The following is a 72,089-nucleotide window of genomic DNA, read 5'->3' on the forward strand; positions in this document are numbered from 1 at the left end:
ATCGAGGGAGCTTTTAACAATGTGCGGAGCGACACACTAATCCAAACCTTAGACCAGTACCGGGTGGACCCGGTCCTTAGAGACTGGTTAAAAAATATGCTAAGGAACAGGTGGATGAATTGTGTGTCCCATGGCATAAATATAAGGGAGAAAGTGGCACAGAGCACGCCACAGGGGCGAATTTTATCGCCACTCCTATAGGTGACCACCATAAATGACCTATTACGGATGCTGACTGAAAAGGGATGTGAACCCGTCTGCTACGCAGACGATGTTATAATACTTCTAAGGGGTAAGGATCCAAACGAGCTATGCTCGTGCATATGGCATATGACTGGGGTAGACCCAGGGGTCTCAATGTTAACCCAGAGAAGACTGAAATATGCCTGTTCACGAGGAAAACGAAGGTGGGCGAATTTAACGCACCTCGTTTGCTCAATAAGACGATTTCGATATCTGACAAGGTCATATACTTAGGTGTGATCTTGGACAGGAAACTGAATTGGAAGTGTCATATTTAGGAGCGTACTGAGAAGGCTCACAGATGTTGGACACTATGTAGACGGGCCGTAGGATCGAAATGAGGCCTGAATCCTAGGATAGTCCACTGGCTCTACAGGAGCGTGATTAGACCAATACTTACTTACTCCTCAGTAGATTGGTGGACTGCTATGGATAAAAATTGCTACATAAGGACCATACAACAGATTCAGAGAAAATGTTGTATTGGCATAGGCAGAGCGATAAGGACCACGCCCACTAGGGCACTGGAGACTATTCTAGATATCCGACCCATTGCCATACAGATTAAGTGTGAGGCAGCCACTGCGGCTATGGGACTTAAGGCGATGGGAGAATGCATTGAGGATGGGAGCAGCTTATACCATCGCGGTATAATCGAGGCGACGATAGGAAATCTGGAAGGAAGGGGAGAGGTTTCCGATCGGATACCTGAGATGAACCTTGAAATCGAGTGCGAGGCACTGCTGCCATCCGGCATTGTCTTGGATTAACGGAACCCTAGTATTGCCATCTGGAAGATCATATTACACGGATGGATCAAAGCTAGAGGACAGAGTGGGCCTGGGGGTTTACTTGAAAACCCAGGGACTGACATCTGTTTAAGAATGCCTGACCATAATACGGTTCTGCAGGCGGAGATCCGGGCGATCATGGAATGCATGAAGTGGTGTGGTGCTAATACGAGGACGTCGAGTGTGAAAATCTTTGCGGACAGTAAAATTGCCATAAGGGCAATAACAACCAGGACGGTAAGGTCACGAACAGTCTTGCTGTGTAAGAAGGAGATTAACGCCTTCTCCAAGGATGGTTAAATCCGCATCGTATGGGTGCCGAGCCATAACGGAGTAAGGGGAAATGAAAGGGTAGGCGATTTGGCGGTGAAGTGGTGTTGTGCTAAGACGAGGACGTCGAGTGTGAAAATCTTTACGGACAGTAAAATTGCCATAAGGGCAATAACAACCAGGACGGTAAGGCCACGAACAGTCTTGCATTGTAAGAAGGAGATTAACCCCTTCTCTGAGGATGGCAAAATCCGCATTGTTTATGTTCCGGGCCATAACGGAGTAAGGGGGAATGTCAGGACGGACGATTTGGCGGTGAAGGCCAGAGGACTGTCGTCAATAAACTTGGTTAACCCGAAGCCTTTCGGGTCGACGCAGTCCGAGTTAAGGGAGTGGGCGACGAATGCGAATGCAACATTGTGGAACAGCGAAACGGTTGGTAGGATGGCGAAAATCATATGGGGGGATCCAGATCGTGAAAAGCCGAGACTATTACTGAAAGGTAGCAAGAAGGAGGTCAGCTATAGATATTGGTATCATAACGGGATACATAGGACTACGAGCTCACTTATGTAAAATAGGTGCGGCAAGTGATAGCATGTGTAGGGCATGCGGGGAAGATGATGAAACGTTGGAGCATTTCCTTTGTCATTGCCCGGCTTTCGCGTACAGCAGATACCAGCACTTAGGTGGAGACACAATACCAGACACGAACCAACTTAGGGGAGTGGCATGGAAAACAATTGAGGATTTTGTAAGTAGCACGGAATTCCTAACTTAAAATTTTCTTTTAAGAGGTTACTTTATAGTTTTTAGGTCGCACAACAAGCCGATTACTGGCTTAGGTGTATGCACATAGTGGCATTAATATCTGCACCCTCTTTTAAACCTAACCTAACCTTACCGGTTCTCTCGAAACTTGGCTGGAAGGATTTTCTTATGACTCTCAACTCGATCGCCCGATTTTCAATCCTAGAGCGACTGCAAGCGCATTTATTGACCAATCTTCCCAAAACTGGGTGCCACAGTTCCTGAGAAGTTTGCTCGAAATCGGTTCAGATTTAGCTATAGCTCCCATATGTATGTTTGTCCGATTTTGTAAAATACTGCACTAAAGTGCTCATTTTTTTAACCGATTCTCTTGAAGTTTGGCAGGAAGGATTTTCTTACGACTCTAGACATTACTAGTGAATTTCATAGATTTTGCCCTAGATTTAGATATAACTGTCATATATGTATATCACCCGATTTTCACTTCTAGTGTCACTGCAAGCGCATTTGTTGACCAATATTGCCAAAATTTTGCACAACGTTTTCCGCCTACCACATTACCTGAGAAGTTTGTTCGAAATGGCTTCAGAATTCAATATAGCTCCCATATATATGATCGTACGGTGGCCACCGTAGCGCAGAGGCTAGCATGTCCGCCTATGACGCTGAACGCCTGGGTTCGAATCCTGGCGAGACCATCAGAAAAAATGTTCAGCGGTGGTTTTCCCCTCCTAATGCTTGCAACATTTGTGAGGTACTATGCCATGTAAAACTTCTCTCCAAAGAGGTGTCGCACTGCGGCACGCCGTTCGGACTCGGCTATAAAAAGGAGCTTAAACTTGAATCGGACTACACTCATTGATATGTGAGAAGTTTGTCCCTGTTCCTTAATGGAATGTTCATGGGCAAAATTTCCAATATATGATCGTCAGATTTTGGGTAATTTTCAATAGTGTTGTAATTTGTCAACCGTAGTTATTACAGTTTGAACATATTTGCTCGAAATTTGATATATTGGGTTGCCCAAAAAGTAATTGCGGATTTGTCATAAAGTCGGCGGTTATGGTTATGATATACAGAAGCAAAAATTCATTCAGAAAGTCATCCAGACTCAATTCATTTACGTATATACAGTATGTAAATCCATAAGACTGCAATCCATAAGACCCATCCAGCAGTCATGAGGCTTTTGTCTGAGTTAAAAGCAATCGGAAGTTCAATAACCGTTAAAATACCCTTTTCGTAGTTCTCAATAATATGTGAATGTTCATTTCTCGACAAATTGCCCCACATTTGGAAATTTCCTGATGTTGTTTGCAATGCGCTGTGACAATGTATGTGGAATTTGGATAAATTATTGTTGCTACATGATATTGAGCACGAGCTCCCATCACTTTCATCAATGCACAAGTATTCAGTTTTTTACAATTCAATGCCAATGCTTGAAAATGCCACCTTCATGTGTGGTTTTCTTGTTAAACCATGCGAGTAGATGCCATTGCCTAAAGGCTGGCTAGTGTAGCTACCTTCTCTGTTGTACTTACCACCATGTATTAAACAAAAGGATTATCGCCCCACAACAAAAGCATTACCAGCTCTAACATATTTTTTAACACTCTTCTAATTGATTTTCCAACGAAGAAACAGAAAAAGTAAAAGCACTGAGAGAAGAAAAATCGTCATTCCAAATATTTAGAAAATTGGTGAAAAATGATTTTCCCTTGGCAGTTTGGCAAAGACACATTTATGTGAGCTCGATGTACAGAAATGCTCCAAATGTAGTGGAGGCTTAAAAAACGTTTCATAATTATGACAAATTTTTCTTTAACGTGCTGTAGGGGAAATAGTTTGCATTACACATTAAAAATGAATATACCAATCAGCCAAACGTTTTTTTCCTATAATACCAATAAACTTGTGAATATGCTTATAACAGCTTGTGTGGTCTGAATTGCATTTTGTGTGAAGAAACTTTAAAATATTGATGTTGAAACTTAAAAATTTGTAGAGAAAGACTTATGTACTGCAGTTCGAGAAAACATGATTCATATATAGATCGGTACTATTGGGTTGCCCAAAAAGTAATTGCGGATTTTTCATATAGTCGGCGTTGACAAATTTTTTCACAGCTTGTAACTCTGTAATTGCATTCTTTCTTCTGTCAGTAATCAGCTGTTACTATTAGCTTGCTTTAGAAAAAAAGTGTAAAAAAAGTATATTTGATTAAAGTTCATTCTAAGTATTATTAAAAATTAATTTACTTTCTTTTAAAAAATCCGCAATTACTTTTTGGGCAACCCAATAGTTACAGGACCGTCCGCTGAAAATAGGTTAGTTAAGGTTGAAAAGAGGATGCGGATGTTAGTTCGCCCTATGCCACTATGGATATACACCTAAGCCAGTAATCGGCTTGTTGTGCGCTCTAAATACCAATACCAATAAAAAAAATAACCTCGAAAAAAAATCTAAGTTAGGAACTTCGTGCTACTTATTAAATCCTTCATTGTTTTCCATGCCATGCTCCTAGCCTGGTTCATATCTGGTATTGTGTCAACACCTAAGCGCCGGTATCTATTAGACGCGAAATCCGGGCAATGACAAAGGAAATACTCCAACGTCTCATCATATTCCCCGCATGCCCTACACATGCTATCACTTGTCGCACCGATTTTACATAAGTGAGCTCGTAGTCCTATGTGTCCCGTTATGATACCAAAAGCTATACTGACCTCCTTCTTGCTACCTTTCAGTAATAGCCTTGTCTTCTTACGATCTGGATCCCCCCATAGGATTTTCGCCGTTCTACCGTTCGTTACGCTGTTCTACAATGTTGCATCCGCATTCGTCGCCCACTCCCTTAACTCCGTCTGCGTCGACCCGAAAGGCTTCGGGTTAACCAAGTTTATTGACGGCAGTCCTCTGGCCTTCACCGCCAAATCGTCTTCACTTTCATTTCCCCTTACTCCGTTATGGCCCGGCACTTAAACGTTGGTGATTTTGCCATCCTCAGAGAAGGCGTTAATCTCCTTCTTGTGTGAACTTGCCGTCCTGGTTGTTATTGCCCTTACGGCAATTTCACAGTCGGTAAAGATGTTCACAATCGACGTCCTCGCGTTAGCACCACACCACTTCACGCATTCCGTGATCGCCCGGGTCTCCGCCTGCAGGACCGTGTTATGGTCAGGCAGTCTAAAACAGATGTCAGTCCCTGGGTTCTCAATATAGACCACAAGCCCACTCTATCCTCTAGCTTTGGTCCATCCATGCAACATGATCTTCCAGATGGCAGTACTAGGGTTCCGTCAATCCAAGACTGTGCCGATGACAGCAGTGCCTCGCACTCGACTTTAAGGTTCATCTCAGGTATCCGATCGGAAACCTCTTCTCTTCCTTTCTGGTTTCCTATCGTCGCCTCGATTATACCACGATGGTATGAGCTGCTCCCATCCTCAATCCCTTCTCTCATCGCCTTAAGTCTCTAGACTAGACTCCAGTGCCCTAGAATAGTCTCCAGAGGCTGCCGTAGCGCAGAGGTGAGCATGTCCGCCTATGACGCTGAACGCCTGGGTTCGAATCCTGGCGCGACCAACAGAAAAAATTTTCAGCAGTAGTTTTCCTCTCCTAATGCTGGCAACATTTGTGAGGTACTATGCCATGTAAAACTTCTCTCCAAAGAGGTGTCACACTGTGGCACGCCGTTCGGAATGGGCTATAAAAAGGAGGCCCCTTATCATTGAGCTTAAACTTGAATCGGACTGCACTCATTGATATGTGAGAAGTTTACCCCTGTTCCTCAGTGGAATGTTCATGGGCAAAATTTGCAATTTTGGCATAGTGGGCGTGGTCCTCATCGCTTCGCTTATGCTCTTGGCATACAACACGTTCTCTGAACCCCTTGGCAACCAGTTCTCTGAACCAGTTGTATGGTCCCTATGTTGCACTTTTTCTCCATAGCAGTATACCAAACTACTGAGGCGTAGTAAGTATTAGTTTAACCACGCTCCTGTAGAGCCAGTGGACTATCCTAGGATTTAGGTCCCATTTCGAACCTACGGCCCGTCTACATAGTGCCCAACATCTGTGAGAGCCTTCTCGGTGAATGTGACACTTTACTGTCTAAGATCAAACCTATGTATTTGACCTTGTCAGATATCGAAATCGTCTTATTGAGGAAACGTGGTGTGTTAAATTGGCCCACCTTCGTCTTCCTCGTGAACAGGCATGTTTCAGTCTTCTCTGGGTTAACATTGAGACCTCTGGGTCTAGCCCAGTCATATGCCATATACAAGACCCTTTCGGCCCTTCTGCATAGCTGGTTCGGATCCTTACCCCTTAGAAGTATTATAACATCGTCTGCGTAGCAGACGGGTTCAAATCCCTCCTCAGTCGGGATTCGTAATAGGTCATTTATGGTGGTCACCCATAGGAGTGGCGATAAAATGCCCCCTGTGGCGTGCCCTGTGCCACTTTCTCCCTTATATTTATGCCATGGCACACACAATTTATCCACCTGTTCCTTAGCATATGGTTTATCCAGTCTCTAAGGACCGGGTCCCCCCCGGTACTGGTCTAAGGATTGGATCAGTGTGTCGGTCCGCACATTGTAAAAAGACCCCTCGATGTCAATGCATACCGCCAGTGTGTACGTTTTGGCTTCGAAGGATTCTTGTATTTTATGCACAACCTCATGCAGGGCAGTCTCCACCGACCTTCCCTTGACATAGGTATGCTAGGCATTCGAATATAATTTGCACGAACAGTACCTGTATTCCTCTAAGCATGAGTTCGCATTCTATCATTGGTTCAAAACTTGTATACAACAGGCGGGAGTGTAGGATTTTGGCAACACCTTTCGATTTTTAGAGCTTAAAGAGCCCATAAATAATAAGAATTGCATGATATTACCAAGGAGCTGAACCTTTAAACGTTTTGTTTATGTTGATGAAATAAATTTGAAGTGTATTAAAAATAATTCATTGCAGTACTATTTGAGACATAGGAGAGCATTCACCACTTTTTTGTTAAAGAAATTAGAATTTCGCCTGCTAGGTTAACATCCAATACAAACGCTACAGACAAGCCTTTACTACGACAATGCCAAGGAAACATAACAAGTAAGAAAGGTGTGTATAAGTCACACTACAGGAGGGCTTTTTCATTGCAATAGGGTTTGGCCCCATCAAATGGGAGTGATAGAATTTTGTGAAGATGCATACCTGGGCTAGGTTATAGCAGCAGTCTGCAATCGGATTCATTTAGGCAATTTCTCTATTCATTGTAATACCACAGGATAAGAGAAGGGAGAATCCATCTAGCTTCTGCCGTTACAAACACCATATACCCTTAAAAACCTAATAATTAGCGAATGTTGGCAACCTCTAATTCAGAGAAAAGGAAAAAAATCCTATAGAAGAATTTCATGAGGTTGTGAATGCAGGGTGCCTACAAAGCCGATGTAGGAGACACCCAAAAGAGAGTAAGGCTCCCACACAGCGATGTTTTATAAAGGGTGATTTTTTTGAGGTTAGGATTTTCATGCATTAGTATTTGACAGATCACGTGGGATTTCAGACATGGTGTCAAAGAGAAAGATGCTCAGTATGCTTTGACATTTCATCATGAATAGACTTACTAACGAGCAACGCTTGCAAATCATTGAATTTTATTACCAAAATCAGTGTTCGGTTCGAAATGTGTTCATTCACCGTAACGTTGCGTCCAACAGCATCTTTGAAAAAATACGGTCCAATAATTCCACCAGCGTACAAACCACACCAAACAGTGCATTTTTCGGGATGCATGGGCAGTTCTTGAACGGCTTCTGGTTGCTCTTCACTCCAAATGCGGCAATTTTGCTTATTTACGTAGCCATTCAACCAGAAATGAGCCTCATCGCTGAACAAAATTTGTCAAAATTTGAACACATTTCTAACCGAACACTGATTTTGGTAATAAAATTCAATGATTTGCAAGCGTTGCACAGTGGGCCAAATGGCAAAAAAATTGGAAATAAGTCTACAACTTTTTATCTGTTGATTTTAGCCATACAAAATGTTCTAGACATTTGTAGAGGAGGACATAGGCTTTCAGAAAAGTGCTGTTGTTGGTCCATATCTTTAATACAGGGTGAGCTACAGGGTGTCAAAGTTGACCACTTTTGACTTCTCCAAGCTTCTGGGGGCCATAACTTTTGATCTACTCAACCGATTTACATGATTTAGGACTCTAGAGAAAGAGCTTGACAAGATCTAAAAAACTTATGCATAAAGTACCATGCCATCGTGTACTGTTAAGGAGTTATGAATTGTTTAATTTTAAAATATGAAAATTTGGCCTTGGTTTTTTTCAGTGTTTTTTTAATAACTCCGTCAATTTTAAAGCTATAAACTTCATACTTCACACAAATTATGCCAGCATATGTGTGCATAAAATACAAAAGGAATCACGTGAATATCTTTGGCGGTTTAAAAATGGCATCGTTTTCAATATGAAAAATATTTTTTTTGTCAAAAAATTGCAAAATTTTTCAAAAAAGATACTCCCATTTCCTTTAAGTTTTCGCAAACTTTGGCCGTCAAAGCATTATCATTTCTTTCCATTTTCACAAAGTCGAGGTATTAAGAAAAGTTTTAAGTGCTAATTTGGCTAATTTCGATATCAAACAACACCGTTATCTTAAGACCAAAATGGCCAATTTTTTTACTAAACTTCAAAAGTTTCTCACTGGAAAAAAAGTTCCACGGGGATTTTTTCGCTTTTTTTGAACTTAAATGAAAGCTTAAAATGTTCCCAACATTTTAAGGTATGTCTCGCCATATCCTAGCCATAAATGAGATCGTAGCGATCAAAATACTGAAAAAAGTCAATTTTTAAGTAGTGCTATATTCATTGCTAAAAAACAAGTATTACGTCACATTTTATTGCAAAGATGTTAAATAAACTTTTATTTGGTAACACTTCTTCTACAAAACACAAAAAGAATCATGGAAATATCTCTATTCTATTCCATTTTATGGAACCGGCAATAAAAAAGTCAATTTTTCAAAAAAGTCGAATTTCCCAAATTTTGTTTTTGTTGTCCTAATTGCACATGACACACTATAGCCATATTTACGCAACATACCTTATCGTAAAGGAAATTTTCATACCTTTCCAACGATGTATAAAACATTTCTCAACTCGGATTCTATCTACTCTAAAATTCATTTACACTTCATTAAACTCTATATAAAAATGTCTATTTGTGAAATGGAACCTTATATGGGGCCTACACTAAAACATTGATAGATTTGCCCAGGGTTTACAATACAAATGTGTTAGAATAAAAAAAGGTCTCCTGCCAAAGTTTAAAAAAATTGGAATAAAAATATGTGTTTTAGAGCGAAAACACTTCGCATCGGCGTGCGTTTGTATAGTACCTACATCTATTTTTAATGTAAGCTGATGATTTTTGAATAAAAAGTAACCTAGAAATATACCTGCATATATATATATATTTGTGTTAAGATTTGATGCAGACAAATGTTACCTGTTTCGCTATGTCGAATTCCCAGGAAATCCACCGTATCAATGAATGTGAAAAAACCTACCCATAAAAAATTCATTGTCATTTTTTTTAACCAAATTCGAGTCCAGGTAAATAATTATAGAAGAGTAAGTAAAAAGAGGCACTTTGGACCCCTTTTTACGATTGCGTCTGATACCTGAAATGGGTCATTAATTGTGAATATATTGCATAAATATTTGAACAAAATCCAAATTTTCTTCATTATATTTTGTAGAGGCGTAAAGGACATTTATAAGTTATGGAAGTCATACTGAAGTATTCCACTCTTTCGAAAATTGTATGGGACATCAAAAATGATTCCAAATCATACACGGAGTCATTTAAGGAACTTGTTTACACTTTGGACCACATATATGGAATAAGGCTAAATAAAGACGCTTTAGACAAACTTGAAAAATTCTACAAATCATTTGAGAGAAGGTTGCCAGAATGTTCATTCGCAAAAATCAAGTTTTTCAAAATGTATGAGAAGTGGCTGAAATCGGATCTACTTATTGAAATTAAACCGCTGATTCCCGGCCGGCCTAGCAAAGCATACGACGAAGTTACGGAGAAAACCAAAAAGAAAAAACAAGAGGAACTATTGGCGGCACATCCGCCAAATTTAATAAAAGATACGTTCAAAACAGCATTGTTAAAAACACAACCAAAAAATGTTGGACGAATTGTCGATGTTTTACCATTAGCATCTCCGAAAAGGGTAAAGAGAATGGTAGAAAGTATTCCAACTCCAAAATCGACTACAGAATTCACGGAGGAAGATGCACTGGCCCTGATTTTGAACCTAGGCCTCTCAAGAAACAAATACTCAACAATGAGGAAGGCTCTTCGTGAAAAAGGATGGGGTTGTTTACCCTCAAAACATAAATTGTACAACACCAGGACGAAAATGGTGCCATCAAATATATACGTGGACGAATTAAAAGCAAGAGTGAAACTTGCTGATCTTGTTGAAAATACAGCTGTTAGAATTATTTCTAATTTTACTGAAGAACAGTTGAACACATGTAATAATTCCGAAGTGGTTTTGATCAGCAAATGGGGTTGTGATGGATCATCTGGATTTTCCGAATATAAGCAACAAACAGAAATAGATACCAACTTCGCATCAATTTTCATGGCATCATTAGTACCATTGAGAATGAGATTGTACAAGGACCAATCTTCATCATCGAAAGAAAATGCATTTCAAGATATATGGATAAATAGAACACCTGGGTCAAAATATTTATGTCGCCCAATTCGGTTTGAGTATACAAAGGAAGACCGGAACACAACACGATCTTTGGTGAACGAAATAAAGGAAGAAATTGCTGCATTACCCATGATTGTTATAAACCAATTGGGAAGAAATATAAAAGTTTCGTTTCAACTACAACTCACTATGATCGATGGAAAGGTGGCAAACGCATTAACTGGCGTTATGTCCAATTGGAGATGCAATATTTGTGGCAAGAAGAATGGGCAATTCGAGGACAAGTCTGATGAAAATTTAGTAAACGAAAATGCGCTCAATTTCGGTATTTCGCCCCTGCACTGTAGAATTCGATTCATGGAGTATTGTTTGCATTTATCGTATGACCTTAAATATCGGACTAGCCCTGGAAACCGCGATGTCTCTGCTAGAAACAACCAAGATCTTCACAAAATGAGGCAGGAAGAGAAGAATCGAATCCAGTTGGAGTTTAAACAAAAGGGACTTATAATAGATAAACCTCTTTACGGATACGGAAGCACAAATGATGGCAACTCGGCAAGGCGGTTTTTTGAGGACCCCGTATCGACATCTAAAATAACCGGTCTTGATGAACACTTGCTAAGACGATTCAAAGTGATTTTGGCTGTAATCAATAGCAAAAAGATGATAAATTCAACCAAATTTGAAGCTTATAGTAATGACACAAAAAACATTTTATCTGATTTATATTCGTGGAAAGCTTTAACACCGACAGTACATAAAGTCTTACATCATGGCAAGGAAATTGTGGAATACAACATACTTCCGTTAGGAGAACTTACAGAAGAAGCTCAGGAATCCCGTAATAGAGATGTTAAACAGTTCCGGCTTTTCAATACCCGAAAGAGCACCAAATTTAACCAAAATTATGATTTACTTCAATATTTATTGTTATCGTCTGATCCGGTACTATACAGCATCAGAACTAAATGGCTACCAAAAATATGTGACGATATAGATAAGGACGATCCCGATGCCATTCAAATTAAAGAGCTTTTAAATTTTGATACCTTAGATTATTTGGTAGAGAATAAAATCAAATAATACAAAACTAAAATGCTTTTTTATTTTGGGAGTAGCTAATATACATATAAACGCACGCCGATGCGAAGTGTTTTCGCTCTAAAACACATATTTTTATTCCAATTTTTTTAAACTTTGGCAGGAGACCTTTTTTTATTCTAACACATTTGTATTGTAAACCCTGGGCAAATCTATCAATGTTTTAGTGTAGGCCCCATATAAGGTTCCATTTCACAAATAGACATTTTTATATAGAGTTTAATGAAGTGTAAATGAATTTTAGAGTAGATAGAATCCGAGTTGAGAAATGTTTTATACATCGTTGGAAAGGTATGAAAATTTCCTTTACGATAAGGTATGTTGCGTAAATATGGCTATAGTGTGTCATGTGCAATTAGGACAACAAAAACAAAATTTGGGAAATTCGACTTTTTTGAAAAATTGACTTTTTTATTGCCGGTTCCATAAAATGGAATAGAATAGAGATATTTCCATGATTCTTTTTGTGTTTTGTAGAAGAAGTGTTACCAAATAAAAGTTTATTTAACATCTTTGCAATAAAATGTGACGTAATACTTGTTTTTTAGCAATGAATATAGCACTACTTGAAAATTGACTTTTTTCAGTATTTTGATCGCTACGATCTCATTTATGGCTAGGATATGGCGAGACATACCTTAAAATGTTGGGAACATTTTAAGCTTTCATTTAAGTTCAAAAAAAGCGAAAAAATCCCCGTGGAACTTTTTTTCCAGTGAGAAACTTTTGAAGTTTAGTAAAAAAATTGGCCATTTTGGTCTTAAGATAACGGTGTTGTTTGATATCGAAATTAGCCAAATTAGCACTTAAAACTTTTCTTAATACCTCGACTTTGTGAAAATGGAAAGAAATGATAATGCTTTGACGGCCAAAGTTTGCGAAAACTTAAAGGAAATGGGAGTATCTTTTTTGAAAAATTTTGCAATTTTTTGACAAAAAAAATATTTTTCATATTGAAAACGATGCCATTTTTAAACCGCCAAAGATATTCACGTGATTCCTTTTGTATTTTATGCACACATATGCTGGCATAATTTGTGTGAAGTATGAAGTTTATAGCTTTAAAATTGACGGAGTTATTAAAAAAACACTGAAAAAAACCAAGGCCAAATTTTCATATTTTAAAATTAAACAATTCATAACTCCTTAACAGTACACGATGGCATGGTACTTTATGCATAAGTTTTTTAGATCTTGTCAAGCTCTTTCTCTAGAGTCCTAAATCATGTAAATCGGTTGAGTAGATCAAAAGTTATGGCCCCCAGAAGCTTGGAGAAGTCAAAAGTGGTCAACTTTGACACCCTGTAGCTCACCCTGTATTAAAGATATGGACCAACAACAGCACTTTTCTGAAAGCCTATGTCCTCCTCTACAAATGTCTAGAACATTTTGTATGGCTAAAATCAACAGATAAAAAGTTGTAGACTTATTTCCAATTTTTTTGCCATTTGGCCCACTGTGCGTTGCTCGTTAGTAAGTCTATTCATGATGAAATGTCAAAGCATACTGAGCATCTTTCTCTTTGACACCATGTCTGAAATCCCACGTGATCTGTCAAATACTAATGCATGAAAATCCTAACCTCAAAAAAATCACCCTTTACTTCAACCAATTCTTCAAGTGCAAAAATTTCTGATTTATCAACATTCTCGAAAGCCTAATCATAGCTCTTTGGAGTTTACTTCAAAGTCTCATCATTATACCCTCCACCATAGATTGGGGGTATACTTATCTAGTCGTTCGGTTTGTAACACCTCGAAATATTGATCTAGGACCCCATAAAGTATATATATTCTTGATCGTCTCGACACTCTGATTCGAACTAGCCATGTCCGTCCGTCCGTCTGTCGAAATCACTATAGCGATCGAACGAGTAGAGTTAGCCGCTTGAAATTTTCCACAGATACCTTATATTGATGTAGGTCGTGGGGGATTGCAAATGGGCCATATCGGTTCAAATTTGGATATAGCTCCTATATAAACCGATCACGCGATTTGACTTCTTGAGCCCATGGAAGTCACAATGTCCGATTTGGCTGAAATGTCGCACATAGTGATCTGTTATGACTTTCAACAACTGTTCCAAGTACGGTCAAAATCGGTCTATAACCTGATATAGCTCCCATATAAACCGATCTCCTGATTTTACTTCTTGAGCTCTTGAAAGCCACACTTTTTGTGCGAATTGGTTGAAATTTTGCACATAGTGTTCTGTTATGACTTCCAACAAATGTGCAAAGTACCAAATGGGTCTTTAACCTGATATAGCTACCATATAAACCGATCTCCCGATTTGGATTCTTGAGCACCTGGAAGCCTCAATTTTCGTCCGATTTGACTGAAATTTTGTACATAGTGTTCTGTTATGAATCCCAACTGCGGTTCAAATCGGTCAAGAATATGATATAGCTCCCATATGAACCGATCTCCCGATTTGACTTCTTGAGCCTTTTCCAGCCACGATTTTCATCTGATTTGGCTGAAATTTTGCATTTAGTGTTTCGTTACGACTCTCAACAACGCCAAGTAGGGTCCAATTCAGTGTATAACTAAATATATCTCCCATATTTACTCATCCATGGTGGTGGGTTCCCAAGATTCGGCCCGGCCCAACTTAACACGCTTTTACTTGTAATAGTGGAGGAAACAGGCAGGAGGTACTAGATATCACCTTTTTATATTAAGATTTTAGCGGAAGGATATGTCACTGTAAAATGTTGGATGATCATACTTTCTCCGATCACCAATACACTAGCGTCAGTCTTAGAGAAAATACTGCATAACTGATCACTCGGCTAAACATAAGAAAGGCGGATTAGGATTAATTGCAAAACACACTCTACACGGCCATCCGCTTTATGCCTGAAAAGGAAGTGGAAACTGCGGAGGACATAGCAAAGGATTATGTCAAGCGGATTACGAAAACTCTGAATGACTCGCATGTCAGCAGTCTGATCACACTTTCTCTGATCATCAATACATTATCGTCAGTCTTGGAGAAAGTACTGCAGAACTGGCTAAACAGAAGAAAGGCGGATTAGGATTAATTGCAACACACACTCTACACGTCTATCCGCTTTATGCCTGAAAAGGAAGTGGAAACTGCGGAGGACATAGCAAAGGTTTATGTCAAGCGGATTACGAAAGCTCTGAATGACTCCCACGTCAGAAGGCTTAAAACAACTCATAATTTAAAATTTTAATGAAATCAGGTAATACATAAAGCTTTTATGAGTTTCAGACCCTTAATCGGCATATCGGTCAATATGACAACTATTCCTAAATACAATCCGATCTTTAGCATATTTGGGTCAGTTGGCGGATGGCTTAAAAGAACTCACTGATTCAAATTTCAGAGAAATTGGGTAATAAATGCAGATTTTATGCGGTCCAGACCCTTAAACGGCCGATCGGTCTATATGATAGCTATATCTAAATATAGTTCGATCTGAAACATATTTGAAGTCTATTTGGGTAGGCTTAAACAACATCACTGTTTAAAATTTCAGCGAAATCGGATAAAAAGTAAAGCTATTATGGGCCTCAGACTCTTTATCGGCAGATCGGCCTATATGGCAGCTATATCTAAATATTGTCCGATCTGAACCATATTTAGGTCGAATGTTGGAAAGCCTAAAACTACTCACTATTTAATTTTAATTTTAGCGAAATCGGGTAAGAAATAAAACTTTTATGGGCTTCAGACCCTTTAAGGGGAGATCGGTCTATATGGGAACTATATGCAAATATAGTCTGATCTGAACCATATTTAGGTCATACGACGGGAGGCTTAAAATACCACACTGTTTCAAATTTCAGCGGAATCGGATAAAAAAATAAAGATTTTATAGGCTTCAGACATTTAATCGGGAGATCGGTCTACATGGCAGCTATATCTAAAGATTCTCCGTTGAAATCCATATTTAGGTCAGGTGTCTGGAGGTCTAAAACCACTCGCTATTTCAAATTTCAGCGAAATCGGTTGAAAAATAAAGCTTTTATGGGCTTCAGTCCCCTTATCGGCAGCTCGGTCTATATGGCAGCTATATCTAAATATAGTCCGATCTGAACCATATTTAGGTCGGATGTTGGGAGGTCTTAACCTACTCACTGTTTAAAATTTCAGCGAAATCGGGAAATAAATAAAGATGTTATGGGCTTCAGTCCCCCTATCGGCAGATAGGTCTATATGGTAGCTATATCTTAATATAGTCCGATCTAAACCATATTTAGGTCGCATGTTGGGAGGTCTTAACCTACTCACTTTTTCAAATTTGCCCCTTATCGGCAAATCGGTCTATATGGCAGCTATATCTTAATATAGTCCGATCTGAACCATATTTGGGTCCGATATTGGGAGGCCTAAAACCACTCACTGCTTCAAATTTCAGCGAAATCGGTTGAAAAATTAAGCTTTTACGGGCTTCAGACCCTTTATCGGGAGATCGGTCTATATGGCAACTATATGAAAATATAGTCCGATCTGAACCATTATTAGGTCAGATGTCGGGAGGCTTAAAATAACCCACTGTTTCAAATTTTAGCGAAATCTGTTGAAAAATAAAGCTTTCATGGGCTTCAGACCTTTCATTGGCAGATTGGTCTATCTATATCCAAATATGGTCCGATTTGACCCGTTCAAGAACTTGACTAGCGTATATCAGAAGGACGTATCTATGCCAAATTTCAGCTCAGTATCTCAATTTTTGAAGGCTGTAGAGTAATTACAACAGAGAGATGGACAGACGGACAGACAAACGGACATCGTTAAATCGTCTTAGAATTTTACGACGATCGGAGATATATATACTCTGTAGGGTCGGAAATTGATATGTCGATGTGTTGCAAACGAAATGAATAAATGAATATATCCCCTATCCTACGGTGGTGGGTATAAAAACGAATATGGTATTACAATGTGAGTCGAAGTACCCAGAGGGCCACCCTAACCCCAAAACTTCCCCAAAAAGACATAGGGGACGTTCATGTCAATATGGGACTGGAGTACATTACGAATAAGGTAAACAGAATTACGACCATGTAATGGTTGGTTTTCCCACCCCTAAAACCCACAAATGGGCATATTATTGGGTTGCCCAAAAAGTAATTGCGGATTTTTCATATAGTCGGCGTTGCCAAATTTTTTCACAGCTTGTGACTCTGTAATTGCATTCTTTCTTCTGTCAGTTATCAGCTGTTACTTTTAGCTTGCTTTAGAAAAAAATGTAAAAAAAGTTTATTTGATTAAAGTTCATTCTTCAAGTTTTATTAAAAATGCATTTACTTTCTTTTAAAAAATCCGCAATTACTTTTTGGGCAACCCAATACCATGGCTATATGGAATGAAAGGAATTCGGGAGTAGATTAGGAAAATTACTTTAAAATTTGTGTTAAAGTTAAGATAGCGCTTAACCTCCTTTTAAGCGCCCCGGTAGCCGAGTTGGTAGCGTGCTTGGATTACCAGTACAGGGGTCGTAGGTTCGATTCCCGCCAGAAGTCTTGGTCTGTCGCTACTGTAGGATCACTATCGACTTAAAATTGTCTAAGTGGGTCTGCAAAGGACTGCCACTCTTACCTAACCTAACCTTACCTCCTTAAAACAACTAAAATAGGTTATATGACCCACCATGACACTATGGGACTCAAATAAAAGGTTTTTGAGAGTAGAAAAGGAATACAGATTTGGAGCCAAGTGTTTGTGCTATCCTCAGGGAAAGCGTTAATCTCTTTCTTACACTGTAAGACTGTTTGTGACCTTACCGTCCTGGTTGTTATTGCCCTTATCGCCTGTATACTGTCCGTTAAGATATTCACTCTCGATGTCGTCGCGTTAAATGGGCATATTAGCCGACCATGGCTATATGGGATTCAAATGAAAGGAATTTGCGAGTAAATTAGGAAAATTACATTAAAGTTTGTGTTAAAGTTTAGGTAGCGCTTAACTTCCTTTTGAGCACCACCGGTAGCCGAGTTGGTAGCGTACTTGGATTGCCAATGCAAGGGTCGTGGGTTCGATTCCCGCCAGAAGCCTTGGTCTGTCGCTACTGTAGGATCACTATCGACTTAAAATTGTCTAAGTGAGTCTGTAAAGGACTACCACTCTTACCTAACCTAAACTTACCACCTCAAAACAACTCAAATAAGTTATATTACCCACCATGACGCTATGGGACTCAAATAAAAGGTATTTGACAGTAGAAAATGAATCCAGATTTAAAGCCAAGTGTTTGTGGGTAAGACCAAAAACAAAACCTAAACTGAACTTATTTCCGGAACATATCAATATGGGGCTCGAATAAAGGTTTTTAAGAGTAAAGAACGAATTATTGCATAAACCTATTTTTAGGGCTAAGTGGTAGATAAATATGTAATAACATAAGGAAAGGAATTTGGGAGTAGAGCACGAAGTTGACATCTATATTTAAGCGAAATGGTACCATCCCATAACCAAAAAAAACACTACTCGTCAAATGGATATATAGACCAATCACGATGATATAGGAATGAAACAGGACGTATTTACCGACTTTGGAAATAGAGGGCTCATATAAAAAGTATTTGTGAGTAAAGCACGAAGCTAATATTTACTTTAAGGGCTAAGTGTCTGAATAGCCACCTCACTCCCAAAATATACCCAAACCGGTATCAAGGTACCAGGGAGTAGAGCAAAAATTTGCTCTCTACAGTTGCAAACTTCTCACATATCCATAAGTGCTGTCCGATTCAATTTTAAGCTCAATGATTAAGGACCTCCTTTTTATTGCCGAGTTCCAACGGTGTCCCGCAGTGCGTCACGTCTATGGGGAGAAGTTTTACGTGATTTCTATGCATGCGATAGTACCTCACAAATGACGCCAACATTAGGAGCGGATGGACACCTCTTAAAATTGTTCCTATTTTCTCGCCAGGATTTGAACCCACGAGTTTACCATCATTGGTGGACTTGCTTACCTCCACACTTCAATAACACGAATTCGATATCCACATTCGAAACGAAATGTCCCCATCATAAAAATATACTAAAACAGGACGTATATATCCACCATGGCAATCAAGGGCTCAAATAAAAGGTATGAGAGCGTTAAAAAAGGCGCTGCGGGGCGGACCCGGTTCGGATAGTATTATATAAATGCTTGTAAGGTAATAGGTGTATGGGACAGGTATTCCTAAATCCGACCGATTGCAACGTGTTGTTAGACGTGCAAAAAACTTCTATGTAGCAAATTTCGTGAAATTCGTATGTTATTAATTCATAAGTGAAACTTTGGGTGACAGATATATATAAATGTTATATCCTAATCTAAACCGATTTCTACCAAATTCAACACGCATAAAGGTAGATGTAAATTTCTGTAAAATTTCAGGAATATTTGTTGATAAATCTGCTTGCTATGGCTTTAAAAGTGAAAATAGGGCGTGAATATATATGGTATGAAATTCTGCGATCTGTGTATTTCAACGCCAAGTAGAAAGCATCTTCCTTCCGCCGTTCCTTTGGAATTAGAATGAACGATAAAGTCTAAGTGAGTCTGATGGCAGACTGCCACCTAAATCTAACCTAACCTACTCCAAAGCCTCCATTGTTATATAATCCGAAATCACCCGTACGAAGTCGACCAATACAATTTGTTTACGCTTCAAAAATCAAAACTGTATCATCAGCCCTAAACTACTGACCCTATATGCTGTGAATGGTATCGTTTCTTGCCTAGAAAGTATCATCTATTAATCAATCAAGTGCACTGCAGTGCAATTTATTTTACGTCTATTTTCCTACATTTGAACATTATTCGATTATAATTTCTCAACTTAAAATGCAATTAATCTTCGCTCAATACCGACAACATTTTTTTGTTGAGCATGCGCGCTTGCCTTTGTCGTTTATATCCGTTATTTCACATATGCTCCAACAGATTGATTGGGATATGCCGTATTTTTTTTTTCTTGTGAGCTTAAAGGAGGAACCAGATAAAGAGAAATTTTCATTTTCTCCAAACAATGGGCGTTTGTCAAAATACAAATTAGAAAAACTCGAGCAACAGCAACAACAAACGGTACAAATGATACTATGCTTTGATTGATCGTCATTGATCATGCATAGAAAAAGGAAGAGATAGATGGTAATGGTTAAGAAGAAAACAAAAAAATAGTTTAAGAATAGAATTTAGGTCAATGAGGTTGATATGTCGATAAAGAGGTGATGACCACACTCATGCGCAAATGAATTCATTTAAATAGCTCAACCAGGCATTAGAAGATTTGAACATATGAAGTGGAACAAGTAAAAAAGGCGTTAAGTTCGGCCGGGCCGAAGCAGCTTTATCGAACCGATAAAGCTGCTATGGGGGACCGATCTGGGCCAAATTGAAGAGGGCTGACGATGGGCCTAACACAACCCACTTTTCCAAATACTGGCGAAATCGGACAATAAATGCACATTTTATGGGCCCAAGACCTTAAATCGAGAGATTGGTCCATATTGCAGCTATATCCAAACCTGAACCGATCTGGGCCACATTGCAGAATATTGTAGCAGAACCTAACGCAACTCACTGTTACAAATTTCGGCGAAATCGGACAATAAATGCGCCTTTTATGGACCCAAAACCTTATATCGAGAGATCGGTCTATATGGCAGCTATACCATATCTGGACCGATCTGAGCCAAATTGAAGAAGATTGTCGAAGGGCCCAACACAACTAACTGTCCCAAATTTCAGCGACATCGGACAAAAAATGTGCCTTTTATGGGCCCAAAACCTTAAATCGAGAGATCGGTCTATATGGCAGCTATATCCAACTTTGGACCGATGTGGGCCAAATTGCAGAATGTCGTCGCAGAACCTAACGCAACTCCCTGTTTCAAATTTCGGCGAGATCGGACAATAAATGTGCCTTTTATGGGCTCAAAACATTAAATCGAGAGATCGGTCTATATGGCAGCTATATCCAAATCTGGGCCGATCTGGGCCAAATTGAAGAAGGCTGCTGACTGGCCTAACACAACTCACTGTTCCAAATTTCAGCAAAATCGGATAATAAGTGTGGTTTTTATGGGCCTGAGACCCTAAATCGGCGGAACGGTCTATATGGGGGCTATATCAAAATATAGTACGATATAGCCCATCTTCGAACCTAACCTGCTTATGGACAAGAAAAGAATCTGTGCAAAGTTTCAGCTCAATATCAATAATGACAAAATGAATATACCCTTATCCTTCGGTGGTGGGTATAACAAACAAACAGAAGGAGATTTTACTCAGAAGGGTCAAAATGCGACTGGATATAATGCAATGGAGTTATCCTGTGTAGCGGTACGAGTTCCTTTATTTTGACGACCAAATTCGCGATTATGGTACATACAATTGGAATCCCAGTTTGTTAGATCAGGAGTTTCTTCCCACGAAACGAAGTTCCATACGCTAGGTTGGCATGTCCGCCTATAACGCTGAACGCCTGGGTTCGAATCCTGGGGAGGCCATCAGAAAACTAGCGGTGGTTTTCGCCTCAAAATGCTGGCAATATTTGTAAGGTACTATGCCATGTAAAACTTCTCTCCATAGAGGTGTCGCACTGCGGCACGTCGTTCGGACTCGGCTCTAAAAATGAGGCCCGTTATCATTGAGCTTGTACTTGAATCGGACTGCGATCATTGAAATGTGAAAAGTTTGCCCCTGTTCCTTAGTGGAATATTCATGGGCAAAATTTGCATTTGCATGCATTGGTGGCAAGAAGCCTTCAGCATTGCTAAGAGAAATGATGGAATTGTCCTGTGGAAAAGAATCAAAATAGTTTTTAAAAACAATGTGGATCCAGCAACCTTCCATCAACAACAAGAGCCACACTGTTGGTAAGCGATGATGGAGTGGAAAAGTTAGCAATCATGGCAGATAAAATGCATGACCAGTCTGATGCTTCCGGCGTAATCAATGCGGTGCCTACTAATAATGATAACCGGTTGATGGTTTTGGAATGGCAAGTAACTGAACTTTTATAGAAAACTCGGTATCCTACTGACCGTTTCGATGTTCCACAGTGTTGCATACGCATTCGTCGCCCACGTCCTTAACTCGGACTACGTCGACCCGAAATGCTCGGGTTCATCAGCTTTATTGACGACAGTCCTCTGGCCTTCACCGCCAAATCATCTGCCCTTTCATTCCCCAATACTCCGTTATGGCCCGGAACCGAAGAGATGCGGAATTTGATATCTTCAGAGAAAGCGTTAATCTCCTTCTTACACTGCAAGACTGTTCGTGACCTCACCGTCCGGGTTATTATTGCCCTCATTGCCTGTATACTGTCCGTAAAGATGTTCACACTCGACGTCCTCGCATTAGCACCACACCACTTCACGCATTGCGTGATCGCCGGGATCTACGCCTGCAGGACCGTATTATGGTCAGGCAGCCTACAACAAATCTTAGTCTCTAGGTTCTCAATTTAGACCCCCAGGCCCACTCTGTCCTCTTTGATCCATCCGTGTACATGATCTTCCAGATGGCAATACTAGGGTTCCATCTACCAAAGACTGTGCCGCTGGCAGCAGTGCGTCGCACTCGACTTCAAGGTTCATGTCAGGTATTCGATCAGAAACCTCTTTCCACCTCTTCCTTACAATATGGTTTATCCAGTCTTTTAGGACCGGATACACCCGGTACTGCTCTAAGGATTGGATCAGTGTGTCGGTCCACACATTGTTAAAAGCTCCCTCAATGTCAATGCACACCGCCAAGGTGTACGTTTTGGCATTGTAGGATTCTTCTATTTTATGCACAACCTTGTGCAGGGCAGTCTCCATCGACTTTCCCTTGACATAGGCATGCCGTTTGTATTTGAGCAGTTCCCTGGATATCCCACTCTTTATCATGGTGTCCACAATACGATCCATTGTTTTGAATAGAAAGGACGTAAAGCCTATAGGTCTTTAGGCCTTTAGTGTCATATAACTTGCCTCTCCGGGCTTGGGTATAAATACAACACTTGCCTCCTGCCAGGCTTTCGAAGTATATGCAAGTGAAAATATTGGCCAGATGAGGCGCCAGATAGTCTGCCTCATTCTGTAGTAACGCCGAAAATATTCTATTAGGTACGGTTGTCTTAAATTCTTTGAAGCTCCTCAAGGATTCCTCCACCATGAATTCCGTAGTAATAAACCTTCGATGAACATCATTATTCCAGGATTCTGGTGGCTCCGTAAGTTCCGTCGTAGCTTGTCGAAAATGGGTTTTCATCAAAAGCCTTAACATGTTCTCCGTTTTCTCTGCTCTCACTCCCATGTCGTCTACTAAAGTTTCAGTTTGGACATGGGTTTTTGAGAGAAACATTTTTATCTTGGCGGCGTCATTAACGCTATCGACCTGTTCACAGAAAAGCTTCCAGGAGGCACGTTTTGCCGCTCTGGTAATCTTATTGTATTCCTTGAGACGTGTGTAATACACATCCCAATAAACTTCTGCCTTTTTACGACATGCTCTGTTGAAAAGTCTACGGACCTCTTTCCTTCTTCTGAGTAGCCTTCCGAATTTTGTCCAGTAGGTTTTCAACTTATTCCGGAAGTTTATCGGATTCGGTGCTGGCAGTACTATTCTAAACCGAATGTAGCGATGGTCGGAGAAAGAGTGTTCCACGGAGACCCTCCAATCCTGAACCTCATCGATCAGATTTTCTGAACATATCGTCACATCTAATACCTCCTCCCTAATCCTATTAACAAAGGCAGCGATGTTACCAATATTAAGTGTTATTAGGTCGTTAATATTCAAGAACTCTGCCAGGTATTAACCCACTAAATGTGGTGAGAGTTCGAATCGCACCCTCGTTTCCTGTATGTTTTGCCTTCCTCACCAGCCCTTGCAGCTCCGAAATGGGTGGCGGTGTCGGAGAGTCGAAAGACTGATAAAGTGATGCCAGGTATGATCCACCGTCTACCTGTCTCACTACTGTTGCATACGACGTTGACAACTTTGGAGGAAATACACAATTTTAAGTTTTATGAGAAATATCCCAGGTCCTCGGCCGAGTACCAGTGTTGGCATAGAATAATTGGTAGTTTATATGATTCAATCCAGAAACTTTGTTCCGGGTCATCCATGGCTCCTGAATTAAAGCAATATGAATCTGGCCCTTGCTGATTTTCACCATTAAAGCGTGTGTAGCAGTCTCGCTCCGGTGGAGGTTTATCTGTATTACTTCAATCATTGGTCCTCCAGTAAATGGGTATCTTGGGATCTCATCGTCTGCTCCCTGTTCTTTAGACTGCATTAACTTTCCTGTCACGGCACTGCCTGATGTCATCGTTTTAGGTTCTTTGCCTAGTCTAGTCTTCCGACTTTTTATAAAATCGGTAATGATTTCATCGTCGGGACTTCTTCTTGGAAATGGGTGAGGAGCTCATCCCACGCTCCCAGCTCCTTAGACAGTATTGACTTTCCTGTCAATGCACTGCTTGATGTTTTCGTATTTGGTTCTTTGCCTATCCTAGTCTTCCGAATCTTTATTAAGTCGTTAATGGTTCCATCGTCGGGTCCCTGCTCATTAGGCTGTATTGGGTTTCCATTCCCTGTACTGCCTGAAGTTTCAATACTAAGATCTTTGTCTATCTTAGTCTTCCAAATCTTAATAAAATTTGGGAGTAGGTGATGGTACCATCATCGGCTCACTGTTCTTTGGGTTGCCTTGAGACTGCTGTCGCTGCGCTGCCTAATGTTTCAACATCAGGATCTTTACCTATCCCTGTATTCCGAATCTTGAAGTCGGTGATGGGTCCGTCGTCGGGTCCCTGTTTGTTAGACTCTTTCGGGTCTCTCGCCACTGCACTGCCTGATATTTTAGTCTTAGGATCTTTGCTTATCCTAGTCTTTCCAATATTGAGAGAGACCGTCATTGCCTCGTTGTCAGCCTCCTGTTCGTTGGGCGGTGTTGAGTCACCTGTCACTGCATGGCCTGATGTTTCAAAATGAGAATTTCTGCCTATTCTAGTCTTCCCAATCTTGAAAAAAAGACAGCTTTGCTCCCGTAGTGCGCCATTCCGTTAGGTTAGGTAAAAGTGGCAGTCCTTTACAGACTCACTTAGATAATTTTAAGTCCATTTTGATACCACAGTAACGACAAACCAAGGCTTCTGTCGGGAATCAAACCCACGACGACTGCACTGGTATTCCAAGCACGCTACCAACTCGGCTACCGTGGCGCCCTGGGCCATTCTTTTAGTCTTTGTCACTGAGACTTGATCAATGCCTACCACAAGGAGAGTTCCTTCCTCCTTCTCCTCCCTTTGGAAGGACCAAAACTTAGTTTTGCTTGCCCAAGAATCCCAAAATGCGTTTCATCGCTAATTTACTGCCCCATCGCTTAATGAAGACCGTAGCCTTTGTGAGCTGAAGTATATCCATCTTTCTCACCAGGTCGAGCTTTGCGCCCTCCCAGGGATCATAAAAACCTCTGACGAGCTGTTTAACTGGGTTGATGTTAATAGAAAACGGAAGACGATATCAGTTGATCGCCTTAAACCAGCCTCAATCTTGAAAGACGAAATGCCAACGAATTCCATACCACCTCAACCAGTACTAAAGGATTCTCATTCATGAACTTAACGATCTGGAAAACTGTGAGAATTAAAACTTAACGTTGCCACTGGGTGAGGAGTATAGTGGCGGCACACTTTGTGAAAATAACTATTGGTTGCCCAAAAAGTAATTGCGGATTTTTTAAAAGAAAGTAAATGCATTTTTAATAAGACTTAGAATGAACTTTAATCAAATATACTTTTTTTACACTTTTTTTCTAAAGCAAGCTAAAAGTAACAGCTGATAACTGACAGAAGAAAGAATGCAATTACAGAGTCACAAGCTGTGAAAAAAATTTGTTAACGCCGACTTTATGAAAAATCCGCAATTACTTTTTGGGCAACCCAATATGTTTTTAAATATTTCTAAAGTAGTGATTAAAGATTTTATTCGAATGTGTCCATCAGTCTACTTACCAATTCTGAAGCTGCTCTGGAGAATATAGGACCACTGCCATCTGCCATGTGGTATCAATTTTTGGTATTATAAGCGAATAGACCAATCTACAAAAGAGATGCAGTAAAATGTATCCCATTAATTTCATCAACGTATTATTTAAAGATCCAATGATTAATTTGAATAAATGCTGTATATAAAACAAACCAAAAATTTGTCTCTCATTAGAATCTAGTCAGCTCTTCCATAAATTCATTTAATGCTATTTATCTTTGGTTACCATGTTTGGTAAATTTGCTATTTCTTTGTTGCCAATAGTCTTAAGCAAAGCTTCTTTTCTCCACAAAGGGTGAGAGCCATGAAAATTAATATTCTTTCATCTTAGAAAATGTAGCACAAATTCATGATATCGAAAATTTTATATTGGTCTACTCGAACGCTAGACCATACAAAACAATGAAAACTGCACCAGCATGGCCCACAACATGGTTTCCATTTTGGGGGATATGGTTAGTAGGAAACAAAAGCAATAACGGCCAAAATAAAAAGAAACGAAAAACGTTATCACAAAGGTCAATAAAAAGGAGCAAATAAAAAGGAGCAAAAAAGTTAAAAAACTGAATTACACGTGACTCAGCCTCATATGGATGTGGAGGCGAGATGCCAGTCCGTCCCACCATCTGTCAGCTAAGAATGAAAATTCATTCAAGGCATGTGAGGTTGGTGGCAATGTTGGTTCATTTCCAATTGAATGATGATGATGATGACGATGGTGATGGTGATCGTGGTAATGCATGCGTTACCAAATATGGATGATCTATGGCAGAAAACGGAATGGTCTCTCTGCTGGTTGCTGCCGATATCTTGGGCAGTTACCAATTTCAAGTGCTAAACATACGCCACAAATATTTAAGGCACTTAAAGAAGGAAAGTTTCTTCTTTACAGCTTAAGAAAAAAAACAAAACAAAGTGGTTTCAAATTGGTCCTCCAAGAAAAAACATGGAGTTGATGTGTGGCATGTTTCGTAGATGCTTTCGAGTGAAATTTTCGACAAATGTACCTTTGGAGGGATTGGCGGTGTACATTTTACTCTTCGCTCAGACGGGTGTGAACCTAAGGATCGATGTCGATTGTATGTACAAAACGCTTGATGAATTTCTTCCATGTATTACAAAGCAATCAACTCAGTTTCATGTGCTTTGATCGGGGGACAAATATTAGACTTTGAGAATTTTAAGATTTTTAAACATGTTGCTGATAACTAGCTAAGAGCCAATTGGAAAGGAATTAATTGTCCTCTCAAGCTGTAGAGGGCGTACTTACAGAAAGTAGGTGTCTAGGTTCGATACGATAAACTTAAGATTATATTCAGGTAAAATTAAGGGCTGTGTCCACAAACCGTGGAGCGAATATAGATTCGGATCATTATCTTGTTGCAGCAAAAGTTCACACCCGTTTGAACATGGCGAGGAAAGTACGATCTGACACTGCACAGAAGCTGGACATTGAAAAGCTGCTAACACAACAAATGGCAGCGGCATACTCCACTCGACTGACCCAACTGATTGATGAAAGCACTTCTTGTTCCGAAGATATAATGGAGCAGTGGCAAACTGTTGCCCACTAAATGGAAAATGCCGCGAAATCCGTACTTGGGTACCGGAAGTCTTCTCCAAGAAACCCATGGTACAAAATCTGTACTTGGGCACCGGAAGCCTCCTACAGAAGCCCATGGCATAAAAATCCGTACTTGGGTACCGAAAGCCTCCTCCAAGAAACCCTTGGAACGACCAAGAGTGTCGAGATGCTACTCAAGCCAAGAATGCGGCATATAGAGCAACCCTGCAATCAGTAGCAACGCGCCAGATGCAGGAGAGGTATTAGGAGAAAAGGAGGGAGGAAAAACATCTATTCCGTACAAAGAAAAAGGAAATGGAAAGAAGTGAGTGTGAGCGAATTGAGATGTACAGGAGTCAGAATGAAGTCCGGAAATTCTACCAAAGAATTTAACATCAAACTGATGGCTTTGGTGCAGGCACATCCTCCTGCAGAGACAAAGAAAGAAATCTGGTAACTGACACTGATAGCATGCATAACACATTTTACCCAACTGCTAGTGTCCGACGTTGGCGGCGAAGAAGATACCGCAGACTCAATGCCTAATGATGGTATAGAATGTTTATCTCCTAGTCAGAATGAGGTCCAAGTAACAGAGACCCGACTAAAGAACAACAAGGTAGCAGGAGCCGATGGGTTACCCGCAATTCCGCAAAAGAGAAAGGAAATGGAAAGACGTGAGTGTGAGCCAATTGAGATGTACAGGAATCAGAAGTTCTACCAAAGAATTAAACATCTAACCGATGGCCTTGGTAGCAGGCAGAGCAGGCACATCCTCATGTAGAAACATGTTGAGGATATGGAAAGACCATTTTACCCAACTGCTAGTGTCCGACGTTGGCGGCGAAAAGGATACCGCAATCAATGATTGCGGTATCCTAAGTCCTAGGTATCCGACGTTTGGCGGCTAAGAAAATGCCGCAGAAACAATCCCTGATGATGGTATAGAAGGTTTACCTCCTAGTCAGAATGAGGTCTAAGTAGCAGTGACCGGACTAAAGAACAACAAGACAGCGGGAGCCGACGGGTTACCCGCTGAACTATTTAAGACCGGAGGCGACAGGCTGATAAGGCGTATGCATCAGCTTATCTGCGCAATCTGGCTAGAAGAAAGCATACCCGATGATTGGAACCTCAGCATACTATGTTCCATACACAAGAAAGGAGACAAGATGGAATGTATTCATTCAATTATATTCAACAGAACTAAGCAGACGAAATATAGAACACAACACACTACTACAACATTAACCGCAAACAATGCGGATCGTGGTATCTTTAAATCTCCTTCCTTCACTCCAAGACAGTTCCTGACCTTTTAGACATGTTACAGACCTGATGGCCAGTTTACTGACCGTAAAGATGTTCAAACTAGGATCTCCGCCTGCAGGACCGTGTTATGGTCAGGCAGTCTAAAATAAATCTCAGTCCCTGGGTTCTCGCATACAAATTTTGTCTGAATAGGTTAAAAAAAAACAATACCAGTGAAACCAAAACATTGACCTACACCCTTACAATTTCTCTCCATGATGGGGCGATTATATTCAGCACAATTCTCAACAACTAATGTCAATAAAAACGAATTTCAGGTAAATCTCCTCTAGTTTCTGGCCAGCCGTTGGTGAATGTTCTGGCGGTCAAGGAGTGCATATAAAATGCATTTTGTCGCCAGCGTTTTCCACTTGCCAGCGTAGAAATCTGTCGCCAATGTCGTCGCCACCGCTTACAACTGAGTTGGCTGTGTCCCTCGTTACACTGCCGCATCAAGTCACACTTAAACGCATAGTTTGATGTCACTTTAAGTTTTGTCTGTTGCCTTTCATGGCTGCCTCAATGAATTGATGGCAATTTTGTTGGTTTCATGTATGTTTGTGTGTCTCTTGGCCTAATGTTACGGTAGTAATTGTTGTTGACATGGTAAATGACATGCTGCTATGTGTGATCTGCAATCATTTTTGGTATTTTTCGGTTGCAAGTATCCATCTCTTGGGGTGTTTCAAGCTTTTTCGATTGATGTTGGATGGTCGTTGTCACTGCTGTTAATTGAGTTTGGTTGTTGCCGCCTTTTTGGTCTGGGAGTCATTGAATTGCTGTAAATTAGTGTCAGAGTGAAGATCATTGTTGAACAGAATAAAAAGTTTCTGGGCTTTAAATAAAAACCTGTTAAAAATTTTTGAAATATTTTTCAAAACGTTTCGAAATTATTTAATTTTTGAGGATTTAAGTTCAACATTGTTAAGTGAATGGTATTCGTCAGATCAGGTGAATGGTTTGAAAGTAGATTTAAGTAATTGCTTCAGTTGAAGGGAGAGTAATATGCGGCACGCCTTAGGTTACATAAAGCTGAAGTCGAATATTGTTGTAAACCAAAAATGAATTTTGTCTCGTAATATCTTCTTGGTTGAGTTAAGGGATTAATTCTATAGGAATGTAAAGGTTAGGTTGAAAAAAAAGCAACCTCGAAAAAAAAATCTAAGTTAGGACTTCCGTGCTAATCCTAACCCTTTCTTGTTTTCCATGCCATTCCCCTAAGTTGGTCCATGTCTGGTATTGAGTCCCTAAGTGCCAGTATCTGTTAGATGCGAAAGCCGGGCAGTGGCAAAGGAAATGCTCCAACTCATCGTCTTCCCCACATGCCATATACATGCTATCACTTGCCGCACCGATTTTACATAAATGAGCTCGTAGTATGTGTCCCGTTATGGTACCAATAGCTATACTGACCTCTTTCTCAATTCCATTCATTGATAGCCTCGTCTTCTCACGATCTGGATCCATAGGATTTTCGCCATCCTACCGAATGTTTCGTTGTTCAACAGTTTTACTTGTGCATTCGTCGCCCACGCCCTAAACTCGGACTGCGTCGACCCGAAAGGCTTCGGGTTAACCAAGTTTATTGACGTCAATTCTCTGGCCTTCACTGCCAAATCGTCTGCTTTCTCATTCCCAGCTACTCCGCTGTGGCCCGGCACCCAAACGATGCGGATCGTGCCTTCCTCAGAGAAGGCGTTAATCTCCTTCTTACATTCCAAGACTGTTCGTGATCTTACCGTCCTGATTTTTATTGCCTTTATTTATGGCCTGTTTACTATCAGTAAAGATGTTAATACACGACGTCCTCGCGTTAACACCACACCACCTCACGCATTCCGTGATCGGGCGGATCTCCGCCTGCAGGATCGTATTATGGCAGTCTAGAACAGATCTCAGATCCTGAGTTCTCATTGTAGACCCCCAAGCCCACTCTTTCCTCTAGCTTTGATCCATTCGTGTAACATGATTTTCCATATGGCAATACTACACAGATAAAAAATTTTTTGAAAAACAACTTTGGTCGAAAAAACGACTACGAAAGTTGTTAATTTTCCTGCAACGATTTATTTTGAATCTCAACAACTCAAAGTACAAATTTGTTGTTGAAAGGCACTCTTTGCAAGCCAATATAGAACAACAAAAACAATATATCCATAAGCAAGGAAAAAAAACATCTAACCAGCCAATGTATGTGCTTTTCTTCGGGTGGTGGTGTTTTTGTTTTCTTTGTTCGGATCGCGCTGCTTTTGTCTCTTTCGTTTTACTGCTGCTCTAGGGATTTTCTCTGTCACTCTCTTCTATTACCGTTAAAAACAAATTTTAATAATTTTGGTGCCGTAGAGTATTGAACTCGTGATCTCATGTTAGGGAGTATTGCACGCATCCGCTAGCCTACCGACACCATTTTATCCAAAAATATCGAAAATCCATTAGAGAAAACGTGGAAAGAGCTTGGCAAATGTAATCCATGGGATGTTCAGATGTAATCCATGGATGGGTTCAGCTCGGTCAAACTTAAATCGTTTTTCCTTAAATGATTCTAAGATAAGGTATTGGTCCGCGAGTTAACCGTATTTTACACTTGTAGGACCAAAATTTCGAGGCAGATGGTACCTTTCTACATTTAAACGGGGTTTAAAGGCAGCTACTAATGTGACGCCTAGGAAAAATCAGTGCTCACTATTGAGATGAGAATGAAACTAAGATTGGTCCGGACCTTGCCAAGTTAAAACCATTCAGACACATTGCTTGGCATCCCTCTTCCCCTACGTGACCCCACAAACAGCTACATTGCCTTGCTAAATTTACCATGCATCTCACTTTACTTTCATCTTTTGATAACACTTTATCCAAAACACTATCTTAGCAATCATATCATAAATTTTCATGAAATTATCTTAGGTTTGTACCTCTCGGAAGAAAAATCTTCCATAATGGCTGGTAAATGTTTGCATTATCCTAGCCCAAGCGTGCTAATTTTAGCAACTTAGAACAGATGCAGACAATTCAGTAGCAGCAACAGCACTTAAGATAAGAGTTCTCCTTCTCATCACCGCTTAAAGAAAACGTATAAAAATAAAACGTGCTTGCTTGCGTCCTCGACGCTATCCAAAGAGCCAACCATATTACACTGCAACAACTATCTCTGAAAACATTTAAAAATCAAACGTCTTAGGCATCATTAAGTGAGCATAAAACGGTGGTGAAGAAAAACCTTGGCCAAAACTTATGCTTGGCCTAAAATTCACAATCTAAAGTAATCGATGACTACCTTGGCAGTTTGCTTTTTTTTAGTAGTTATTATTTAAAGTAAACGTATTTTGTAGACTTTGGAATCAAGAGTGTGAATTTGAGTCAATCTTCCCTTCTATGCCTTAATGAAGTGTTGGTGATTCAATTGCCTGTAGATAACATCTCATTGACTCACCAAATCTCGTTTTAATAAGCATCTCTCCCTTCATTGTTAATTGACACCGTATTATGTCTTAAACAAATAGGTTTTGATTTGGATTGTTACCATGAATAGTTACCTCCCTCCCTGATTCCACCTTTCTTTTCAACAACAACAACACCATTTGAAATAATTAATTTGTTAGAAATTTCACAAAAATTCACTTTAACGCTAAATCTATTAATTATAATGAATCACGCTGTGTTCAATTACAAACCAAAATTGGCCAATAGAACCAGATTATCATCTGGGGGTTCAGAGTAGGAAAAATAGAAAACACGATCCTTTCATTACTCGCACCATGCACAGAGATAACGATACGAAAAACCAACCAACTGGCAATTTGTAGAAGGAACAACTATTTGTCGAAAGACCAGTACATCTATGGCTACATAAAGCATTCCTAGATAGTGGCGTTACTACAATGGGTGGTCTTCAACAGATTCATTTTTTTTCTCTCTCTCTTTGCAATAGGTGATTTCTTTAACATGTTATTGTAACACAACACCCAAAGAAAAAAATCTGTTAAAGCTTGGCTATCTGTGAAACAGCCATCTGTTTGTGCAACATACATTTTGTGGGTGTCATAGTCGTTCTGTCGACAGGACTACACTGAACTGGGCCAATTACTAATGGCTAATTACCGTCTTTGGGGTTGGAATTATTGGTAGGTGTAGAACATGTCTTCCAATTCAAGTGTAAACAAATTTGTAAGACTCACTCACTCACTAAGACAATATATTCCATTATGAGATCACAGGGAAGGAGGAAATGCCTTCTAGTTCCAGTCGGAAAGCTATAAAAAGCTTAACAGCTTTCGAATGTTAAGACAAGTCTTAAAACAAGTAAAAATGCGTTAAGTTCGGCAGGTCCGAACTTTTGATAACCACCACCCACCCGACGGGTATATATGTGAACCACCTTTCGTCAAAACCCAGTGAAAAATGCATACCTTATACCCCATTGCAGCTATATCGAAATATGTTCCGATTTGGAGCAAATACTAATAAGTACAAGTCATTGTTCAATTGTGTACAACAAAATATTGGTATTTTAAGTAGCTATATCTAAAAATAAACCGATCTGATACTTCAGATACGACACGGATGTCGAAAAGCCTAACATAAGTCACTGTGCCAAATTTCAGTGAAATCGGATTATAAATGCGCCTTTTATGGGGCCAAGACTTTATATCGAGATATCGGTCTATATGGCACCGATGGACCGATTTGGGCCAAGTTTCAGAAAAATTTCCAAAACCCTAACACAACTCACTGTCCCTAATTTCGGCGACATTGAGCAATAAATGCGCCTTTTATGGGCCCAAAACTTTAAATTGAGAGATAGGTCTATATGGCGGCTATACGCAAATCTTGATCAATCTAGGCCAAATGGCAGAAATATGTCGAGGGGCTTAACTTAGCTCGCCGTCCCAAATTTTGGCGACAATCAATGCGTCTTTTATGGGCTCAAAACCTTAAATCGAGAGATCGGTCTATATGACAGCTAAATCAAAATCTGGACTGATCTGGGCCAAATCGAAGAAGGATGTCACTCTCCCAAATTTTTGCAAAATCGGACAATAAATACGCCTGTTATGGGCGCAAGACCTTAAATCGAGAGATGGGTCTATGTGGCAGCTATATCCAAATCTGGACCGATTTGGACCAAATTGAAGAGGGATGTCGAAGGGCAAAATCAGACTCACAATTTTGCCAAATTGGACAATAAATGCGACTTATGGTAACAAGATTTTAAATCGAGAGATTGGTGTATATGACAGCTATATGTAAATCTGGACCGATTTGGGACAAATTGAAGAAGGATGTCGAAGGGTCCAACTCAACTCACTGTTCCAAATTTTGGCAAAATCGGACAATAAATGTGCCTGTTTGGGCCTTAGACCCTAAATCGGTGGATCGTTCTATATGGCAGCTATATCCAAATCTGGACCGATCTGTGCTATATTCCAGGAAGATGTCGAGGGGCTTAACTTAGCTCGCTGTCTCAAATTTTGGCGACAATCAATGCGCCTTTTATGGGCCCAAAACCTTAAATCGAGTGATAGGTCTATATGATAGATCTGGACCAAATTGAAGAAGGATGTCGAAGGGTTTAACACAACTCACTGTCCCAAATTTAGGCAAAATCAGACAATAAATGCGCCTCTTATGGGCCCAAAACCTTAAATCGAGTGATCGGTCTATATGGCATCTAGATGTAACCATCTATCAGTCGTTGTCCTTCGGGCCTGCTCATTGCCACTTCCTTATTTGCAAGGATCTCCTCTTGATGCACAATGCAGTGGTCGGGTAACCTTTTCGATATGACCATTCCTAGTTCTTCAGAGTACACCCCAAAGCCCACCTGGTCGTCTAGTTTGAACCATCCGTATAGAAGTATATGTAATCGGTTCTATCAGGAATAGTGGTACAATACTTTTTATGTCCCGAACACATTGAAAACCCAGGGACTGAGATCTGTTTTAGACTGCCTGACCATAATACGGTCCTGCAAGCGGAGATCCGGGCGATCACGGAATGCGTGAGGTGGTGTGGTGCTAACGCGAGGACTTCGAGTATGAGCATCTTTACGGACAGTAAATAGGCATTAAGGGCAATAACAGCCAGGATGGTAAGATCATGAACAGTCTTGGAATGTAAGAAGCAAATTAACGCCTTCACTGAGGATGACACGATCCGCATAGTTTGGGTAACGCGCCATAGCGAAGAACATTGAAATGAGAAAGCAGACGATTTGGCAATAAAGGACACAGGATCGGCATGACATCGAAAATCCTATGGGGGGATCCGGAAGACGAGGCTTTTACCGAAAGCAGGTAAGAAAGAGGTAAGTAACGTAAGGATAACACAAAAGGTCCAGAGAACATATTGTCTTAGTAAAGGTGGAACGATGAGTCTCTGGAGACTATTCTAGAGACGAGGCAGCCACTGCAGCTATGACATTTAAATCGATGGGAGAATGGATTGAGGATAGGATCAGCATTTACCATCGCGGTATAATCGAGGCGACGATGCGAAACCTGGAAGGAATGGGAAAAGACTTCCGATAGAATACCTGAGACGACATTTGAGGTCGAGTGCGAGGCACTTGTCTTGGATTGAAGAACCCCTAGAGGATGGCACCATCCGAATCATTTGGTTGCCGAGCCATAGAGGAGTAACTGGGAAGGAGAAAGCAGACGATTTGGCAGTGAAGGCCAGAGAACTGCCGTCAATAGAATTGCTTAACCCGAAAGCTTAATGGTCGACGCAGTTCGAGTTATGAGCGTGGGCTACGAACACTGTGGAACAGCGAAACGGTCGGTAGGACGGTAAAAATCCTATGGGTAGATTCAGATCGTAAAAATATGAGGCTATTACTGAAAGTAAGTAAGAAGAGGTTAGTATAGTTTAGAGGTTAGTATAGTTTTCGGTATCATAACGGGAAACATAACACTACGAGCTCACTTATGCAAAATCGGTGGGGTAAGTGAAAGCATGTATAGGACATTTGGGCAAGACGATGAGACGTTGAAGCATTTCCTATGTCATTGATTTCGCGGCTACCAGATACCGGCACTTATGTGGGGACACAATACCAGACATGAACCAACTTAGGGGCGTCGCATTAAGGATTTTGTAAGTAGCACGGAATTCCTAACCAAGATTTTCTTTTTGGAGATTATTTTGTTTTAGTAATCGGCATACTGGCTTATGTGTATGTCCATAGTGGCATGAGGGCGGATTAATATCCAAACCCTCTTTTCAACTTAAACTAACCTGACCCATGGACCAGTTTGCATTAATGGAGAACATAGGCGTCGTATGAACAACGAGCTGTATGATCGATATAATTAAACGCATCAAAATACAACGGTTGAGTTGACTAGGTCATGTTGTCAGAAGGTATGGTACGCGCAATCCTGGACGACCAAGTGTCCGATGGAAAGATCAAGCGATGAGAGATAACTCAAGACTTGGTGTCAGAGATTTTAGAGGGAGCGGAGAAGATCGAGGAGCTTGGATAGCTATTCTACGCTAATGGGATAAATGGGCAGAAGAATCCACTTTATGTGGAAAAGAAAAATTTCTTTATATTCTCATTTTTATGAACTTGTCTGAATTTGTGGATGTGAACATTCGCCAGCCAAATCAAACCGATATGACTTGTTAAACGGTATGAACTAGAAGAGATATTCTCTTCATGTTCCTAATGGACACAATCGACTACCTTAAAAACCTAACCTGACATTTTTGGATGAATGTGTCTATGAGGAAAAATTTCTCTGAGCGTAAAAGCTTTTAATATTTAACTGAATTCGGCATTTTCGAAAAAAACCAAAACAAACACTACGCTCACAAGTACTTCGATGAATGTTTGAAAATCAAATTTTCACAACCCTTTTTGGCGGTTGGTGGCAATAAATTTATCATAATAAAAATGTAACTACTGCACTGAACAAAAGGAAATAAATTTGCCAAGATATTGTGGCAATCGTTACAACAAACAAACACAACAACCCTAACAATGCTGACACTGTGACTCTGGGAGTCATAGAGAAAAAAGTGTTTCATAATTAAGCCTAGCGCTGGTGTCCACAAATGCTTGTATAGGACCAGGTATGAGTACGGGACCAACGGCTGTGCCATTGGCGCAGGGTAAGTAGATCAGAGAATGCCATTTCTACACACAGACTGTAAAAGAGCAAAACAAAATTTTTCTTTAAGCTTTGAATGCCACCCACTGTTGATTTAACAGTTTTTTCTACATTTTGCCATTTGCCAGACTGTCTATTGCTTAGCGCATTTGTTGGCTTACAATACACATGCGCACCATATCATACTGGCGCATATAAATAAAATGCGCATTTGTATTGTTCCACGTATGTTTCGGCTTTGCTGAATGTGTGTAGGCCCCCATGCCTGGGTATGCAACTTTCGGTTGCATACAAGTTGATGACTCAGTAGGGTGCTAACAACGCTATAAATATATTATTCCAAAACTAAATCATATTGTTGTTAATGTTCCTGTTTCTTGTGTTGCTGTTGTAATTGTTGTTATGCCAATTGTTGCTCAGTTGTTGAAGTGCTGCTTTTGGCAACAGTTCCAATTACCATAGCATACCTTCATTGCCGCACATGTTGCATTCACAATTAAGCGCCAGTTGGGTTTATGTGGGCATAGCAATGGAGCGGCTTATTGCCATTTGTTGCCACGAATGCTAATTCCGCATGAAAAGATGGGCCAACATGCATTATGAATATACTTGGACAAGTACTGATCTCAATAAGCGGCAAGATGGTAATGTCAGATGTGTTCTTTCATAGGGATTTTAGAAACAGTAAAGCGCAAAGATCCAGCCGACTCGAACTTAACGCGCTTTTACTTGCCACATTTGACTCATTGAATTGCTAGAGTATGCTGTAATATTTTGGCCACAATTCAAATGATATATTGGGTTGCCCAAAAAGTAATTGCGGATTTTTTAAAAGAAAGTAAATGCACTTTTAATAAAACTTAGAATAAACTTTAATCAAGTATACTTTTTTTACACTTTTTTTCTAAAGCAAGCTAAAAGTAACAGCTGATAACTGACAGCAAAAAGAATGCAATTACAGAGTCACATGCTGTGAAAAAATTTGTCAACGCCGACTATATGAAAAATCCGCAATTACTTTTTGGGCAACCCAATACTTTACTTTTACTTTAATTGGCTATGACAGAATATTTGTTCCACTAGCCGAATGTAGAATACCGTTGCAAGCGCTTCGATCTTCTGTGCTCATTCTAAAATCTTTGGCACCAAGTTTCGAGGTGTCTCCTACAACTTGATCTTTCCATCGGACTTTTGGTCTTCCCGGTTTGCGTGTACCACCGTGTTTGCCTAAAAAAGATTTCTTTGCTGGAGCTTCTTCATCCATTCTGACAACATAACCTAGCCAACGCAGCCGTTGTATTTTGATGCGTGTAACTATTCTATCGTCGTCATACAGCTTGTGCTTCATACGTCGCCTATATTCTCCGTTAACGCAAACTGGTCCATATATTTTACGAAGAATCTTTCTCTCAAATACTCTAAGCACTGCCTCGTCTGCTTTCACAAGTACCCATGCTCAGAACCATATAACAGCACGGCTAGTATCAGTGTCTTGTATAGTGTAATCTTCGTCTGTCGAGAGGTGGCCTTGTTTCTAAACTGCTTACTTAGTCCAAAGTAGTGATCTTTCCATCGGGCTTTTGGTCTTCGCGGTTTGTGTGTACCACCGTGTTTGCCTTCAAAAGACTTCTTTGCTGGAGCTTCTTCATCCATTCTGACAACATGACCTAGCCAACGCAGCCGTTGTATTTTGATGCGTATAACTATGCATTGTCTTCATACAGTTCATACAGCTCGTGATTCATACGTCACCTATATTCTCCGTTAACGCAAACTGGTTCATATATTTTACGAAGAATCTTTCTCTCAAATACTCCAAGCACTGCCTCATCTGCTTTCACAAGTACCCATGCATCAGAGCCATATAACAGCACGGGAAGTATCAGTGTCTTGTATAGTGTAGTCTTCGTCTGTCGAGAGGTGTTCTTGTTTCTAAGCTGCCTAGTTAGTCCAAAAGAAGGGATCTTTGCATCGGACTTTTGGTCTTCCCGGTTTGTGTGTACCACCGTGTTTGCCTTCAAAAGATTTCTTTGCTGGAACTTCTTCATCCATTCTGACAACATGACCTAGCCAACGCTGCCGTTGTATTTTGATGCGTGTAACTATGCATTGTCTTCATACAGTTCATACAGCTCGTGATTCATACGTCGCCTATATTCTCCGTTAACGCAAACTGGCTCATATATTTTACAAAGAATCTTTCTCTCAAATACTCCAAACACTGCCTTATCTGCTTTCACAAGTACCCATGCTTCAGAACCATGTAACAGCACGGCTAGTATCAGTGTCTTGTATAGTGTAATCTTCGTCTGTCGAGAGGTGGCCTTGTTTCTAAACTGCTAAATTAGTCCAAAGTAGCATCTGTTTGCCAGTATTATTCTTCGCTTTATCTCAAAACTGGTGTCATTCGTTTCGGTTACGGCGGTGCCGAGGTAGATAAAGTTACTGACTGTCTCAATCTTTATCTGCTCGGTTGTGCAAGGCTATTTGGGAGTTGAAACCATCCATTTCGTCTTATCTCCATTTACTGCCAGACCCATTTTCACTGACTCTCTTTCGATTCTTTCACTCTCGAACTCTCTTTTGATTCTGAAGTTACTACCTCCGGTGACCGACCTATGATATCGATGACGTCTGCACAGGCGAGTAGCATGTGTTCTCTTGTAATTAGTGTGCCATATCTATTCACATCTGCATCTCCTATAATCAGGATATTAAAGAGATAGCACGATAGGCTGTCTTCTTGTCTGAAACTTCGTTTGGTATTAAATGGTTAGGAGAGATTCTTTCCTTTTCTTACTGAGGAACGCATATCAGCAAGTGTCATCCTGCAGAGTCTTATTAATTTTGCAGGGATACCAAACTCAGACATTGCTTGAAATACCTTTCAACGTAAAGGAGTACCGAAAGCGGCTTTGTAGTCAACAAAGAGATGGAAGGTGTTGATTTGTCCTTCCCGGGTCTTTTCCAGGATTTGGCGCAGTGCGAATATCTGTGGATTTACCAGGCCTAAAGCCGCATTGATAGGGCCCAATTATCTCATTGACTTTAGGTTTTAATCTTTCACACAGTACGCTCGAGAGTATCTTATATGCGATGGGGAGGAGACTTATTCCTCTGTAGTTGGCACGTTGTCTTCTTTCTTGTGTACAGGACATAGTATGCTGAGGTGTTAATCATCGGCTATGCGTTCTTCTAGCCAGATTGCGCAGATAAGCTGATGCATACGCCTTATCAGCATGTCGCCTCCGGTCTTAAATAGTTCAGCGGGTAACCCGTCGCCTCCTGCTGCCTTGTTGTTCTTTAGTCGGATCACTGCTACTTGAACCTCATTCTGACTAGGAGGTAAACATTCTATACCATCATCAGGGATTGCTTCTGCGGTATCCTCTTCGCCGCATCGGACACTAGCAGTTGGGTAAAATGTTCTTTCCATATCCTCAGCATGTTTTCAGTGTCAGTTACCAGATTTCCTTCTTTGTCTCTGTAGGAGGATCTGCCTGCACCAAAGTCATCGGTTTGACGTTTAATTCTTTGGTAGAATTTCCGAACTTCATTCCGACTCCTGTACAACTCAATTCGCTTACACTCACGTCATTTCATTTCCTTTTTCTTTCTGAGGAATAGACGTTTCTTCTCTCTCCTTTTCTCCCGATACCTCTCCTTCATCTGGCGCGTTACTACTGATTGCAGGGTTGTTCTATATGCCACATTCTTGGCTTCAATAGCATCCCGACACTCTTGATCGTACCATGGGTTTCTTGGGGGAGGTTCACGGTACCCTAGTACGGATTTCACGGCATTTTCCATGGAGTTGATAATGGTTTGCCAGTGCGCCATTATATAATCGGAACAGGAGTGCTTTCATAATGCGGTTGGGTCAGCCGAGTGGATTATGCCGCTGCCATTTGTTGTGTTTGCAGGTTTTTAGTGTCCAGCTTCCATCCAGTGTCAGATCGTACTTTCCTCGCCATGTTCAAACGGGTGCGAATCTTTGCTGCAACAAGGTAACGATCCGAATCTATATTCGCTCCACCGATCGATCGTACATCTAACACGCTGGTTGAATGCCTTCCATCTATCACAACGTGATCAATTTGGTTCCTCGTGTTTTCATCGGGTGACGGGTGACAGCCATGTGGCTTTGTGAATATTTTTATGTTGAAATCTAGTGCTATTAACTACCATGTTTTTTTCCCGCGGCGAAATCTATCAGTCTCAACTCATTATTGGACGTTATCTCGTGGAGGCTAAACTTTCCGACAGTTGGACCAAAAACGTCTTCCTTCCCTATTTTCGCATTAAAATCTCCCAGAACGATTTTAATATCATGGGCGGGGCAGCGGTCATATTCTCTCTCTAGGCGCTCGTAGAAAATATCCTTGGTCTGCTCGTCTTTGTCTTCCGTCGGGGCATGGGCACAAATAAGGCTGATGTTGAAGAATTTGGCTTTTATGCAGATTGTGGCTCTCCTCTCATCCACCGGAGTAAAGCTGTAGACAAGGTGTTTCAGTCTCCGACTAACCACAAATCCACAGCCAAATTCATGCCTCGTGTTATGGCAGCTATAGTATAGTTCGTCACCGTTTGGTGTTGTAGTGACGCCATTCCCAGTCTATCGCACTTCCTGCAAGGCGGTAATATCTGCCTTGTACTTCTCTTATACATCCACCAGCGCGTATACTGCACCTTCTCTATAAAGAGTGCGGACATTCCAAGTGCAGATCCGCAAATCATGGTCCTTTAACTGGCCCATCGCCCCAACCGCATGGGTTTTGTGGGTTTGCACACATATCCCTGGTTGTGGCGAGCCGCTTGCTCCATGATCCGACACTCGCCGCCAGCCGCCCCTAACCTGGGAACAGACGCTGATGATTCGGACCGTACTGGGCAAATGATATACACCATAGCTCAAATGAACATCTTTATTGTAATACATTTTACGACAAGACACCTTCATAAATTTCCCATCAAAAAGCAGCATATCACTTGTGACTTGCACTCCAACTCCTCAGCAGGCATTCATCCTACTACCGAATTCACTAAGCATGACTGCATGACAATTGGTGGAAATTGAGGAAGGTGCCTGAGTGCCGTAAAGATCAAAACACCGACCTCCAAAGGATTGACCAGGCTGAAGGCAAATACCCACATAACTCTGAGCTATAACATATCAAATGTTGTGTTGTCAAGCAACATCTTACTCAAAAATTGACATGATTGATTTCCCATGTCAAAGCAACAAAGACTTTCTAAAATATTTCACTTCTCAGCGGCAAGTACATCTTCTACTCGTTGTAAGTCTGAAGCAACAGCAACACAGCTCGCATGATTGACCACAAAGGCAACTCACAAAGTTCTTGGATGTTGTAGCTGTTATTGTTGTATTCGTAATACCGCTTCAGTTTCCACAATTACCAGTGAAAAGGAGCTAAAGTTCACTGGAACAAACAAAAGCTTCAAAATTCTTATTTGTTTAGTTTCTTTTTTTTTTCATTCAGGGATTATGTTCAGTGATCGTTTAGTGTCTTCTTGGTATGTGGCTTTGGAAGTTTAAGTTGCTCTTCTTATTGCTCATGTCTGTTCAGTCATGTAGAAAAATTTTGTTTTCATGTTATCAAACATGAGGAGATTCCTTAGGAAGTGCACTACAGTCGTATAGGTGGGCAACAGACATTAAGTCACGCAAACTGTCTGCAATTTTGAATGTGAGTCAAAACTGACAAGAGAAATCAACTAACTACCAAAATTGATGGTAAAACCCTTACAGATGTCAGAATATTTCATCTAGGGATCTCCTTTGGCAAACGGAGAGCAGGGATAAGCATGGGCGCCTATGAAACGCCTGGGATCAAAACCTGGCGAAAACACTTCAACATTTTCCGCGTTAGTGATTAGTGATGAGATACACTAATGCTAGCGATATGTGGCCACCGAGGCATAGAGTTTAGCTTGTCCGCCTATGAAGTATGTCTGGGTTCCAATCCTAGCAGGAACATCCGAACAAAATTTCTACGGCGGTTATAAACTCCCAACCCTGACAACATTTGTGAAGTACTGCGACATTTGGATAAATAGTATAGCAGCTAAGTAGAGACCATCCCCCAGAGAGGTGACCAAGAATCGAAAAACAAGTGAAAGCGTGCTATGTTCGGGGCCGAATCTAGGGAACCCACCACCATGGATTCTGCTAAAAATTTATACAAAAAAAAAATTGTTGAAGGACATAATTTTATTCTACATACCAAACTTCTGTCAAACCAGCAAAACTTAAAGCTCTAGGAACCGAACAAAGTTTATTAAGAGATCGGTTTATATGGGAGCTATATCATGTTTTAGACTGAATTGGACCGTATTTGGTACAGTTGTTGGAAGTCGTATCAGAACATCACATGCATTACATGGGAGCTACAACAGGTTATAAACTTATTTGGACCATATTTACCACAGTTGTTGGAAGTCGTAACAGAACAACACATGCAAAATTTCGGACAAATCGGACAAAAATTGCGGCTTGTAAGGGCTCAAGAAGTTAAATCGATAGATAGGTTATAGACCGATTTGGACCGTACTAGGCACGGTTGTTGAAAGTCATAACGGAACACCACATGCAAAATTTTAGCCAAATCGAAATTAAATTTCAGATTGTAAGGGCTCAAGAAGTCAAATCGGGAGATGGGTTTATATGGGATCTACGAGCTGGACAGGGCCCGCTCCGCTGCGCCTTCTCTCACTCTCTTATTTTATCTGAGCTCTATACTGGCACGATCAGGAAAGTCCTGTTTGGGGGTACTGGTATGGCCTTTCAGATATTTCGCCCCAAAGATAATATCATATTGGTGCTCTACCCCGAAATACCTTTCATTTGAGCCTTATATTGCTATGGTCGGTAAATATGTTCGGTATGGGAGAATATTTGGGGGTGATTCGTTCTCTAGTCTCAAAAACCTTTAATTTGAGCCTCATGTTGTCATTATTGTTTTGTATTTCCATTTAGCGGGGTTTGGAGGTGTTGCGGCTCCCCTGATATGGATACCAAATTTCTGTTTTTGAGTTATTATAAACATTGGAGTAGCCAAACCCTTTGCCCCAAAGGTGGAAGGTGGATATCAGATTCATACTCTACTCCCCCAAAATCACATTTGAGCTACATATTGATATAGTCGGTATATATGTGTGGTTTAGGGGAAGTTTAGAAGAGGCTTCCCTGAAACACTTGACCATAAAACAGATATCAGATTTGAGACCCCCTACTGTCATAATCCAAAAATACGCCCACTTTAAGGTGTATCTGGAGTCGGGCGGCCGCCCACACACTTAGCCTCAACTACTCTCAAATGTCTTTTATTCGAGCCCCAATAGCCATTGGTTTAAGGGGGAGTTTATGGGGTGAGACGACCGTCAAACACTTGGCCTCAAAATTGGATATCAAATTCGTTTTCTACTATCAAATACCTATTACTTGAGCCCCTTATTGCCATAGTAGGCAAACATGGCCGGGGCGAATCCTGAAATAATATTAGCTTCGTGCTAGATTTTGTCTGGCCCTATAATATCAAGCATTTTAAAGGTGGCTATCAAGATATCCAGGGCAATGGGTCCCGTTTAGATCCACCTTAAATATCTTTGTTTTTTTGGTTTTCTACATTCAAAATCAAATTTAAAGCTACCACTTGGGATAGCCCATTTTTAAAGATCCGCAGGTCCCATACAGACTATCCCAATTTGAGGGTAAAAAGTGTGCTCTAATACCAAAGGCCTTTTATTGCTGGCCTATGCTAGCCTGATCGGCCTTCATTTATTATTTTTAATTCCCTTTTTTGGATAGGATGGGGGGACGGTCGTCTACATGGCAGTTTGGGGTTGTTTTTATTGGGAGGAGAGGGTCGAGAGGCCTCGACGCCAAGACGCAAAAGAATATTTATTTGAGTCCTTTAATGACGAGATCTACATATCCGGCTGAACGCCAGGGCGTGACTCAGAAACATGAATCCTTACATCAACATAAGATTCGAACTCTTCTGTCATAACCATTCTTTAAATTCCCATATTATCCCGATCGAACTACTAGTTCTATTGAAAGTTATTTAGTGGGTGTCCCAGACTCTGTCTCAAATGTGTATTTCAGATTCGTAGTTAACTCCCAAAGACATTTCATTCGATACCCATTTTGTGACGTTGGATATTCATGCCCGTTTTGGGGGTTTTTGAGTTTTGAGAGGACACTTTGGACCGAATTCTTATAAAAGATGTGTACTCATCTTCCAAACACCTTCCACTTGATACGCATATTGTCCCAATTGATAAATATGTCCTTTTGAGGGGTTCTTGAAAGGTAAGTGGCGCCTTAGACACCAAGGAATATTTTTTTTTGTCAGATTTGTACTCTATTGTTAAATACCTTTCATTTGATACTAATATTGTCTCATTCGAATATGAAAAAATTTAGTACCCTATTTTCACCAAGGGCCCAAACTCTACCAACTGGGAAAATTTCATGAAAATCGGTTCAGTCGTTTTTGAGTCTATTCGGAACAGACAAACAAAGCGTAAAAATTTAATTTTTATATATTAGATATCATGTTCTTGGCCGATTTGAACCGAACTTGGGACAGTTGTTGCGAGTCATAACAGAACAACATATACAAAATTTCAGCCAAATCGGATGAAAATTGCGGCTTTCAGGGGTTCAGGGCTCAGGAGATTGGTTTATACGGAAGCTATATCAGGTTAAAAACCAGTTTGGACCGTACTCAGCATAGTTGTTGGGAGTCAGAACAATTTGTGCGAAATTTTAGCCAAATCGCACAAAAATTGTGCCTTCCAGGGTCTCAAGAAGTCCGCTTATATGGGATCTAAATACAAATCTGCAACGTGATTTCAACAGACGACGGACGGGAGGACATGGTTAGATCGACTCAGAACGTCGAGAAGATCAAGAATATATATATATATACTTTATGGGGTCATAGACGAATATTTCGAGGTGTTACCAGCGGAATTACTAGATGAGTATACCCCCATCCTATGGTGGTGGGTATAAAAAACTAGTAACTAATTTGCCGTTTGAGATTGGGAAGAGATAACTCTTTAAAATTTTGAATGATTAAAGCTGAGGCGTTAATGAGATCATTTACAAGATGGTTTGGGCGCCCACCTTAAAGCAGTCTCAGAGCAGCGGTAAAGCGTGTCTCCTGGAAGCTTTTCTGCCAACAGGTCAATTACGTTAATAACGCCGATAAGATGAAAAAGTTTCTCTCAAAAACCCATGTCCACACTGAAACGTTAGTAGACGACATGGGAGTGAGAGGAGAGCCAACGGAGAATATGTTTAGCCTTTTGATAAAAAAAGCATTTTCCCTAGAATACAATGGGTCTTACGGAGACACCGGAATCTTGGAATAATTAGGTTGATCGAAAGGGGACAAAGGTGGGCCAATTTAACGCACACCGTTCCTGCAATAGATCCATTTCGATATCTTATAGGAGTGGGAGCGATATTAGTAATCTTTGATGGGGAACTTAATTGAAAGTGTTACATATAGGAGCGTTCCGAGAAGGCTCACAGATGTTGGTGGTATGACCTGCTCCTATCCTCAATCCATTCTTCCATCGCCTTAAGTCGCATTGCCGCAGTAGCTGCCTCACTCTTAATCTGTATGTTAATGGGTCGGATATCTAGAAAAGTCTACAGTGCCCTAGTGGGCGTGGGCCTCGTTGCTCCGCCTATGCCAAAACAACATGTTCTACGATTCTGTTGTATTATCCTTACGTTGAACTTTTTCTTCATCGCAGTCCATTAAACTACTGAGGCGTAAGTAAGCGGTGCTCTGATCACGCTCCTTTAGAGCCAGTGGACTATCCTCGGATTCAGGTCTCATTTCGAGCATACGGCCCGTCTACATAGTGCCCAACATCTGTGAGCCTTCTCAGTACGCTCCTGAATGTGAAACTTGGAATTAGGTTCTCTGGCCCCCGATCGCTCCTATGTATTTGACCTTGAAAGATATTGAAAACGTTTTATTGAGAAAATGTGGTGCGTTAAATTGGTCTAACTTCGTCTTCCTCGAGAACTGGCATATTTCTGTCTTCTCTGGGTTAACATTGAGACCTCTGGGTCTAGCCCAGTCATATGCCATATGCAAGAGCTTTTCGGCCCTTCTGCATAGCTCGTTCGGATCCTTACCCCTTAGAAGTATTATAACTCAAATCCCTCCTCAGTCAGCATCTGCAATTGGTCATTTATGGTGGTCACCCATAGGAGTGGCGAAAAAATGCCCCCCTGTGGCGTGCCTTGTGCCACTTTATGTGTGTGTCATGGGTCCCACAATTTATCCATCTGTTACTTAGCATATGGTTTATCCAGTCTAAGGACCGGGTCCACCCGGTACTGGTCTAAGGATTGGATCAATGTGTCGGTCCGCACATTATTTAAAGCCCTTTCAATCTCATTTCATATCTCCAGTGTGTACGTTATGGCATCGAAGGATTCTTCCATTTTATGCACAACCTCGTGCAGGGCAGTCTCCACCGACCTTCCCATGAAATAGGCATGATGTTTGTATTTGAGCAATTCGCTGGATATCCTGCTCTTTATCATGGTTTCCACAATACGTTCCATGGTATTGAGTAGAAAGGACGTAAGACTCATAGGTCTGGAGGCATATGGTGTCGCACAACTTGCCTTGCCGGGCTTCAGTATAAATATCAACTTGGTCTCTTGCCAGGCTTTGGGAGTATATGCAAGTCACAGGCACGCTGTGAAAATATTGGGCAGGTGAGCGCCAGATAGTCTGCTACCTTCTGTAGAAACGCCGGAAATACACCATCAGGTCCGGGTGACTTAAATGGTCTGAAGCTCCTCAAATTTTTTGATGATCGGACCAAAATTATGGCGTCTAGGGCCTATATTGCCATATCGGGTAAAATATATGTATGGGAGCCGTATCTAAAACTGAACCGATTATGTTAAAATTATATACACATTTTGGAACATTAAATAGAACGTCTGTTTTTCAAGATTAGTGTAAAACTATGGCTAGTATAGGCTATAAATGTCATATCGGGTGAAAGATATATATGGGAGCTTTACCTAAAACTGACACGATTTTGTTCAAAATATATACCGTTCGTCCTTCTACCAAAAAAGTGATATCGGAAAAGAAAATCGAACAACAAATGCGACCTGTACCTAGATCACAAGAATATCGAAAGATCAGGACAAACATTTTGCAGTAGAGAGGCGCGGATTAGGATTTTATTTTAGATACATGGTTTCTTCGAAGAAACTTCTTAGAATTGTAAGCCCTGCCCTAATATAAAGCTTAAAGCGGTGAAAAAACGCACGAAATAGCCCACAAACCAGTAACCTGTAACTGAGTTCGTATTGTTGCCCAAAAAGTAATTGCGGATTTTTCATATAGTCGGCGTTGACAAATTTTTTCACAGCTTGTGACTCTGTAATTGCATTCTTTCTTCTGTCAGTTATCAGCTGTTACTTTTAGCTTGCTTTAGAAAAAAAGTGTAAAAAAAGTATATTTGATTAAAGTTCATTCTAAGTTTTATTAAAAATGCATTTACTTTCTTTTAAAAAATCCGCAATTAATTTTTGGGCAACCAAATATTTGAATTATTTTGATCTCAATAAGTCATATGGAGATATCGGTACTTAGGGGGACCTATATCACCATATTGACCTATTCTGATAAAACTTGATTCTTTTATTGTAAGCCATATGACAGGTTTTGGGCCAAATTTCAGCGGAATCAGTTGGAAATTTAGGTGTCTAAGGAATGAAGAAGTCAAATCCGGGAATCGGTTTTTATGGGGGCTATATCTGTTTATAGACCGATTCGGATCATACTTGGCATAGATGTTGAAGTCATAACTCAAATCGGGGGATCGGTTTCTATGGGGGCTATATCGAAATCTAAACCGATATGGCTCATTTGCAATCTCCAACAAACTCCATCAATAAAAAGTATCTGTACAAAATTTCAAGCGTCGTGATTTCGACCGAGGGACGGACGGACATGGCTAGATCGACTCAGAATGTCGAGACGATCCAGAATATACATTCTTTATGGGGTAGCAGATCAATATTTCGAGGTGCATCGTATTAGTATATGATTCATAAAAATCCATTGCAGGATATAGTCCGGCTATAGACCATTTCGTTCAATGCTTTTTATTCCAAGAAGAGCACAGCAAAGAACTTGCAAAAGTAAGGCAAAATTTGTGATGTCGCAGAAAAATATTTGACCGGTTATCCTTATCGCGATTTCTGATTCGCCAAGAATCTTCATCCGAGGAATTTGTCACATAACATTCTTTTAACATTTGCCTAAATTTTATAAAAAAAAAGGTTTTTTTATGTTATTTTAGGTGATTATGTGGCAATATGATAGATACCCATAACTCCAGTTATGGGGGTTTGTCATGTTTCCACAGATATGTATTCCTGGTTGTCGTAAAAGTTGAAATCAAGCTGCAGACTGCAGAAAGTTGAAGGTATTGGGTGAAATTTTGAACAGATTCTTTTCTTTTTTGTCTTTAGGCTGTTTAAATTAGAATATGGGCTATACCAAACCTAATCTTCATATAGCCTCCTTACAGACCGATCTCTGGATTTTAGGTCCTAGGCCCATAAAACCGCATTTATTGCCAGCTTTCGGATATGAAATAGAATTCCCCTTCAAACATAATTTTAAGAGATTTGAAAAAATCTAAATTTCCAAAATACCAAGCCAAAAACTTATGTACATCAGTTAGGGTACAATTAGGAGTTGGACCTGCCTCAATCATTGTTTAGACTAAAACCGCCTTTACAGTATATTATGTTTCAGAAAATCGTAGCGTACTTATTTGGTTTTATTCTGTTGCTAAATTTTCATTCATTTAAGTGAGCTACATTCCTCTTTTGCCACATGTGATCATCTTAGTCTTCTTTTGTGTAAGAAGTTTCACTTATATTTATACCCCGATGACCCAATATCGGCAAAAACTTCAAAGAAGTCAAACACGAGAAAAACATAAACGCACTAATTTGAGGGGTCAATTCCATTGAGTTATCCAGGCAATGTGTGAACATAAGCAAGGATTACATTAGCCTTGGGTTTCATTTTTGTTTTTTTTTTTTGCTCCATCTTAACAACTCCAATAAATACGACGATGTTACGGACGAGTTGCAGCAAATCCAAGCATCAGCAGCCCCAATGGCCAACCACACCATACACCAATGGCACTCACAAACCGTAATGGCCTGGACGCGTCTCGTCCACAACTTCTGGTGTAAAACATCAATAATAAATCAATAGATTCGACTGAAATGGATAGTTGGATGCTTGGCTGACTGACTGACTTATATTTGCACCAGCGCCTCAGCAGATGTTGTCGGTGGTTATTGCAACAAAGGCGGCAATACTTCGTTGTAGATGTGATGTTGCTGCACATGCGCTACACATTTTGGTTATTTCAATTTCCTTCATGGGAGCCGTTGCCGAAGATATGTCTGTGAATGTTGTTCGGGTTACTTTGTCCATGGCGAACATTTTCATTTGATCGACCGTAACAGTAAAAGTGCAATAAAGTGTAATTGAAATTTATTGTGCTGAAAGTGTATAAAAATGTTTGCTGTTACAAAATTATTTGAGAGCTTCACTCAGGCCAGCAACAACTAAGAAAAACTACAGCCCAATGCATAACCCAATAACAACAAGGCGAATTCACTTTATTTGTAATTTTCGCCAATATTGATGGCCATGTTTTGGTTGTAGCTATGTTTCGATCTCTTCCCCTGCCTATGCCAACGTATGTGTTTATCTGTGTGAATAGTTTTGACCGTTTTATTCCCATTTTTGGCATAACATAACTGTTAAGTAGATCGATCAATCCAAATATGGTATACGACCAACAGGCATTTAAAAGAATGAAATCAATGTTAAGTATTTATGTGGGAAAAGTTGGCACTTTATCTGAAAGCCATACTGAAAAAGGGAAAGAATGTGGTATGTATCGGAGCATTTGATCTTTCTTAGGTGAATTGATAACTTATACCACGCGAACAATGATGATATTGCAGTAATATTTTTCTCAAAAGAGACAAGTTTTTATATAAATTTTCCCCAGACAAAAATTCATCAAATTTTTTTTAGACAAAATTTCAAAGAGATTTGAACGAAAGACAAAATTTTAATAAAAAAGAGAAAATTTTAAATTAAAAAATTGAAAATTGACACAAAGACATAGTTGAAATGAAATTTCAAATCCAAACTCTCTCAGATTCATTTCGATTATTTATGTTATAAATAACACAAAAAATACTTATGGGAGTTGTTGTTTTCGCACATTTAAATGCTTACTTTGCACATTTACATATATATTTCTTAATCCCGAAATACTACCAAACAATGTATGTTTCTTAGACATCCTCGTTATGTTTTCTTGTACCTGGCAGCCATTTGTCAGTTGCTCTAATGATTTTTGCCATTGGGCATACCAGTATTTTTGTACATAAGACGAAACTTATAAAATAGTCACCATCCGCACTCGACCGAGTTGCTCAAAATACGAACAGCTCTTTGCTCAGTCACAAAAAAGGAAAGAATGTTGTGTGTGAGACAAAAGACAAAAGAGACAAGTTTTTATATAATTTTCCCCAAAGACAAAAATTCATCAAATTTTTTTTTGACAAAATTTCAAAGAGATTTTAACGAAAGACAAATTTTCAATAAAATAGAGAAAATTTCAATTAAAAAATTGAAACAAAGTCATAGCTGAAATGAAATTTCAAATCCAAACTCTTTCAGATTTATTTCGATTATTTATGTTATAAATAACACGAAAAATACTTATGGGAGTTGTTGTTTTCGCACATTTAAATACTTTGCACATTTAACTCTATATTTCTTAATCGCGAAAATACTACCAAACAATGTATGTTTCTTAGACTTGTTATGTTTTCTTGTACCTGGCTGCCATTGGACATACCAGCATTTTTGTACATAAGGCGAAACTTAAAAAATAGTCACCATCGGCACTTGACCGAGCAATGACCAATGAGCAATAGAGTGAGTATTTTTTCCCATCAAGGGTGTATAACCTCAAATACAAGAGAATAGTTATTGGTCCAGTAAACGAATAATCGTTTGTGGCTACCTAAACACTTTTGTTATTTCTGAGTGTCTGGTTCTAATCAAAAGAAAGGTAATTTTGAAGGTCGTGCCAAAGGGTTTACAATATACAAAGTTAGGTACGTCGAATAATACTACGTTTATGGCTAAATGTTGCACAGTTACAATAAAAGAAAAACTTCGTAATATAAGTATTTTTACAAGGTGACTAGCCGACGCGGGCCCGCTTCGCTGCGCCTTCTTTAAGTCTCTAATATATTTTTAGGGTGGGAAGACTTCGCCCTGAATGCGGATATCGAATTCGTGCCATTGTAGCCTATGAAGCTGAATGCGTTCGAATCCTGGCGAGAACATCGGACAAAGTGGTGTTTATCCCCTCTTAATGTTGGCGACATTTGCGAAATACACTGCCATGCATGGTAATTTAAAAAATTTTCCCCAAAGAGGTGTCGCACTGCCGGACGCTGTTCGGACTCGGCCATAAAAAAAGGTTCCTTATCATTGAGTATAAACTTGAATCGGAAAGAACTCATTGATGTGTGAGAAATTGCCCCATCTTGGTTCCTGGTGGTAATGTTCTTTCTTAGGGCAATGTTCTCATTAGGGGAGAAATGGCACCTCAGACATATCGACTCAAATATGGATATTAAGTTTGTTCTTTATTCCCAACAGAAATGAAGTTCAGTTTAGGGGGTGCTTTAGGGCTTACCCCAAAACACTTGGCTCCAAAATTGGATATGAAATTCGTTTTCTACTCTTAAATAACTTTTGTTTGAGGCCCATATAGACCTAGTCCCATAACAACTAGATTTGAACGCAAATTTTTAATGTCGCATTCGCAATCTACTCCTTAATGCCTTTCATTTGAGTCCCATATACCCATGGTCGGCTAATATGCCAATTTGGGGGTATTTGAGGGTGGGTGACCTCCCATTATTTGGACCTAATGTTTTATGCCATATTTGTAATCTACTGCCTAATACTTTTTATTTGAGTCCCATATTGACATGCACCGATTCAGACCATAATTGAATTGAATGTTGGAGACCATAATAGAAGCCATTGTGCAAAATTTCAGCCAAATCAGATAAGAATTACGCCTCTAGTGGCTCAAGAAGAAATATCGGGACATCGATTTATGTGAGAGCTGTATAAGGCTATAGACCGATTCAGACGATTTGACACGTATGTTGAAGATCTTGGGAGAAGTCGTTGTACAAATTAGCCAAATCCAATAATTATTGCGTCCTCTAGAGGCTCACGAAGTCAAGATCTCAGATCGGTTTATAGGACAGATATACCAGGTTTTGGACCGATTTGAACCATATTTGGACACATCATGCTAAATTTCAGCCAAATCTGAAGAGTTGCACCCTCTAGTTGCTCAAGGAGTCAAGTTCCAAGATCGGTTTCTATGGCAGCTATATCAGGTGACGGACCAATTTGCACCATACCTAGCACAGCTGTTGCGAGTCATAACGAAACACTTCATCCAAAATTTCAGCCAAATTGGATAGGAATTGCGCCCTCTAGGGGCTCATGAATTCAACACCACAAATTGGTTTATATGACAGCTTATAAACCGATTAATTTATAAACCGATTTCAAACTTACTTGGCATAGCTGTTGGAAGTCATAAGAAAACACCTCTTGCGAAATGTCAGCGAAATCAGATAAGAATTGCGCCCTCTAGTGGCTCAAGTAGTCAAGATCGGTTTATATGGCAGCTATATCAAAACATGGGCCGATATGGCCCATTTACAATCCCAACCGACCTACATCTATAAGAAGAATTTTTGCAAAATTTCAAGCGCTTAGCTTTACTCCTTCGAAAGTTAGCGTGCGTTCGACAGACAGACGGATGGACATGGCTAGATCGACTTAAAATGTCAAGACGATCAAGATTATATTGGGTTGCCCAAAAAGTAATTGCGGATTTTTCATATAGCCGGCGTTGACAAATTTTTTGACAGCTTGTGACTCTGTAATTGCATTCTTTCTTCCGTCACTTATCAGCTGTTACATTTAGCTTGCTTTAAAAAAGTGTAAAAAAAGTATATTTGATTTAAGTTCATTCTAAGTTTTATTAAAAATGCATTTACTTTCTTTTAAAAAATCCGCAATTACTTTTTGGGCAACCCAATATCTATTTTATGGGGTCTTAGACCAATATTTCTACGAGTAACAAACAGAATGGTGAAATTAGTATACCCCAATCCTATGGTGGAGGGTATAAAAGATAAAAAATGGAAATACGTGAGTGTGAGCAAACTGAGATGTACAGGGGTCAGAATGAAGTCCAGAAATTCTACCAAAGAATTAAACATAAAACCGATGGCTTTGGTGCTGAGGATATGGAAAGAACATTTTGCCCAACTGCTAGGGTCCGCCGACGACGGCGAAGAGGAATCCAATCACTGATGATGGTATAAAATGTTAACCTACTAGTCAGAATGAGGTCCAAGTAGGTGTGACTTGACTAAAGAGCAGCAAGGCAGCAGGAGCCGACGGGTTGCCCGCTGAACTATTTAAGGCCAAAGGCGACAAGCTGATAAGGCGTATGCATCAGCTTGACTGCGCGATCAGGCTAGAAGAACGCATACCCGATGATTGGAATCTCAGCATACTATTTTATCTACCTCGGCACCGCCGTAACCGAATAGAATGGCACCAGTTTCGAAACAAAGCCACCTCTCGACAGGCGAAGATCACACTATACAAGACACTGATACTACCCGTGTTGTTATATGGTTCCGAGGCATGGGTACTTGTAAAAGCAGACGAGGCAGTGCTTGGAGTGTTTGAGAGAAAAGTTCTTCGTAAAAAGTATGACCCCGTTGGCTTTGTTGGAGATTATCGGCGTCGTATGAACCATGAGCTGTATGATGACGTTAGCATAGTTAAACATATGAAAATACAACGGTTTCGTTGACTAGGTCATGTTGTCAGAATGAGTGAAGAAGATCCAGCGAAGAAGTCGTTTTAAGGCGATCGCGATGGTACACACAAACCGGGACGGTTAAAAGCCCGCTGGAAAGATCAAGTAGAGAGAGAGATACCTCGAAACTTCGTGTCAGAGATTATAGAAGGAGCGCAGAAAATCGAGGCGCTTGGAACACTATTTTACGTTCGGCCAATGGGACAAATGTTCTGTGTTAGTAAATTAAAGTATTATAGTAAGCAAAACAGCAGGAAGACTAAAACGCCACTAAAAAAACAGGTTAATATCATCTGCAAAAGCGAATGGAACTCACCAGTTCCATTATTCACACAACTCATCATTAGCAAACAAAATAGACAAGAGGGGACCCAAAACCGATCCCCGCAGCCCCACAAAATTAAATCAAAGGCCAAATTCATTAGTATTTTCATTCATTCCATCCATAACCTTTAGACTAATTCATAAATATTGATTGAATTCTTTTACTTTTCTGTCCGCCATGATTGCTAATGCATTCAAGTGAAAATTTATATTTTCAGATTAAGATTTTATTCCAGCAAAATTTTATTGAAAGGATCGTGAGAAATTTCATATAATCTATTTTATCGATAATAGCGCAGAACGATGTGATAATGAATTTTTCATTGATAGATTGATAGATTGGGATGCAAAGGCAATTCTAGCCTTTAATTTTAACTAGAAAATTTCGAGAACAAACTGAATTTGGCAAACTCTCCTTCATAACCCTCGAATATTTTCTTATCTTCTATAAAAAAAAAAACATTTCAATAGGCAGGGATGGTATTTGGAAGCAAAAATGCAAAATTTTCTATTAACATTCCATTAAGGAACATGGAAAAACTTCTCACATATCACTGGGTGGTGTTCGGTAGAAGCTTAAGCTCAATGATAAGGGGCCTCCCTTTTAAAGCCAAGTCCGAACGGAGTGCCGCAGCGCGACACCTCTTTGGGGAGAAGTTTTTACGTGGCATAGTACCTCACAAATGACGCCATCATTTGGAGGGGATAACTACGGCTGAATAATTTTTTTTCTGATGTTCTCAAGATTTGAACCCAGGCGTTCAGCGTTAAAGGCGGACATGCTAATCTCTACGCTACGGTGGCCTCCAGTATTTGGTATTTTGAAGCAAATGACTAAAATCCACTATGGATTTCGAAAAAAGAAACCAAAAACCATTTTAAGTTTTCAAACAAAAAATTTCATTTTTATAAATGCATGCAAAATGTTAGGTCACTCAAGGATAGCTACACTAATGTTATCCACTAGGCAGATCAAGAGACCGGGAGTAGGTTTAAAATGGACTGCAATGATGCAACATCTGCGGCGGTGACATCAGACCGTAGCATGTTATCTGCTACTGAGACCACTACTGGCGGTCTGCAGATGCTTTTGACGAAGACACCCGGTTCGAGTCTTAAGGACAAGGACGAACCTATTTATCTTTGCATGTCTATAATTTGCCTAAGCTATCGGCCTTCTCTGGCAAGGCAATAAGCTCCTACCTATTTTATCTTCTCATGCCTATAATTTGCCTAAGCCATCGGCCTTTTCTGGCAAGGTAATACGCTCTTTAAGGGCTTTTAATAATAAAAAGCGCATCCCTCCCCATTGTTATGATCGGCTTAGTGCGAATGATGGCAAAACAGCGATGTCCAGCCATTTACGGTATTGTCGATGGGAAGTCACACGTATTCTTAAGCTTTTTGTTGTAGTCGTTGTTGAGACAGCAACAAATGAACATGCACAGGAGTATATGCAACCTTCGCTAATATCGCTAAGGACAGCGCGCTGTTGATAGTTGTCGACGACGAAGAGAAACAAGGCTGTATACAATGGAGGCCACCGTAGAGCAGAGGTTAGCATGTCCGCCTTTGACGCTGAACGCCCGGCCCTAGCGAGACCATCAGAAAAAAATTTCGGCCGTGGTTTTCCCCACCTAATGCTGGCAACATTTGTGAGTCACTATGCCATGTAAAACTTCTCTCCAAAGAGATGTCACACTGCGGCACTCCGTTCGGACTCGGCTTTAAAAAAGGAGACCCCTTTTCATTGAGCTTAAACTTGAATCGCACTGCACTCATTGATTGAAATTACATGGGCAAAATTTGCAAATTTTTTACCTGGGAACAATTGTAATGGGATAGTCAATGCACTGTCATCTGTATACTCCGACGTAACTGCGGAAATGTTTTTGGTGTGTGGCAATGCAGGCTGGTAACAGGCCGATACAACCTAATTGCTTTCGGGGATCAATGTAAATTTGAAATCCCTCATTGCGCCCTAAAAAAGATTGGTAAGATCTGGCCGAGCGCAGCACTGGATTTTATCAAGAAGGAAGACATTCCTTCTCGAACAATGGCACACGCATGGATACCAAGGATTCTCACACATCCTTAATCCTTGCTTGGAACACTAAGGGACTCTAATCCCAATCTTTTAACCACCGACTGAATGACTGGTAGATTGGATGAGGCGGATGATGACCGGAGACATGCAGTATTCTGAAGTATGGAAAACAGCCGAAGTTTAGTACGAATACTGCATGTCTCCGACAGTCATCAGCCTCATCCAATATATCAATCTTCTAAAAGCGGTGGAGTTGGGGAATTGGAAGAGGACTTAGAAATGCTGAACACTTGCCTGAGAAACTATCGACCACAGCTCTAAAGTCTAGAGGATGGCAGGAGGCTGAAACTATCGAGATAGGAGGGCAAGGCGTCGAAACGAGGCCGGACAAGCACTATTTGGGTGGGTCATCCAATTAGATTGGGCTCAAGGTGTGCGCCAGCGGATGGAGTGCTTCGGAAATCGGAAAATCGGAAATCGCTTGAATCGGAAAGCACTCATTGATGCATGAGAAGTTTGTCCCTGCTAGGTTCCTGGTGTTTTCAAAAATGAGGGTAATGAGAAATGCTTTTTAGGGGAGTGATGGCACCTCAGACATGTTGACTCAAATATGGATATCAAATTCGTGCTGCACATCCAAATCCCTTTAATTAGAGCCCCATATTGCCATGGCCGATAAATATGCGCCGTTTGGAGGGTGTTTTGGGGCTGTGGCGACCACCGGCACTTTGCACTGACAAAAGATATCAAATGCTTTAGGGCGTACCCCAAAACACTTGGCTCCAAAATTGGATATCAAATTCGTTTTCTACTCTCAAATACCTTTCATTTGAGTCACATATTGTCATAATGGGTCAAATAACCCATGTATCTTTAGGAGGAAAAGTGCCACCTAGACTTGAACGCCAATTTTATAGTCATATTCCTAATCTACTCCCAAATACCTTGCGTTTGAGTCCCATTTAGCCATGGTCGGCTAGAATGCCCATGTGGGGATATTTGGGGGTGGGCGACCTCCCATTACTTGGACCTAATGCTTTATGCCATATTTGTCATCCACTGCCTAAAATTTTTCATTTGAGTCTCATTTAGCCATGGTCAGCTAGTATGCCCATGTGGGGATATTTGGGGTGGGCAACCTCCCATTACTTGGACCTAATGCTTTATGCCATATTTGTTATCTACTGCCTAATACTTTTCATTTGAGTCCCATATTGACTTCGAATATATCTGTTTAGAGGAGTTTAAGGGTTAGGGGTTTGAACCCAAATTTTAATACCATATTCGTGTTCTGATCTCCAATACCTTTCATTTGATACACATATTGTGCTCATCGGACCACTTTCGGATATGGGTGGGGTTTTTGCGGTAAAGGAGAGGGTCCGCCTCCATCCGATATCTAAAAATTGTATAGCCTATGTTTCCTTCCAGACAAATTTACACAATCTATTAAAATTTTAAGAAAATCTGTTCGGCCTTGTATCATATAGTCATAATGGTTCTAATGGTGTTTTTGAGGGCTGGCGTGACCCCCTATACTTCGATCTGATTTTGCATGCCACATTCGAAATCTACTTCCGAATACTTTTCATTTGAGCCCTATATTGGAATGAACTTCCAATATATCTGTTTGGGGGATTTTTGGCGTTGGGTACTTAGACTCAAATTTTAATACCATATTCGTATTCTACTCTCCAATACCTTTCATTTGATACCTATATTGTTCCGATCGATCCACTTTTGACTTTGGGTTGTGTTTTTGAAATAAGGGGGAGGGTCCGTCCCCCTTCCGATATCGAAACATTATATTGCCTATGTTTCCTTCCACGACATATGAACCACGAGCTGTATGAGCTGAATGACGACGATAGCATGGTTACACACATCAAAATACAACGGCTGCGTTGGCTAGGTCATGTTGTCAGAATGGATGAAGAAGCTCCAGCAAAGAAGTCTTTTGCAGCCAAAATGGTGGTACACGCAAACCGGGAAGACCAAAAGCCCGATGGAAAGATCAAGTTGTGGGAGACACCTCAAAACTTGGTGTCAGAGATTTTAGAATGAGCGCAGAAGATCGAGGCGCTTGAAACGCTATTCTACGTTCGGCTATTGGAACAAATATTCTGTCGTAACCAATTAAAGTAAGTAAAGAAAAAGTAAGTCTCCTTCCAGACCAACCTACGCAATATAATCTCGAGAAAATCGGTTCTGCCGTTTTTCAGTCTATACGAAACAAACAAACCGAGTCCCATATATCCTTGATTGGCTAAGGTGCCCATTTTGGGCGTTTTTGTGGGGGTGGAGTGACCCCCTACACTTCGACACGAATTTGTATGCCAGATTCGTTATTTACTGCCCTATAATTTTCATTTGATAACCATATTGTCCTTATCGGTCCACTTTTGATTTTGGATGGTATTTTTGGGGAAATGGTGAAGGGTCCGCCCCCTTCCGTTATCAATAAATTATAAAGCTTTATCCTAACCATATTGTAATCTACTCCCGAATACCTTTCATTTGAGTCCCATATTGTCATGATGGTCAAATAAACCTATTTTAAGCGGTTTTGGGGCTGGGGCGACCCCACAGGTACTTGGACCCTGCTGTTATTATGAAATTCGTACTCTACTCCTGAATACCTTTCTTTTGAATCCGATGTAGTCCCGATCGGTCCACTTTTATTTTTGGGTAGTCCTTTTGTGGTAAGGGGGAGGGTCCGTCCCCTCTCGATATCACAAAATTACATAGCCTGCGTTCCCTTCAAGACCAACCTACACAATCTGTGAAAATTTGAAGGCCGTTTTTGAGTCTATACAGAACAAACAAACAAACCGACAATCGACTATGGGTTTACATAGCTTTAAATGCATAACCAAATTAAAAGCAACAGTTTCTCAAAAAAAATATGGCTAATTACGAAAAATTATATTTATGAACAATTGCACAACCACCTTTTTTGTATAATATCGGCTAGTTTTTTAGAATTCCCATGCTTGAAATGTAATATTAGAGATGAAATATTATCCCCATAAGTGTCATCATTTCAAACACCACAATACCAAATCGCCATCCATAAGGAGAGACAAAACAATGAAATCCAACTTCCTTGCCCGCTTTTTTTCATGGTGTAAAATATTGATAAAACGACCAAATTTAATGGTGCCTCTATTTGCCGGGTAATTTGTTACAACAATTCATAATTTATTTCTTCGACCACATTTGGCAAACTGCCTCCACAACAACAGACCAAGCCAGCAACCATCCAACCAAATAGTGAGTCGCCATGGGCCAAACCAACAAACAAACAAACACCAGTCAAGAACAAGGACAAGCCCCAATACCCCTTTGGTAATGGACTTCAACTTGACTTTAGTTCTTAATTCTAGGTCAAAGAGGTATAGGAAAGTGTAACGTGTGTTGCCTGTTGTTCTCCCTGAGCTGTTGTGAGCTTGATGTTGTTACCTGATGGTGTCTGAATGACTTTTGGTAGTGTTTGTTACTCCTAACAATGTCTTGGTCGAATCAAACAAAGTGAAGTAGACAATATAACACAAATTACTGCTATCCTTTGGTGTTGTTGCTGAGGCGAAGGCATTACAAGCTTCCTCGATACGCTACAACATGGTGTTTAAATTTTTACAAGAATAATTGAACATAAACTCTAATACGACGGTGTCCAAACTTTGGCTTTTACTGTAAATTTCACACAATCTTCGCGTAATGAAGGTCTGTTTTTTTTCTTCTAAATCGCTAGATTGCAATTTGCAGATATTCCACTAATGACAGAACATTTATTCTACTAGCCGAACGTAGATAGCGTTCCAAGCGCATCGATCTTCTGCACTTATTTCATAATCTCTGACACCAAGATTCGAGGTGTCTCCCACCACTTGATCTTTCCATCGGGCTTTTGGACTTCCCGGTTTGCATGTACCACCGTGTTTGCCATCAAAAGACTTCTTTGTTCGAGCTTCTTCATCCATTCTGACAACATGACCTAACCAACGCAGCCGTTGTATTTTGATACGTGTAACTATGCCGTCGTCGTCACATAGCTCATGTGGACCGTGGTTCATACGTCGCTTATATTCTCCATTAACGCAAACTGGTCCATATATTTTAGGAAGAATCTTTCTCTCAAATACTCCAAGCACTGCCTGCTTTCACAAGTACCCATGCCTCAGAACCATATAACAATACGGGTTGTATCAGTGTCTTGTATAGTCTAATCTGGGTCTACCGAGAGGTAGCCTTGTTTCCAAACTGCTTACTTAATCCAAAGTAGCATATGTTTGCCAGTATTATTCTTCGCTTTATCTCAAAACTGGTGTCATTCGTTTCGGTTATGGCGGTGCCGAGGTAGATAAAGTTACTGACTATCTCAAAGTTGTGGTTCCCAACTTTCTCCATTTTCTTTATTCTCTCTCTTGGCGCTCGTAGAAAATATCCTTGATCTGCTCTCTTGTCCTTGTCTGCCGTCGGGGCATGAACACAAATAAGGCAGATGTTAAAAAATTTGACCTTTATGCAGATTGTGGCTGGCCTCTAATCTACCGGAGTAAAGCTGGAGCCAAGGCGTTTCAGTCTCCGACTAACCACAAATTCACATCCAAAGGCATGAAGCCTGATGTCATGGCAGCTGTACAGTTCGTCACCGAACAGTTCTCCAATACAACCGCCAACGCGTATACTACACTATATTGGAGAACTGTTTGGTGACTCTGTAAAGAGTCAGGACATTCAACGTTAGGGGAGGTCCGTTTTTATACCCGCCACCGAAGGATGGGGGTATATTCTTGATCGTCGTAAAAATATAAGCCGATCTAGCCCTGTCTGTCTATTGAAATCACGCTATAGTCCCTTAAAATAGAGATATTGAGCTGAAACTTTGCACAGATTCTTTTTTTTTTTGTCCATTAGCAGGTTAAGTTCGAAGATGGGCTATATCGGACTATATCTTCATAAGGCCCCATATAGACTGATCATCCAATTTTGTTAAAACTTGGGATAGTGAATTGTGTTAGGCCCTTCGACATCCTTCTTCAATTTGACCCGGATCGGTCCAGATTTGGATATAGTTGCCATATAGACCGATCTCTCGATTTAAGGTTTTGGACCCATAAAAATCGCATTTATTGTCCGATGTCGCTGAAATTTGGGATAGTGAGTTGTGTTAGGCCCTTCGACATCCTCCTTCAATTTGGCCCAGATCGGCTCAGATTTGGATATAGCTGCCATATAGATCGATTCGCCGATTTAGGGACTAAGGCCCATAAAAGGCGCATTTATTGTCTGATTTTGCCAAAATTTTGGGACAGTGAGTTGTGTTAAGCCCTTCGACATCCTTTTTCTATTAAGCCCAGATCGGTCCAGATTTGGATATAGCTGCCATATAGACCGATCTCACGATTGAAGATTTTGGGTCTATAAAAGGCGTCTTTATTGTCCGATGTCACCGAAATGGGACAGTGAGTTAAGTTAGGCCCCTTGTCATCTTTCTGCAATTTGGCCCAAATCCGTCCAGATTTCGATATAGCTGCCATATAGATCGATCTCTCGATTTAAGGTCTTGGGCCCATAAAGGACCCATTTATTGTCCGATGTCGCCAAAATTTGGGACAGTGAGTTAAGCTATGTCTCTCGACATCTTTCTGCAATATGGCCCAGGTCGGTCCAGATTTGGATATAGCTGCTATATACACCGGTCTGTCGATTTAAGGCCTTGGGCCCATAAAAGACGCATGTAAAGGGTGATTTTTTTGAGGTTAGGATTTTCATGCATTAGTATTTGACAGATCACGTGGGATTTCAGACATGGTGTCAAAGAGAAAGATGCTCAGTATGCTTTGACATTTCATCATGAATAGACTTTCTAACGAGCAACGCTTGCAAATCATTGAATTTTATTACCAAAATCAGTGTTCGGTTCGAAATGTGTTCATTCACCGTAACGTTGCGTCCAACAGCATCTTTGAAAAAATATGGTCCAATGATTCCACCAGCGTACAAACCACACAAAACAGTGCATTTTTCGGGATGCATGGGTAGTTCTTGAACGGCTTCTGGTTGCTCTTCACTCCAAATGCGGCAATTTTGCTTATTTACGTAGCTATTCAACCAGAAATGAGCCTCATCGCTGAACAAAATTTGTCAAAATTTGAACACATTTCGAACCGAACACTGATTTTGGTAATAAAATTCAATGATTTGCAAGCGTTGCTCGTTAGTAAGTCTATTCATGATGAAATGTCAAAGCATACTGAGCATCTTTCTCTTTGACACCATGTCTGAAATCCCACGTGATCTGTCAAATATTAATGCATGAAAATCCTAACCTCAAAAAATCACCCTTTATTATCCGATATCGCTAACAAATTGGGACAGTATGTTAATGGGCCACCATAGCGCAGAGGTTAGAATGTCCGTCTATGACGCTGAACGCCTGGGTTCGAATCCTGGCGAGACCATCAGAAAAAATGTTCAGCGGTGGTTTTCCCCTCCTAATGCTGGCAACATATGTGAGGTACTTTGCCATGTAAAACATCTTTCCAAAGAGGTGTCGCACTGCGGCACGCCGTTCGGACTCGGCTATATAAAGGAGGCCCCTTATCATTGAGCTTAAACTTGAATCGGACTGCACTCGTTGATATGTGAGAAGTTTGCCCCTGTTCCTTAGTGGAATGTTCATGGGCAAAATTTGCAATTTGCAGGTTAAGTTAGGTTAGGTTCTGCAATATGGCCCAGATCGGTCTAGATGTGGATATAGCTGTCATATAGACCGATCTCTAGGGCCCATAAAAAGCGCATTTATTGCGCGATTTCGCCAAAAATTGGGACAGTTAGTTGTGTTAGGCCCTTCGAAATCCTTCTGCAATTTGTCCCAGATCGGTTCAGATTTGCATATAGCTGCCATATAGACCGATCTATCGATATAAAGTCTTGGCCCCATAAAAGGCACGTTTATAATCCGATTTCGCTGAAATTTGACACAGTGACTTATGTTAGGCTTTTCGACATCCGTGTCATATATGGTTCAGATCGGACTATATTTAGATATGGCTACCAAAAATACCACTATTTTGTTTTACAACATTGAACAATGGCTTCTACTTATTAGACCACTTAATGGCCGTGTCAATTTGGTCCAAATCGGACCATATTTCGATATAACTGCTACGGGGGCATAAATTATGCATCTTTCACCGGATTATGACGAAAGTTTACATATTTACCCGAGGCGGTGGGTATGCAAAGTTCGGCCTGGCCGAACTTAACGCCTTTTTACTTGTTTCTATTCCATTTTTACTCATAGTGATTTTTATAGTTTTCCGAGGCTGGGTTACTGGCCCAGCCCCCCAACTAAAATTACAGACACTAATTCATCAACAGCTGCTTACGTGCCGCTGAGTCCCAACCCTTGTCGCCAGTATATACAATTAGTTTCACTTCAAGTGTACAATGTAAAACTCCTTTAGACAATAGGTTTGCGAGGCAGTTGAAAATCCCATCAGCATCATCCAAACTTCCAACCGTTGGTTGAAAGATTGAAATTATAAAACTTGGTCTCTAAAGAATGGATTCGTTTTCTAAAGGTTTTAGATCCTGGTCAGGACAAAATATCTCTCTTCCATTAAATATCATTTATATTTACAATTGTTCTAAGCAACCGCCTATGCTCATTGCATGCTACAATTTCATCATGTAGCTAAGTGTAAAAAATATTAAATGACATTACAACATAAACAATGGTTCTCTTGTTACTTTTGCTGTTGTTAGTGTCATTTAAAGTTCTAACAAGTCCAAAGATGGTTCATGAAATAGGAGTTGGTTGGCATACACAAACACTATTGGACAGAATAGGTGGTAAGGGCCCTACTGTGACCTGGTTAGGAGAAAAACACGAATGAAAAAATATGTTTACACAAATTTGGTAAAAAGACCCATGAAAAGTTATGCTCATAAACCCTGACTATGGGGAGAAAACAAGGAAAGAATAAGCCATTCATACCATAATGGGCATGGTATGATAAAATGAATAGACATGAAATTTTGCTTCATGATACTTTTGTAGGTCGCGTTCTACTTCTCAACAAAATCAAATATAATATATCGTCAATTGAACAAGGACTGACACTACGATCATCAATACGGATTAAAGGTGCTATATTTGGGTTTCAAATAAAAAAAAAAATATTGTACTGAGAATGCTCACAGATGTTGGGCACTATGTGGACGGGCCGTAGGCTTGAAATGGGAGCTGGAATCCGAATTAAGTCCACTGCTATGGAGAAAAAGTGCAACATAAGAACCATACAACAGGTTCAAAGAACATGTTGGCTCGGCAAAGGCGGAGCGATGAGGACCACGCCCACTAGGGCACTGGATACTATTCTAAACATCCGACTCCTTGACATACCGATTAAGTGAATTAAGTTGAATATTTTTATCAGTTTCATTCGATATCAGTGTTTTGAATGTTCAGCTGCTAAGGAAATTGTAAAAAAGTATACAATTCAATGCTATAATAAATTCTATAACAAACTTGTCCGTTGGCAACTCAACTGAAGTTGGGTTGCAATTCATAATCGACCTATAAGTGTGAGACAGCCACTGCGGCTATGAGACTTAAGCCTATGGAAGAATGGATAGAGGATGGGATCAGGTCATACCATCGCTGTATGATCGAGGCGACGATAGGAAACCTGGATGGAATAGAAGAGTTTTCTAATCAGATACATGACACTTGAGGTCGAGCGTGAGATACCGCTGCCAGAGGCACAGTCTTCGAACTCTGGTATTGCCAATTGGAAAATCATGCTTCAAAGATTGATCAAAACTAGAGGACAGAGTGGGCCTGGGGGCATACATTGAGAATCCAGGATGTGAAATCTGTTTTCGACTGCCTGACAATAATAAGGTCCTGCAGGCGGACCACCGGGCGATCACGGAATGCGTGAGGTGGTGTGCTACTAACGCGAGGACGTCGAGTCTTAACATCTATTCGAACAGTAAAATGGCCCTAAGTGCAATAACAACCAGGACGGTTGGGTCACGAACAGTATTGGAGTGTAAGAAGGAGATCAACGCCTTACCTAGGGATCGCCCGATCCGCATGGTTTGGGTGAGGGGCCATAACCGAGTAAGAGGGAATGAAAGAGCAGACGATTTGGCAGTGAATAATGGAGGACTGCCGTCGCAGTCGCAGTCTAAGGACGGTGAAAATCGTATGTGGAGATCCAGATCATGAAAAGACAAGGCTATTACTAAAAGAAATTAAGAAGGTGGCAGTATAGCTTTCGGTATCATAGCGGGACACATAGGCAAGTGATAGCAAGTGTAGGGCATGTTGAGAACATGATGAGACGTTGGAGCTTTTCCTATATCGTTGCCCGGCTTTCGCGGCTAACAGACACTAGCACTTAGGTGGGGACACAATACCAGATATGAACCAACTTGGGGGAGTGGTATTGAAAACAATTAGGGACAATTTTGTAAACTGCACGGACATCCTAACTTAAAATTTTCTTTTTAGAGGTTACTTTATAGTTTTTAGAGCGCACAACAAGCCGATTACTGGCTTAGGTGTACTCCATGGGTGGCATGGGACGTATTAATATCGGCACCCTCTTTTCAATCTTACCTGATCTAACCCCACGCATTCGATGATCGACCGGATCTCCGCTTGCAGGACCTTGTGTGTGTGTGTTGTAGCAGTGTGTTGTTCACTGAGCCGGCAGCCCTTGCCAATGGAGAACTCCATCAGGTCAATCCGGTACGTACAACCGGCTACCATGGGATTGTGCAGGACCTTACTATGGTATTACAAACGGAAACGGATGTCAGTCCAGAGAGAGATAGCGATACCAGTCTTTAGGCTACTCACTCTGCAGGTGACTTTATAGTTATCGCAGTCGGCACAGTTTCTAGGGGTTGTTGTAGCCACATTTTCATGTGGTGGTGGCGATCCTGGTCAAGCTCATGTAGGTGAGCAAGCTCGTTGAGGTCCAAAGGACCGATCGCCGCGAGAATTGAGCGACCATTGGTTATTTAAAAGCGCCTATAACTCGCCTAATCATATACCGCCGATTGTCCGCGATTGCCGTTGCAGCTTCTCCGTATAGAGTAGAGCTGGCAACATATCGGTGACACTATCGATACGTAATGTTTTGACTGAATATTGATTGTTATGTTTCCGATGGATACTGTCGCAAAAGTTAAATTTTGTGCAAAGCTAAACAGAAATAAGCAATCCGACACTGATTGCCTTTAAGATACATTGCGTCTATAGAGGGCGCAATTTTCATCCGATTAGACTAACATTTTGTGCAATGATTTCTCTCATGACTTCCAACTGACTTTATTAACCTTGGTTTTATTTGGTCAGTGCATTGATATTGCGTCTATATAAATCGATTTCCAGATTTTTACTTTTTATTTTCGTTTGAAATATAGGTGATCGGAAATTAACGATAGTATCGATACTATCGATATTTTTTATTAATACTATAGAAAATATCGAATGTTGCAATTATCGATAGTTTGGCATCTCTATGGAACATTTCACTATCAGCAACCTATGGATGCGCCCGGTAGCTCGCAGCTAAGTTTCTCGTGACAGTGATGAACACCACGCAGATGGGACCTTAAAGTTTCAGCCCGTGTGGTGCCCTCAGCTATACCATTCCGGGTTTCTATCGGTGATTTTGGACAGCAGACTGGATTGTAGACTGAACATGGATTCAAGGATTAGAATGGCCTTCGTGTCAGAAGCTTGTGGGGAGCAAGTGGCCAAGTTTAGTGGCCGGTGACGGATTTCATGTCACATGTCCATAACCTTAACAGTATAATTAGGGTAGATTTAAGGTTTGTTTCAGGGGTTATTGGGACCACTGGGTCATTAGAGGTTATGTTGGGAATTCACCTTTTGGACCTTTTGGATTTTTTTTATAAAAGAGACGGCGGAGAGGACTTTGCTTAGATTGTCGCAGCTTGGATTGTTTCGTGGGTCACCGGCGGGTCACCGGGACACCTATATTGGATACTACAATGACGGTTTCTCAGACGGACTGCCAGCTAGGAATAGACGTAGTGAATAAGGGACTGCAAGTAAGGTTTCCCACCCTATCGGAGTGTTAGAAAGGGCGGGTTAGGTTTCAGATACATACTAACATTTTTACAGATGAATCGAAGATAGAGAATGAAATAGGGTATGGTATCTATTGCAGTGAAGTAACGTCTAACGTGTGTGGGTTCTGTGCAGCATTTTTCAAGCAGAAGTGTGTGCGATGGCCGTAGCCGCGGAGCTTTGGTTGTTTATGGATATCCACCGATCGGAAATTTATATTTATAGCGACAGTCAGGCAACGTTGAAGGGGTTAGACAGAACGTGTTTGAGATGCAAGGTTTAGAGCCGTTAGCGGGGTTACTGATGCGTCTACATGATTACCAGGATGACCTTGTGCCTGGACACAAGACATAGAGTAAAATGAAAGGACCGATGTACTTTCCAAGTCAGGAAAGTGAAGCTCTCCCTTGTGTCGTTTACGGATGTGTATCCTCCGCTCTTGCGATTTTTCATGGTTTTAAAGAGCGCTACAAAGAAACTTGGTTAAATCGCTGGAATGCAAGCGAAGGCAGTGAACAAACGAATTTAATGTGGGAATAGCGTTCGAGAAAGAACATAGACGCCCTATTGCCAATGGAGAAGATACATTTAAGTGCAGTCATTTTGATCATAACTAGACACAACAAGTTAAATAAACATATGTCTCGCATAGGTGTTAGAAATGATATTTGCCGCTGGTGTCACGATGTAGACGCTACAGAGGACAGTTTTCATTTCCTATCTTAAAGAAGAAACCGGATACTCGTTTTTTTCTCTTTCAAGAACTAGACGAACTCACAGACATGAACCCAGTCTAATACAAAACTTTGATCAAAGTGCCACAATATTTTTATACCCACCACCGAAGGATGGGGGTATATTCATTTTGTCATTCCGCTTGCAACACATCGAAATATCCATTTCTGATCCTATAAAGTATATATATTCTTGATCAGCGTAAAAATCTAAGACGATCTAGACATGTCCGTCCGTCTGTCTGTTGAAATCACGCTACAGTCTTCAAAAATAGAGATATTGAGCTGAAACTTTGCACAGATACTTTTTTTGTCCATAAGCATGTTAAGTTCGAAGATGGGCTATATCGGACTATATCTTGATATAGCCCCCATATAGACCGATCCGCCGATTTAGGGTCTTAGGCCCATAAAAGCCACATTTATTATGCGATTTTGCTGAAATTTGGGACAGTGAGTTGTCTATGGCACTTCGGCATCCTTCGTCAATTTGGCTCATATGGGTCCAGATTTGGATATAGCTGCCATATAGACCGATTCTCCGATTTAGGATCTTAGGCCCATAAAAGCTACATTTATTGAAATTTGGGACAGTTAGTTGTCTTAGGCCGTTCGACATCCTTCGTCAATTTGGCTCAGATTGGTCCAGATTTGGATTTAGCCGCCATATAGACCGATCTCTAGGTTTTGGGGCCATAAAAAGCGCATTTATTGTCTGATGTGGTCGCAATTTGGGACAGTGAGTTGTGTAAGGCCCTTCGACATCCTTCTCCAATTTGGCTCAGATCGGTCCAGATTTGGATATAGCTGCCATATAGACCGATCTCTTGGTTTTAGGTTTTGGGCCTATAAAAGGCGCGTTTATTGTCCGTTGATGCCAAAATTTGGGACAGAAAGTTAACTCTCTGCAATTTAGTCTAGATCGATAAAGATTTGCATAGAGCTGCCATATAGACCGATATTTCGATTTAAAGTCTTGGCCCCAAAAAAGACGCCTTTATAATTCGATTTAACTGAAATTTGACACATTGACTTATGTTAGGCTTTTCGACATCCATGTTGTATATGGTTCAGATCGGTTTATTTTTATAATTAGTATTTGGTCCAAATCGGATCATATTTCGATATAACTGTTATGGGACATAAGTGCAATTTTCACCGGATTTAGATGAAAGGTGGTTACATGTATATCCTAGTTGGTGGGTATCCAAAGTTCGGCCCGGCCGAACTTAACGCCTTTTTACTTATTCTGTTATGAAACTTTCGAAGGCAAATAAGTTACAGAATGCCACGAAATGTGAAATTCGTCTTCGACTACGACTGCTGTCCATTTTCGCCTTCGACAACGGGAATAAGGGTATGGAAGGAAAAAATCTTAATGGGCCCTTCGCGTTTCTCATTCTTGGGATTGTACTGAGCAAACCGTTCACATGACCATACGACTACAGTGAAAATCGAGCCTCCTGATATAGACTTGCAGTTTTTTCTCAGACATTTGTCACGTTTTTTCTTTTTTGGATATTTTGCCCTATAACAACCTAACCATTGAGATTTTCGATCCAATACTTGCAAAAATTGCAGACAATACAATATTAACAACTCTCTAGTACAACATTTTCAGTTTTTCATAGTATTTTGCCCCATTTTCGTAAAAGAACTTTCTTAGGCGCATCCGTATTGGCACGAACGTGAAGAGCTTTCGAACCGCGTATTCTCTGACGAGAAGCATTTCCCAGCTGAGCAATTCGGAAACCTAGAAAATGATCATCTTAACTTAACCGAGAGCATATGTGAGAATTTCAGACTACGATCGGCAACATGAAGTAATTTTTCATTTCAAGTGATGGTATGAGCAGTTGTAAACGTCAATGGCGTCAAAGTAAATGTCAATAATTATTGCTAAAATATTTTGGAAGCTACGTTGAAGCCGTGGGACGTAGACCATTGACATAAAGCACGTGTAAACCAAGAATGACTAAAAAATTATGTTCCACACTTCATTTCCATCAATGGCTGTCCAATTCGCCAGATGCCAATATGATGAACCTTTCAATTTGGGAAAGCAAATGAACCTTATATGTAGCTGACTAGATTATAAAGAGCTGTTATCTATACAGGAGCCCACATGTAAGAGAAACGCACTTTAATCTTCGCCTTACCAATACCCACCGTATGACCAGGTGCTTTGGATGGTCATTTTCTAGGTGTGAAAAACCAAAGTAATGAATTTTAATCCTCATGATTTTGGATATTTGAAGTCCACCCTTGCAAAATTTGCGATTTATTTCTGGTTTTCTTTCAAATTCGCCTTGAAATTAACAGGTCATCAATTTAAGTTTTTGCATATAATTTAAACATATCCTAGTTTACCCATATGTGTAAACAACAAAGTAACTAAATCTGAGTAATGCGACAATTGCTGTGGTCCTTTTATTACGTTTTTTTTTTTGTTTCCAACTTTCAAACTTATCACTCCCCAACTAACGCTCTACTAAATGCACTGTAAATCAAACAACTCTGTGACAATTGATATGATACAATAGAAACAATATTTGGTGGTGACTTCCACCTCTCGAAAAGAGGTCTACAATCATTTTTCACTCGAAAATGTGTCTCCACTCGAACTGACAGCTTGCCTACCGAAAGACAGACAGACAGACAGACGGAGAGCGAACAACTTCGCGGTCAGTTTGTCCATTTCACTGACATTCAAACATAAAAAATTGCAGGTAAAATACAAGTGACAATCAATTTGCGTATTTTTACCACAAATTATTTGTTTAATTTAAATTCCATAGCGGAGGCTATGCCTTAGCGATCGGTGACGTGCCAAGTCAGTGAG

The sequence above is a fragment of the Stomoxys calcitrans genome, chromosome 3 (genome assembly GCF_963082655.1).
Source record: "Stomoxys calcitrans chromosome 3, idStoCalc2.1, whole genome shotgun sequence".
NCBI classification, from domain to species: Eukaryota; Metazoa; Arthropoda; class Insecta; order Diptera; family Muscidae; genus Stomoxys; species Stomoxys calcitrans.